At 34.4% G+C, this 61,700-nt stretch overlaps 4 protein-coding genes across 6 annotated transcripts; all 4 read right to left on the bottom strand.

Annotated features, from left to right (window-relative positions):
- Nucleotides 1–3,002: 3,002 nt before the first annotated feature.
- LOC132267401 (myb-related protein 315-like) lies at nucleotides 3,003–4,752 on the bottom strand. Its single transcript, XM_059768564.1, has 3 exons — nucleotides 4,544–4,752; nucleotides 4,312–4,441; nucleotides 3,003–3,708 (listed from the first exon to the last, which is right to left on the bottom strand). The coding sequence occupies exons 1-3, from the start codon at nucleotides 4,674–4,676 to the stop codon at nucleotides 3,159–3,161; spliced, it is 813 nt and encodes a 270-aa protein (XP_059624547.1). The 5' UTR covers nucleotides 4,677–4,752; the 3' UTR covers nucleotides 3,003–3,158.
- A 2,058-nt stretch (nucleotides 4,753–6,810) lies between these two features.
- LOC132315691 (uncharacterized) lies at nucleotides 6,811–30,851 on the bottom strand. The gene is made up of 19 exons (XM_059814039.1): nucleotides 30,535–30,851; nucleotides 29,267–29,628; nucleotides 25,787–26,035; nucleotides 24,697–24,887; nucleotides 24,439–24,610; nucleotides 23,108–23,245; nucleotides 22,829–23,033; nucleotides 17,486–17,631; nucleotides 16,813–16,989; nucleotides 16,485–16,592; nucleotides 14,287–14,406; nucleotides 13,993–14,149; nucleotides 12,739–12,902; nucleotides 12,521–12,607; nucleotides 11,159–11,487; nucleotides 9,275–9,356; nucleotides 8,826–8,965; nucleotides 7,894–8,143; nucleotides 6,811–7,527 (listed from the first exon to the last, which is right to left on the bottom strand). Exons 1-19 carry the CDS (start codon nucleotides 30,659–30,661, stop codon nucleotides 7,198–7,200), a joined length of 3,534 nt encoding a protein of 1,177 aa, XP_059670022.1. The 5' UTR covers nucleotides 30,662–30,851; the 3' UTR covers nucleotides 6,811–7,197.
- Nucleotides 30,852–32,567: 1,716 nt separating this feature from the next.
- On the bottom strand, nucleotides 32,568–38,487 carry LOC132315690 (probable carboxylesterase 11). Its single transcript, XM_059814038.1, has 2 exons — nucleotides 37,417–38,487; nucleotides 32,568–33,462 (listed from the first exon to the last, which is right to left on the bottom strand). The coding sequence occupies exons 1-2, from the start codon at nucleotides 38,202–38,204 to the stop codon at nucleotides 32,925–32,927; spliced, it is 1,326 nt and encodes a 441-aa protein (XP_059670021.1). The 5' UTR covers nucleotides 38,205–38,487; the 3' UTR covers nucleotides 32,568–32,924.
- A 2,534-nt stretch (nucleotides 38,488–41,021) lies between these two features.
- On the bottom strand, nucleotides 41,022–48,945 carry LOC132315688 (serine/threonine protein phosphatase 2A 57 kDa regulatory subunit B' theta isoform-like). 3 transcript variants are annotated; one of them, XM_059814036.1, is made up of 4 exons: nucleotides 48,611–48,945; nucleotides 48,385–48,501; nucleotides 46,613–48,149; nucleotides 41,022–41,725 (listed from the first exon to the last, which is right to left on the bottom strand). In XM_059814036.1, exons 3-4 carry the CDS (start codon nucleotides 47,825–47,827, stop codon nucleotides 41,369–41,371), a joined length of 1,572 nt encoding a protein of 523 aa, XP_059670019.1. In that variant the 5' UTR covers nucleotides 47,828–48,149; nucleotides 48,385–48,501; nucleotides 48,611–48,945; the 3' UTR covers nucleotides 41,022–41,368. The 3 variants fall into 3 exon arrangements, with proteins under 3 accessions (XP_059670019.1, XP_059670018.1, XP_059670020.1); XM_059814035.1 differs by having other exon boundaries at nucleotides 48,615–48,945; XM_059814037.1 differs by lacking the exon at nucleotides 48,385–48,501 and having other exon boundaries at nucleotides 48,615–48,945.
- Between the last annotated feature and the right edge of the window lie 12,755 nt (nucleotides 48,946–61,700).

Below are 61,700 nucleotides of genomic sequence, written 5' to 3'. Positions count from 1 at the left end.
CGAAACCATGATTGCGATATGAAAATGACCTAAATTTTTTAACCTATTTTCTTTTGCCAGTTGTGAATTACTTTCTTATAAGTGTTGTAAAGGATAACATTGAAAGCCGAAAGAGGGGGTTTTGGAGCCGAACCTTGTAATCTCATATTTTTTGCATAGCGAATGAACCATGTTCTTTATATTCTTTATGTGAAGTGTGTTTATGCTATTGATTCGCAGCTTTTGTCCTAACATTAATAACATAGTGAACTCCAATTTAATTTTTATGAACCACTTAGAGAAGCAACTTGATGATCTAAGTCCAAACTTACAATAATTAACATCGAGAATTAATACTATAAAACAAGAACAGAATACAGAGAATTTTTATGTGACGTCAATTTTGAGTCCAATCCAATCTTATTAGTTCAAATATGTTACTGCTACTGAGTACTGATAGTAGCCCAACATTCTTATTGGACTCATCTACACAGATACAACCATTGGGCTTTACTATATCTTCTGTGTACTGATTTAAGACCAATAACATTATTGGGCTCATCTATACATTTTTAACAGTTGGGCTTTGCTATATCTACTGTGTACTGATTTTAGCCCAACAAGGTTATTGGGCTCATCTACATAGTTATAACCGTTGGGCTTTTCCATCTCTTCTGTGCACTAATTTTAGCCCACCGAACGACAAAACAATAAAAACTTTTTAAGAGATCACTGATCTGTGGTATTAAACAATTATCATAATACACTAATACTATTCTTTCTTATTAAATTGGAAGTACTCCGAAAAATGATGCCTTACACATTGGTGAGTAAGAAATTTTTTTCACACCAAATATAATCACCGTTAAATATGATTTAAATATAAAAAATAATTATTATAATGGAGTAATAAAATGCAGCAATCTATCTAACATCGTGTAAATAAATTTCTTATTCATCGATTATTGAGAGATTATTTCCGTTCTGTCATTATCTTTCTCATTACTATATGCATGTACTTAGCAATCAGAATGATGATCGCTAGCCACCAACTTGATTTTGATGGAGCATAAGATATTTTATTAGCATAAGGGAGTACTCACCCACTAAGTTCAATTGGACAGATATAAAATTTTGCAACCATTTGCAATTTTATTATTTTATTGATCATAATCTTCTTTTCTGTTGTGGCTGTCTAAGATGCTGTGTCTATTTTTGACAAATAAATGTACAAATATTAGGTTTGTTCTGTTCTGGGGGCTAGGACAAATAAATTTGCTAGACTTAAAACTTCAACAATTAGTTTTTAAGATGCAGAGGAGATATCATTAATTTATAATTATTCTTGATTGTGTCAAACATGTACTAAGTCTACTTCATTTATCGTTCTCATCTAAAATAATATATATATATATCTGTGTAATCGTCTTTTTTTTTTTTTAACTTAAAATCAAATATTGTGACAATGTCAAATTTGATCTTTTGGTATGATTTGTATATTATATGGTGTCATTTTAATTAAGAGGTCGTGGGGTGTCATTGGATGTTAACCACCCGAGTCTATGATAATGATATTTCCTCTAAACTTAAAATAAAAAATAAAAAATAAAAATCATTGAAGTTTTAAGTCTAACAACTTGATTATGTTAAGCATGTGCTAAGTCTATTTCATTTATCATTCTCATCTAAAACAATATATATATATCTGTAATCATTTTTTTTTTTTAACTTAAATTCAAATATTGTGACAATGTCAGATTTGATCTTCTGGTATGATTTGTATATTATATGGTGTCATTTTAATTAAGAGGTCGTGGGGTGTCATATTGGATGTTAACCACCCAAGTCAATGCACTGTAAAATATTTATTCAGTTCATGCAACTAAAGTAAATAAGAGCTGTCAAAAAGAAATAATAAACAAAATACAAGAGCTGAAAATTGATTTGTCTAGTTAAATGTTAGTGCTTGACACGAACAATTGTCAGAAAGTTGATGTAATACAGAGGCCACTACTATATAGGTCAGTATTTATATGGATATAAAATATTTTAGAAATACATCCAACAATTCAAGTACTTTAATGACTAATAATGATTCTTGCTGACATTCACATCGATTGGTGTCCCTACATTGGATCTTTTGACACAAAATCAATTACTTCTTGGAGGCTTCGGACGATGATAACGATGAAATCTTCATGGGATGTCGAGTTTAAGTTATACAGAATAATATGAGAAAATGTGTTTGTTTATATGTTTTAATTTTCATATATATCAGATTATGAAATATTTGAAAAATATCAAATACGAATTAAATATTGAAGTTTATGTTTGCGCGTATATGGGAAGTATTGATATTCAACATGGTTAATCGCTAACAAGCAAAACAATAAGTCTTCACAACTAGAGACATAAGAATAACACAAATTTAATCTGAATAACAATGAAACAATAAGCCGTCACAATGATCAACTAGAGATATCAACGAGTATTATTAGTTCAAATGATAGGATTTCTCTTTTTTGAATGGGAAGTTAAGGCCTGTTTGGCTAGTGTTTTTGTTTTGTATTTTTTGCTTTTGTTACTGTATTGTAGCGAAGTAAAAACACGAAACATGATTGGTAATATTTGCTGTCATATGAATAATACCGAAACACTTCTAAAATTGAGACCAAAATCGAAAGCATCAAAATAATGTTTTTGTTTCCTTTAGCAAAACACTGTTAAAAAAAAAAAAAAAAAAAAAAAAAAAATTTAAACTAATCATTCAAATTTTCAAACTTGCAATACTTTTTACCAAACATGTTTTCATGTTTTTGCTTCTAAAAATCTTCTAACAAATTTACGTTATCAAATAAACTTCTAAATAGTTTTGAGCACACTCAAAAGTAGAAACATTGTTTCTGCTTCGGGTCAAAGCAAAACACAAAGCAACCGTGGTTGTCAAGCAAGCCCTTAGTGTTCGAAAATTGTTAGAACTTAAAAGTAACATCGTGACTGTGATCATTTGCTTAAAAAATAAATAAATAAAAACCACAACCAAGTAGAGATTAATGACACTAGTCATCATAATATGATACTCTTTTGAAGATTGATATAGCAAATTGAACATGGTGAAAGAGAATTGAAAAAAAAAAAAACCTGTGCCAAAACAAAACAACTGAATCAGCAGATAGGTTTCAGTGGCTATTATCCAAAAAGAAAAGTTCGTCTTCAAGTTGATTGAAACCATCCCATGAGAGCATTGAATCCACACTATCAACCCATTGCTGTATAGAATCTTGAGTACCCATTGATGATGGGTTGATAGAATTTTCCAAAGAAAATGTAGGACTATAATATGAATTGGAGGTGTTTGTTTCTTGGTTTACCCCTAATCCCACATCCAAACTTGGACACAACATCTCATAATTATGTAGAAGGTCATCATGATGATCAGTTGATTCATTGGAGGTCACCATGATCTTGTTGACTTCGTTTTGTTTCTCATCAATTGTTACTTGAACCTCACACTGAGCATGACGACAATCCTTCATTGATGTAACCTCCAAACTTTCCTCTTGTTCTATTGATGAATCCAATTCTGGATTAGTTTCAGTCTCCTCAATGGGTTTGTGGGTCACAGGGTCTAACCCTAGGATCTTTAGCCTCTTCTTAATCTTGGTGTTCCAGTGGTTCTTTATTTCATTGTCAGTACGTCCCGGAAAATGTGAGGCAATCTTCGACCACCTACACACAAAAAAAAAAAAAAAAAAATGCAGAAAACACGATTTTTATTCAAACGCACTTTCAAATTTCTAAAAACAGTGGATATTAAAAAATTAAAATCATGATTTTGCTTTTGAGAAAAGCAGAAGCATGAATGAATTCCTAGTAAACGGACCTTAGTATGTGTTTTTCTTTTATTCCAAATTAAGAACTTTAGAGAACTTGCAATCCTAAGACATTGCTGCAAAGTTCTTGAATTAAAATTCAATAATAAAAAATAAAAAAAATTTAATTAATTCCCTAAAATGTGAGGAAATATTCGACCACCTACAATAAAATTAAAAAAAAAAATTCAAAAACACAATTTTTATTAAACGCAGTTTCTTTGTTTTACTAAATCTGATTTTACTTTTTGTTTTAGACCCGAGTTTGAGGAAAGCAGAAGTAAAAATTACTTCCTGTTAGTAAACAGGCTCTTTAATGTGCGTGTATGTGTTTTTTCCGAAGTTCTTGAGTTAGGCCATGACCCTATTGAAGTAGTTAAAATTCAACAATTTTCTATAGGAAAATGGCCTAAAAAAAAAAACTATATATAAAGGCATAGAATTTTGGCTAAACAAAGACCTGTTACCAAAACAAGCATGAAGTTGTATAATCTGATTCTCCTCCATTTCTGAAAGTGCCCCTCTTTTAACATCTGGCCTCAGATAATTTATCCATCTCAATCTGCAACTCTTCCCACATCTTAGCAAACCTTCATGATCACACCATGTAACAATGCCATCATTTTAAGTTCACACATTGAATTAAAACAAACCAAATGTGTGTGTGTGTGTGTGTGTGTGTGGAGATAAACCTGCAAGCTTGGGAACCATTCGCCAGCAATGGATGCCGTTGTTGACGATAAAGTCCGTGAGCTTGTGATCTTCTTCAATGCTCCATGGACCTCTCTTCAATCCAACTTTGTCACAACATGGTTGTCTTCCCATTTGATCACACAATGTTCCGAAATTCGAAACACAGAGAAATTAACCCCTCCTAAAGGGTTCAATATGCAAAGATTAATGTTAAGGGGGTGTACTAAAAAGCAACATAATTAAAGCAGAGATTGATGCTGACAGATCATCCGAACATAAATAAAGATATGTGCTTGTTTAAGGGGGGTATAAATGATTGAATCAAAAAGGGTACATTTGAGTTTATGGCTCAGAAAGCATGGAGGATATGTAATAATAAAAAATGGGCACCACCAAACTTTGTTAATTAAGACAATGTCTTCTTCTAAGAAGGTCTCTACCGGAAGGGAAGCATTAAACGTGCGGATTGATAGTCTTTATTTGTTGAAAAACTCTATACTTTGCAGCCAAAGTCCTCTCTCTTATTAGTTTTCTTTATTTAATTTTTTATTTTTATTTTATGTAATAAGTGAAAGAAATATTAGTGTTGTTGGGATTCCTTGGTCCCTTCGATGCCAGTTTTGTCGTAGGAGGCAACTCTTCTCTCTTTGAGATATGTGTGTGTGTGTGCGCGCGCGCGCACTATATAGAGGAAGAGAGATGCCATTGCCATGATATGGAAGTGCTTGAAAATACCCACCATGGATATATTCACTTGATGAAAGCTGGAATGCCAAACAGTAAATCCAAGAGGCAACACAACAAGGACACTTGGGAGGAATGTACATTTGATATGCCTCCACACTAGAAAAATTAATTTTTGTTTGTCATATGAGGAAAAAAAAAAAATCATTTTCATTTTGGTCACATTTTCACTAAAGACCTAAAATATCACAAAAAGGTTTTAATTAACTAGCGTGAGAAGACCCGTTCAAACTAAGAGTAATGTTACAATTTACGTAGATTTTTTGGCAAGTAATATTACGATTTGAATAAATTTTTTGACGAATTTAATAAATAAATAGTGACCAACAAGGATTTTTATACGCTAATCAATAAGATAGAGTTTCTCTTCTTTTAAATTACAAATTGGGAGCAGACTAAATAATTGATTAATTATCATGAGACTTAGGGTTATTTGAACGAAAATATACAGTTATAGATTATTGGTTTTTGGCAGATTGTGGACCAACCGTTTCATTTGATATGAAAAACACAAAGTACTAATCAAAGAGCAGAAAAATAGACAACTCTGGACCGCTTTAGAAAAGTGTTAAAAACAATATAGGGACAACATAATGTGTTCTGTAGAAGATGAGGACCAGATACTGGACCATTCAAGGACAAAGTGCCCTTGGGGGAAAATTAGAATTGGTGATCCCTACACTCCACTTTTGCCTTGCTCAAAATAATAAATTATACACAAGCTTTAAACACACAAAGCACCCCTCCCCAAAAAAAAAAAAAAAAACACACACACATAGACCAAATCATTGTAAATGGTCATTTTAAAATAATAAAAATAAAGAAAGAAAGAAAGAAAGATTGAGTATGACCTGACCTTTGTGGAACTCATATATAATTTTCTTATACATAATACTCTTTAAGGATACAAATGATGATTTCTTTAGTATAAATACAAGTCCTGTCATTGGTTCATGCACATAGCTTTCATGCCTGCAAGTCGAGAATATTCTCTATAATTTATTTAAGGCTCATTCAAGGAATTTGAGATTATATTTGCAACTTTGTCAACTAATTATTAAAAAATAAAAAAATAAGGAAATGATCTCTCTCTCCAAACACACACACACACACGTCTATTTCAATTACAAGCATAACATGCCAGATGTTCAAACGGCTGTTTCTTCATTGAATAAACTCAGTATAAGCAGTCATTCAACAACAATCTATGTATACAATATTTATTTCGAAGATGTAACATCTGTGCAACATATTACATCGAACTGCAACACTATTAAATCGAGAACTCAAATGTATTTTCATTGTTGAATCATCGATTTAATAAAGTAGCAGACTGAATCGGATGTGTATTTAGAGAGGATCCAGGATTCTCATGCTATAATGCATCTATGCCAAATAACAAATATGTAACTGAAAATATATGCTACTAGATTTTCCAAACTGACAAAGATAAAACTGAGGTTGACAACGATTTGAAACTGCTCACAAAGATAAAAAAAAATATGTAAGGATGACACAGAAATTTAAGGTATCTAGGAATCACCAAATTAGATACTTGCAACGGCTCAAAAAAATTGTCATTTACACAAAACTCAGATCAATATAGGACGCTAGGAAGGTACAGACAGAAACTTCCAAACTCACGGGAAAAATGACACACACATGATGCTTCGACTGATGTCTTCTTCAACTCCGGCATCTGTTATCATAATAGTAGAGAAAGCCAAGTACTGTAGTCAAATTTAGCATTTGTAATGATTTGTGATGGTCTAAGCGTTTGATATACACCTTTTCTGAAGAAATATTCATTATATACCTCGCTGTTATCAGTAAATTACAGACTTTTACAACAGGACCCAATGATCCAAATACAACTAAGTGTAGAATGTACTGTGTTTAGGAGAAGCTTTTAGTGTATATGAGAATGTTTTTGACTTCGTAAATTTGCATCTCCTTTCTCCCTATTCCTTTTCTGTATGATCCTGAAAGTGAAGGAAATTACTCCAGTGGTAGCCATGGCATAAAATACTCTGTAAGGAACCAAGGCCAAGCCTGATAGATAGGAATAATATCCAGCAAGCAGGTAGGTGAAGCTCAGTCTTGCTTCCCACCCAAGGTTGCCCGGGAAAGGAAACAAGAAACTAAATTCGGGTTCTGAATCACAGATACCATGGAGGATGACACCAATACAAAGAATTGAATCCAAGACCGATGGAAAACTTTGACTCGTAACTTTTCTCTGCACGCATGAAGAAGGTTCTATATGAGTGCCAGCAAGAAACCAGAATGCATTAAAAGAAAACCTTACCCCTTGTAGATGTCATACCAGCATTTTACCATTATGATGCAATGCGTCAACTTTTCTATAATTTTCTATACTTGTTTTGATGGTAACTTAGATATACATATATGCGCAACTTATAAAGACGATTGATTTGTCTGGTCAAAGATCCAAGGTTATTTCGCGGGTGTTGTTCTAGATTTAACATTCCATCCAGACTTATGGGCTTTAGATAGTAACATGATCAATTTTCTTTATGTAGACGCATCCCAAAATGAGAATGCAGTACTCTCATATCAGACAGCATGGATACATCGTCTTTACCTGAAACCAAGCCACAAGCGAGGGAACAAACATGACTGCTGCCAGAAAATGTAACATCAGTAAACCATGCCAATGATGGAAGATCCCTACTTGAGTCTCACGGAAGCTTTTTGCTGAGTCTGGACTGCTAGAACAAGTCTCATGCATAGAGGAGTGCGGGTTCAATCCACCAACAAATCTGTATCCACTTTGGTCAGACCCATTATCACTTTCTCTTTTGGAATCAGATAACTCCTTAGTTAGGGCAACGCTGAAAAAAGAAGCCATTAAAGAACTGTTACTGTTAAGAATTTATATATTTAAGTTACACCCTCTCTAAAAGCTTAAGCTTTTGGAGTAGATGGTTGTTAACATGATATCAGAGCCAAAGGTTTCGAGTTCAAACCTCACCGTCACCCTAATTAAAAATTGAAAAACACATGTTGGACCAAAAGAAGGTCACACGTGAGGGGGCCATGTTGAAGGATTTATATACTTAAGTTACAACCCTCTAACAGCTTAAGCCTTTGGAGTAGATGGTTGTTAACAGTTACAAAAACAAGGAAGCACTCCAGCATCAACAGTCACATGTGACATGAAATTACAAACTTACACAACTCTCAATAGTACAAATACATCGAGAGAGGGAGCAGAGAACATTGATCTGTTTTGAGAAAAAAGAGTTTAATGTTGACTTGATTTTGTCATCTATTAGAAATGCTGGGCAGGGAACAGGTCTGTTTGTTTCTATCATTTACAAGCATCTCATTAGACTTACTCATAATTAAAATATTGAGCGTTACAAAGAGAAAAAATAATAAAAATTTGTTTCACAAAGCCAAAACACGCATTTAAACTGTCAATAAAGTATAATCTTTCATGGATTTAATACAATGAATCATGCATCCACTTTGTGACAATACTGTGAAAGTACTATTGCTTTGGACTAATACCTGGACAGTGCATTGTGACAGCACAAAGCATGAGACAAGGCCAATATGAACAGACCCAAAGCTGGATGAACAAAGCACACCAAAATAATTGCAGCCAGTGCTTTAACAAGTGATGGATGGATCCTTAAGACCCATAACACCTGTTCCATGAATGCATCGGTTCAAAGAGAACAATTCAAAATGTCAAACTTTGCTCCCTCATAAGAGGGAAAATAAGAAAGAGAACAAAATAGGGGTGGGAGCTGGGGTTCAAAGGAGTTAAGAAAATAATAATAATAAATTAATTAATTAATTAAATTATAAAATAATATCTTTTGGTGTGGTGGGGGTGGGGAATTTATTCATCAATTTTCTAACAGCAACGTACAAGTAATGTCAATAACTTATCCTAGAAGAAAATTGAACTCTTTTGTCTTAAGCTACTAATGACATCACAACTAAGAACTTACCTTAAATGATAATAAACTAGTGGAAAGATTGAGCAACCAGCGGACACATGCAACACAAAAGTTTCCTTCACATATTTTCCACCTGCAAATATTACCTGTTAGGGTCAATAAGCCTTAGGTCGGCATATTAAATAAAACAAAACTGTAGTCTGTAACTTCGTTTTAATTTCTAGCTTAGATTAGAAATTTTCAAAAGTCAGTGGTTAATTGTTACTGCTTACTCATGGTTGGAGAAGGAACTTGAAGCGAGACACGAGTAAATGTGTAATCTTTTACACCAAGGGTAAAAAGGTAATTCAACACTTTGATGTACTCACCGAATTAGGGTTTCTAAGATTTCATGATTTAATTTGAATATCAAAATAATTTTTGATATGCATAAAAGTGTTTTTGAGAACTTCCTACTCTAAATTTTCTAGTTAAAATAATAATAATAATAATAATAATAACCTAAAGTAGACTTTCATTGGTCGAGCTATTGATCGAGGGTGACTAGAGTTGTGTCGTTCAATAGACCAACTCTTTGATCAATCAATCCATGCGGAATTGCAGTTTCTATTTCTATAAAAACACTGACAATCTTATTCACTCTATACCCATGCTTTGTGTGTTTTCACTGTGTTGACATATATTATTGAGCATTGCATCTGAAGAGTTCAACATAATACTGGATTCAGTTTGCGTCAACTACATCCTGTGATTTTTCTAAGTTGGGTTTTCTACTCTCCTTTTTTTTTTTTTTTTTGTGTCCATTGGTTTACCACTATTATTGTTTATTGGATCCTTGGATGATGGATTAAGTAGATTTTAATTTTTTGTTAAGATTTGAATTTAAATTTCTTTTGAGTCAGTTTAAATTCAAAAATCTCTTAAAATTCGTTAATCCAACCGACAAAACCTATTCACCCCCCTCTACATCTAGATCACAGACCTTGCGCAACTCACTATAAAAGCTTCGGTTTTGGTCCTACGAACTTTCATTACTGATTGTCTTTCAACTGATAAGAAGGGGCACTTCAATGACATTAACCATTGTTATTGAAATACTAAACAATGGCAAAGAATTGTGGTTAGAAGGATGTCTGTAAGTCAGATTGTTGTGACCCTTTTTTTTTTTTTTTTCCTGTTCTGTATCACTGAGTTGCTAGAATCATTCATATGGCGAAAGAATTACTGACTAACAACATCTCGTTACCATTTTACACTGCAATATTCAAAGTTTTCTATACCTGACCTGCATCAATTCTATTTCCACCTTTCCACAATCCACACCAGATATCCAGTTTACAGCCTAGGTCACCTAGCCCACACACACAATCCAAATTACAGCCAAACCACTCACCATCTATCAGACTATCACCATTCTCCAGTTGATTTGAAGGCTCAATACCCTTTCAAAACATCTTCGGAAATACTAAACATCACAAATTTAGGTGTAGCTGTTTGCATATTGTATCCGAAAGCCTTCCAGCAGATCTACTGTCTACACTCACAATAGAACCCTAGATAAGGCCCCAACAGCGTTGGTGCCAGACACTATGTGAAGTATAATTTTAAATCCCAATTGAGACCATAAAAGATGTAATATTCAGAATATGATAGTTTAAGATCTCATGTATGCGCCTAAAATGATATTTATTATCTTTCTCCAAGAAAAGCAATACAATTTATTTCAATCACCAAAGTCAGTAAGAAACTATTTGTCAATATTGAATACCTGGAAGGATTTCAGAGAACAGGTTTGAGAGTGATTCATAATTCTTTTTTTAAAAAAAAACTTTTGCCAAAAGATATAATCTAGTCTCATTAAAAAAAAAAAATGGAAATTCTTACAGATTAGATCATTAAAGTAACTAAATGACTTGTAGAGGAAAAAACACAAACCTTTTCTTGATGAAAATATGAATGCTGGAAGCCACGTAGAAGAAAAAATGGGAAATCAGAATCAGAATGATTACAGACCCATTTGCAAATAAATAGCAAATGGTTGACAAGGTGATAAAGCTTACAAATGGAGGGAACGGCTGAGACATTAGAAAGGAAAGGAATAAGGCAATCATAATGGGTACAATGGAAAGTAATAGAAATGGCAATGGCACTCTAATATTTGATTCCACAGCTGACAGCATTGAGGGTATGGGCTGGTCAAACTCTCGCGCACGTGCTTGCCGCATCAAAGCAAAAAAGATAACAGCAATGGAGAAACCGACAATCTGTGTGAAAGCAGTCTCGTATAAGCTAAAAATCACATAATCATATCCAAGATGGTACATAAGATACTGCCGCATTGAATAAGCTAAAAACAAATAATCATTACTATGCATAATAACAACTAAGTCGGGAAAAAAAATAATAAAATAAAATAAAATAATAATAATAATAATAATAATAATAAAATCTCAGTTAAACCATAAAACCAGACATAGTAAAAAGTAATAACTATATGAAAGAATGAGTAAATAAAAATACAGAAACCTGGTTTTATCTACATTATCATGAATAACTTGATGCATGGATGTACATGTACAAAAAGGAAGCTCATGCATCCACGCATTTTAAATAAACTGGGATTAAGAAGTTTGTAGCTATTCATTACTGTGATTTACATTCAGAAAATATCAGGTGCATCTTCTCTTTCACTTGTGGACTGCGGGAGGCCTCACAATTATGGAGGGCAATTGAGGGTGCGTCTGGAAACAAAATCAAGTTTGAATGGCTTCGAATGGCGCCACTTGAGCTCTATAAGAATTTTGGTTGAGGATGAAAAGTTTTCTTGATAAATATAAGTTTTGTATTAGAAAACTATTTTAGGAGAACAGAACCAAACCAGGCCTCATTCTTCCTTCTTGTCTTTTGCACAAACACAATATGCTAATGGTGGCCATTTCATCTTCTTGCATAAACAGTAAAAGTATACTTCTTAAACATAAGTATGCTAATATTAAAGGGCATCAACTTTTCATGAGGACTCTTATACGAGTCGTACCAAAGCACGAATTTTTACTAAATATGTTATTGAGTTTCCCAAGAATTATTCAAACATTTATTAATTCAAGAAAAAAAAAAAAAAAAACATGGGAAATAATACGACAAAAAGGAAATGCATGCATCAAGATCTTAAATTATAATCTATAAATTCAAAAGTGTGATGCTATCCACAGTGTTCTACATAACGATCAGAGTAGGAAAATGTAAAACTGGAAAGCCAGATGCAGCAATCAAATCAGGGCTGTTGAATTTTGTCACCTGAGAAGAGTATGAAAGCAAAAATCTGCTTGCAGCGATGGTGGCCGGGACTGCAATCCTGGTTCTATATGAACAACGTGGGTCAACCTGTGGAAGAATGCAAAATCAAAGCCTTTAATCACTATATGTTGGATATATTAACTCTAAAAGTTGCAAATAGTCACTGCTGATCTCATGCCAACATTGACAAGAAACTTATTTAAAGGTTTGGTGACTACCAGCAATAAAACAGTGGTCCTCTCAGATCCTTGAATTGAACTCCAAAGGGCTGGTGAAGAATCCACCACAATTGTCTTAGAATACAAATTGGGGAATATATGAAATCCGGAGGTAGTATCCCAAACAAGTGCAACAGGTGGAAAACAGTGCAGCTTGCAAAATCCTACATTGGAAGGAGGTAGATTAGCATAAAATAGAAAGGGAAAAAAAATCAGAAGAAGAATTATGATAATGAACAAATTCAAAGAAACTTAAATTAAATCAGTTCAAATAAGCACCTTTGGTCAAGCTACCAAATATTAACCCTAAAGTTTATGACAAGATGAGCAAACACTGAAAGGAAGGCATACAACACTTGCCATATTACTACCCTGTAATAGTGAATGTTCTGATCTAATGGAAACTTACCAATCACTAATCAAACTCCACTTTAAAAACCTGACAAATGGTGGGAACAACACCATCATAAACTTTAGAAACAATCTGCCAACTGTGGTAAAGGAGATCTACTTAGAATGCATCTTTAGCACCATCCCCATTCTCCATTACCAAGAATTTCGTTCGAAATTATAAATCAAAAAGAAAAGTGAGAATTTAATTATGAAGTTAATTTCAACAAGGACTTCATTAAAGATTAATATGGATCTCAAATTATTTACAAAATAAATAAATAACATACAAAAAATAGAAGGTAACAAATGAAAGCTAACCTAAAACAGAGAAGAAAACGCAGATAAGAGACGAAATTTTATGGACCGACTATAGTTATGTCGTAACATCTTCCTTTTTACCTAGAAACTCCAGAATCTATTATCAATATGACGATGATGATAAATTATCATCATCGTCATCTTTGCCTTTATCCCATAAAACTCAAAATCTTTTATGTTCTCATTAAATAATCCAAAACTTCACTATTCAGGGAGGGGGGAGAAAAAAAGAAAAAAAAAAAAGGGATATGATATAAATAAAAGAAAGTTCTGGTAAGCTTGACTAAATTTCTAGAATGAAGTAAACAATATGCAGGTTGGATCGCCAATTGCCAAGGTACTGGAAATTTATAGCACCTCCAGGCGAGAACCTAGTATGCAATCTCATAATCATCAACTATTCTCCAAACACGCAAGATCACACATTACCATATGAAGGACATATACAGTGTAATAAATATGAGATACTAGGTTGACTATAGAAGGAAAGACTGAGATATAAGTTGATAGTTGACAATAAAAATTGAATGAAGAAATCCTTACGGCTATTTTCTGGGTCATCAGCTACTTCGACTGGAATCTCAGACCTTATTTTTCCACAGCCTGTATTTTCCAGAGACAATTTAACAGGGAAAAGGCCCAAGCTAATAGTGAAAGAAAGATTGAAAGCAAGAGGATGATCCTCCTTCAATACCATGTCCTGTATAATGTTCGAGTCGCGCAACAGTAAAAGTCAGCCATGTTGACTGTTTAAACTAATTAATACAGATAGCATCCCAAACTTCTTAACTTTACGAATTCCAGAAAGTAAAACAGCGGCTTTATGAAACTACTAACCTTTTGAGAATAAGTAGAGAGAAACAGCAATAGAGGAGAGATCTCTTTCTTCCCTTCTTCTGGATTAAGGAACTGCCCAATTGCCATGGAAGCTGCCAGTTGAGGTCTGCCTGAAACGGTCTGGGCACCAGAAAATGACTATATGTACAAATTTAATTTAAAGGAGTTCAAGGTAATAAGCTTATTTATCACATTCAAATAAGAAGAGGAAAAGTAGAATAAAATAGTAACCAACCCCAAGTTTAAATTAATACGACCCATTATATCAATCTGTTTGAAATTCATGGCGATAATGACCAATACAAGCTGAAACAGTCCGTTAGGACACCAACCCGTTAGTGTAAGACCATAAAGGATATAACCCGAAATTTGACCAAATTTTCCAGCTTCATTTTCACAATTTTAGGTTCCAAACCCTCAAAAGCACGCTGTAGTTTTAGTTCTACCACCCAACACTAATAACTTGGAAATTTTCACGTAATTTTCAAATATTTTTCATTTTCATTTTCATTTTTCAATTTTAGATTCATTTAGCTCAAATCTTACCTAATATTTTATTATTTAATCTTAGATCTTAAGAGATTGCTGGTGAATCAATATTCCATCAAGATTTAAAATATAGTTATTTTTCCTTGAATTTGTAAACTATAATTGCAAGTCGTATATTGTAAGCTTGATAATACTTTTTTTATTATTTTGTAATAAAATTTAGCTTAAGAACGGAAGAACACTCTGTAATCTATAACAAATAGCATAAGAACAGACTAACAAATATAACGTAAAAAGAAGACAGAACAGAAAATGGAATATCACATACACTTAAATATAAACCCTCATGGCCATGGCACACGCTGGGTTCAGTCAAATAGATCAAGGGTTGCAGTCTTCTATTGAAAAATGATGCGACTGACCAACCAATATTTCCATAAGAAATTCTTCTCAAGGAAATGCATGCAAATACTTCAGGCAAATTGCTTTTCAAAAAAATACTTCAGGCAAATTTTGTTATGAATCTTTCTTTTATTAAATTGACACCGTTACAAACAGACATCAGCACAAGGAACTTAGAATATCATATATTACCACATTATGGAGTGAACATCACCATATCTTATATGTAACAAGATAGACCATAAATACTGTTAGTATGACAAATAATATCAATGCATACCACTGGGGCACTGAAATCTTAAAAAATTTCCTTTCTTTGCTACCATATCAAGATCATAAGTTGCAGTCAGAGTCTTGATATATAATTACATTGGTTACAAAGTCTGATAAAACCAATAGAAACTGAAAGAGTTCCAACACTATGGATCTCAATACGTTGGAAGATGTTCTCAAAACATACCTGAGATTTAACCAAATGTAATTTCCAAATGATTAAGAAACGGAAGAGTTTTTATCAATATTAATATTACCCATACCCCACAAAAAAAATAAAAAGTAAAAGATAACCAATGATAAATAAATAAGTGAATAATGAAATTGAGGTTCTAGTCAAAGTTCCCTTTTCAAAAGATTCAAATATCCCCCAACAACCAAGGTTTATAGCCTTCATCATGTTGAAACATTCAAGAACATCAGTGTTCTCTAGGCAACTCCAACCGCACATAACCTTTCTATATGAAAGATTGCCTTTACATTGTGTGGAGCCATAAAAATAAAAAAATGTCGACACAATCAAACTTCGGAAACTCATGAATATTCCAGAGTGTTGGAGGCCATCATATCTTATCTTTATAAGTTAAAGCCAATAATCCATTGCCTTCAACAATCATGGAAATAGGAAGGTAGCCAAAAATAATGATTTTCATTATATATTCAAGGTTAGAAAGGTGCAGCAAACAATAAATTCAGACACAAATATAAAGGAGTAAAAGAAATTTTTTTTTTTAAAAAAAAAGAAGAAAGAAAGAAAAGAAAAGGCAAGCAAGAGTAACATCGATGCAAATTTGTTCTTTCTGAAAGAAAAAAAAGGCATTCAAAAGGCATAAGTTTCTCCATTTCTTCTTCCTCTGCAAGGCATTTCCATTATAAATATTAAATTGATAGCACATGTTACCAACACATTGATTGGCAAATGCATTGCTTAATTCTGAACTATGCTAAAAAGAAATTTACATTGGTGAACTCGTGAGACCAATCCATATACAGATAGACATATATAGAGAAGAAGAAAAAAAGGGAAACAATACCAGATTAGGGGCAACTGAGATGGTCAAGAATCTGAAACCACGCATTTCCTCAGGACTCAACCAAAATACAGCAGAAGGCGCTTGTTCAGTCTGATGACCTGGTTCAATCTGCAACACAAACAACATATTCAGAGTTTGTTGATCAAATCATCTATAAAATCTGCTACTCCAAACAGGCTCAGGTGGCAACAATATCATCCTCCACTTTATGAACACTTCTTATAAGGAGTCAGGATCAAATGGAGAAGAGAACAATGCATAAAGTGATAAAATCAAAATGTACAAGAATGCAAGTAAAAACAATGTCCTGACCACAGCATCTAATCACCTGTTTCGGAGCTGGTCCGGACGGAATATGCACCATCTTTGATGTCAGTTCCACAATCCTTCTACTAACAGGCAAGTCTGAAGCGGATATTTCCCTTTCAGGCCAAAGATGAAGTCTAACACCAGAACATGGGGCAAGATTTGTGACAAATACAAAGTGGCTTTTTCCATTTGACCCCTAAATAATTCAATGAAACTATGAGTTTTACTATTATAGCTTGGTATAAAAGACAGAAGTAAAAGTATTAAGGTAAAAAGCACCGATGCACAAGAAACCAACCAACAACAAAAAGACTGTTTCCCAACTACAGCACAAAATAACAACCCTTGGATCTTTATTAATTCTGCTGCAATGGAAGCCACAGAAGCATGGTTTCTAAATCCTTGAACTTAAATGAAATTTCAGGAATATATAATCCATTAACAACAGTTACATTTATTGTGAATCTATGTGTATAATTTAGTCTAAGACAATTCAGAAAATTAATCTCCCAGACTGACCAAGTTTAAGCAAACACTGCAGTTTAAAACCACGCCCGAAAGCATGAATCGTGAAAAGAGGACAGAAAGAAAATCATCACATCCAAGCATCTAACCGTAAGAATAAGATTAAAAATGAACAAAATAAGATGCTGTTATCCTAAACCGTGGACAGGGAACATCAGTAAAGCTACCAGTTTATGAATATCCAACCACCGCCTCCTCCCATCCATTGCTAAAATAGTGACAGTGGCTTCCTCAATGAATAGGTCCATTCCAAGGCCATCATCGCTCCAATGAACATTACTGGGACAACCAAACAAAGATTGCAATTGAGATCCTGCAAACATCATATGTCAAAGTTAGGCAACATATATACATACATACATACATATACCATACTCAATAAAAGCATGCATAATTTATTAAAGTTCCGTAAGATTTGTGTGAGCCTAAAAAAAGTTCCGTAAGACTTGTGTGAGCCAAATAATTTTAGGCCATTTAAGAAATATATTTTGACCTCTAATTTTATTACAAACTGACCAGCATATGTATTTCTGTTACGACAAACTCATCAGACCAAGAACAAATCACGAAACACAACAAAAAGTAAACATGCCACACAAAGAACACAAAGATTTAGCGTGGTTCAACACAAGTTGTGTCTACGTCCATGGTGAAGATCCAGCAAAAGACTTCACTATGCAAAAATCAAGAAATTACAAGTTTCAGTCCCCAAACCCTAGCTTTCACTCTCACACTCTATTCTGCAATTTCCAGTGCCTCGCTCTGATCCCACTCCAAATGCTAAGCATCCTAATATACCGGGCTACAAGAGAGTACTAAATAGGGTCCACAATCCTCAAGCGGAAAATGGGTCAAAAATTTTCATCGGGTCTTCAGCAATAAATTGATTAAATGTTCTGAGTATCCAAACCACAAAACTGGACAGTCAATTTGTGGTAAGGCGTGGGGTTACTAGGGGTGGTTGGACCACAAAATTGAACTGGACAGTTCTCATGGACTCAATTTGTGGTAAGGCATAATAAAAGGATGGGATTGTTGTAATGTTATCGATTTTCCCTATTTTCTATTTTCGGGAATTTATTTGATTTTTCTGGATTATTTTAATCTTTACCTCGTTTTGCATGCCACGTGAGCCCCGAGGGGCGCTTTGGTCATTCATCGAGCCGAGGATCTTGGAAATTTATTTTTTATCAACTTAAAGTCAATTAGAAGTTACGGAATCATTTTTAGAATTTTTGGGAAGTCAGGGCGATTTCCAAACTAGGGAACTTCTCCCAGTTTTCTCATTTTAAGTGAGTGGCATTATAGTCATTTCACATGCATATACATATATGTGTAACTATATATTAGAAAGATATTTTATGGGATTCAAATGAAAGGAATTGTTGAAGTGAGGGACAAGATGGTAAAATGACCAAAAGTTGATTCCACTCAAAGCTTGACAAGTGGCACATTTAGAACTATGGAATGAATTACAAAAAAAATCAACTAATTTCTCTTCCTCTTCATTTGGACGAAAATCCCTCTCTCTCTTTAGTTTTCTTCCTCCTCTCTCTATATATCTATACATCTATATACACGTCTCCATTGTTGCAAACCTTGATTTGAAGGGTTAGAGTGAGATTTTGGAGGTGACCAAGAAAGGGAAAGTTGGAGAGCTTGGAGAGGTCTTCCATTTGGCACCCATATTGCTAGGGCTTAGAAGGGTTTCGAAATTTGGGGCTTGCTAAGGCCTTGTTTGGTTTGCTATCTTGAGGTAGGGAAAGTTTAAATTATGAGTCCTATGGTTTTAGTGAGCTTCTATGTATATTCTTACTTGAAATCTTGTTGTTGTGTAGCATGCTTAGTTTTGTAGAGACTTGGGTTGTGGTGTTCAAGCATGATATACGGTTGATTTATGTGGTTTGAAATGTGGCTAATGTGTTTTTATGCTAATTGTGCATAATATGCTAATTTCTATGTTGAAATGTGGAAATATAATTTGTATGATTGTCTTATGTTTTGTATATCATGTATAATGATGTTGATTTAAATTCATGAGTAGTATTTTGATGATTAATAGCATTAATTTCATGTATTTTTCATGGGGAGATTGGGCTTGTGAAATTGAAGTCATGACGATGGGAATGAAGGATGAGGAGGGAATTGATGTTGTGGTGTAAGTTGGGTTGAGAACTGAGATGATGGTTGTGAAAGATTTGATAAGATTTGGGTTGGAAGGAAAGAGGAGGGCAATTGCATCTTATGTGTTGAAATGATTTATGAATTTATTGAATTTAATGTTTGAAGTTATGGTTGACATTCCCATGACCCCTTCTTCTTATTCTCCTCTTCTTTGGTTGTGGTTTACGGGATTATTAGGAATGTAATTTAAGCTTCTTCTACTGAGCTGTTGAACTCACCCTATTCTTATCAACATTTTTTAGGAAATTTGGAGATTAGCTGGTGAATTATATGCATTCATGGATATTGATGTAGTTAGGATTTCATTTTATTTATATTAAAGTTATGTAATTTCGGCCATGGAAGCCTCATTTTCTGTATTTAATCCTTTAGAAACTGTATAAAAAAGGGATTTGTATAATTCGATTTTTAAACGATGTATTGGACACGTATTTAGTTTAATGGAAGGCACGGGAATTTAATTATGTTTTACACACTTCGAATGCATGCATTGGAATAGGTTTAGACTTTAAATAAAGTCATCAAGGGACCAAGGGAGTACCCATATGCACAAATGCTTAGTTTTAGGCTTTTCTAGGCTATTTTCAGGGTTCTGGACTTCTGGAACCGGTTCAGCCCTTGTGGAACCGGTTCAAAGGTGTTTTTGGTTCGCATTGTGACATTCTGCCCATGTGGAACCGGTACCAAGATTTGGGAACCGGTTCCAGCCCTCCAATGTACATTTTTGCCTTGACAGTGTATCAGCTTTGACCGCCTGACTTCGTTTGGTCATAACTTCTTCATTCCAAACCCAAATAAGGTCATTCTTGCGTCCATCTTCAAGGATTTTTAGTTAGCTTTCCAATGAGACTAACCTCATCCTCAAATTCCATTCATGTTGAGAGTTATGGTTGTTTTAATGAAACAGTGTCGGGATTTCTCTTGAACCGGGTAAGGGGGAATCACATCCAACGACCGTAGAACCTCTTCAAATGTCACGGAACGACTAGAATGATTGTTTTCAACTTTATTTGACTAGTTTGAAGCCAGGTTACCCTCACATATTGTAAAATGAACATTTTACCCCTAGTGTGTCCTCGAGTTCGAATAAGGACCCGGTTAGTGATTCGGACCCTGAGTTCGGGTCGTTACAATTGTTTTGTAAATTTGATTACTCTGGGGGACACAGAGCAAGTTTCTGATCTGATAAATGGCACGGAAATATTACATTGGGAGAATCCCATCCAAAATTATGTAGGATTACAGTAGACAAAGATGCATCAATAGCATATTACATTTTACAAGATACCAATGGTGCAGCTTGGAATGGTGGATATAAGAAAGCAGCAGCCTCTTGGAAGGCTAAGGAAATAGTGGACTTGTTAGAAGCTTCCAATGGAGTAGTTAACCTGAGAGGAGACAACGAGGATGAATAGGGTGCTTTAAAGTCTAGTAGACTAGAGGTAAAATCACATTTTGAAGTATTTTCTATACCTCTATAGTCCCTTTGCTTGAAAAGGCAAAAGGACAACTGAAGTTACTTCCAATATGGTGCATCTCATTTAATGTAGTTAACAGTTTAAAGAAAGATTCTCACAATCATTATCTAAGCAAGGAGAGGACTCTTTGACCAAACTAGTTTTGCTTGTCTATAGAGCGAGGAGAATTAATCTCCTAATTCATTGTAGACAAACTGAGGATGCTTGCTCTTTTATCATTGGACAGTTTGGAGTGACTTGGATGTTCCCTAGAACAGTGTCACCTTAAACATAGTTAAATAGATGGAATCACTTCGAGGAAAAAGAAATTTTTTAAAAAGACCCTTTCTATTCAACATGGTGTGTTTGAGGGAAACAAGTCACAATCTTTTGAAGGAGCAGAGAGTGAGACACTGATTCATAAGCTGAAAAGCAAGTGTTATGTTAGGTATTTGGCAAATGAAAGAAAGTGAGAAGTCTACCTTGACTTCTTTGGAGTTTATAGGAAATTGCCAGACAGAGGTGTCCGGCAATTTCATACTCGACCATACATGGATTGCACCTCTCTTGGCATTTTGTAGCGATATTTACCTACAGTTGCAAATAATACTTGCCTCCTGCCCTGTCAGAAGGAACTACCTCCTGATGGTTGACCTCGCCTAACAAAATTTAACTTCCATCCCAAAGTAAAGTAATATTAAAATAAATAATAATAATAATCAAACCCTTTTTTAATGGGTTAACCCAACTCATATCACGAAGGGCCTTGTGGCCCAATGGTATCTCCTCTACCTTCCAAAGTGGATGGTGAGGGTTGAGTCTCCAAAGGAGCAAAGTGGGTGTACGTGAATTTTTTTGCCAATGAAAACAAATAAATAAATAAACTCATATACATTCTATATGCAAAAACCCTAATCACAGTTACTCCCTACTCTCCGCTGCCACCACCACCGCCTCTCTCTCTCTCTCTCTCTCTCTCCCTCCCTCCCTCCCTCCCTCCGCTTCCCCCTCTCTTCTTCTTTCTATATTGGAGTTTATATTAAACATACTTTTGTAGCATCAAATCTGGGTATCTTTGCCCGAAACAGAGGCTTCATCAACAATTCTCTATCATCCCTGCATCAATACCACCACCAACCTTGGTTCGTTTTGCCATCATCCATGTCTCCTTCAAATGCAGCCCTTTGTTATCTTCTCTTACAGTAAGTCTCTCCATTCCACAATTCACGATCCTCTTTCTTGAGAGTCAAACAAATTGATTGAAAGTTCTATTAGAACGTCTGTTTCTAGCCAAATCTGGTACCATAGAGGGAGAGAGAGGGCAAATGGACGGTAAGAATGAAAACTAGGGTTCTGGTGTGTAACTTAAGTTCTACCCAGGTTATCCAGTTAAAAAGGGGTCTAATCCATTTTTTTAATTTAGGACATGTGTTTAATTGCACATCACTATCTTAAGAAACCTCCTCCTAACAGGGCCGGAGGGAAGTATTGTCCTTTACTTTATCAAAAAAAAAAAAAAAAAAAACCATTATCCTCTAAGTCCAACCAATTACATTACATAAATAATACCCTCTAGGCCCCAAGAAGGATGACATTTAAGGGTGTGATTTCTATAAGATCTTGAAACTTGAAAGTCAGTGGTGACCACTCAGATCCTATGATGACTGCATCCTAAGATCTTTAAATGATGAAGGATCCTAGGATGATTCAAAAAAATTCAAAGTTTTTAGATCTAAATGCCAAGAGACCATTACAATCACTTCTTAAGCAAGTTGCGTTTGAAATTAGAAAATAGATTTGACGGACATGGAGTAGGGTGTGGGTGTATTATAGTTTTGTTAATAAATAAAGAGTGGACATTGATGATACCAGCTACGTCTCTGCTATCCAGAATAGGGCTATCCAGAATAGGACGATGTGATGACTGCTGAGATGATTGTGATTGCCTTAACCAGTTAAAACTCTGAGGCAATCTGCTATGAAGCATTTTTGTGAATATTGCAAGTCTTTTTCGTGGATCAGAAAATGGTTGACCTGTTTCAGAATCTACTAAATTAAGAAGAGTGTGTGACACCTGAAATAAGGATACAGAATTTTAGAACCATCTATAGTAGCATTTGACATAAGCTGAGGAGAAATTTTACTCACTTGAACAACTAGTTGATTACACCACAAAATAACTTGATGCTCCATTGACAACCACACATTCTTCATGCTTGTACTACTGATCATAAATCCATGGGTAGGAGGCACAATACCATCAAGGGATTCTAACTTTGAACGTACCTAAGATCAGAAAACAAATGAGTTGACAGCTCCCACATATTCAAGTTACACAGAAAGCATGCAACAAAAAATAGTATGACAAGAAATGTTCAAATGTGCCAAATTCCAAAATGAATTGTGTTTATGTAAACTTCAAATTTCCAGGATGATACTAAAAGAACTTTGAATTGATATGGATGAACATAAAGCAAAGGATTCGACACACACCCACCAAGTCAATTGACACGTGAAAATGTTGATAGCATTAAAGGGTATTCTGAATCTCTGATCATAAGATTTTTATTTTTGTTCTTTACGTTTTCATCTTTTGTATGAAAGAAATTAATTTTCTCCATTGTCTGTCTTCCTCTTCAACCTCTCGCGACGTACTTTCTTCAACTACTGCATTTTCACATGGTATCGAAGAAATTTTAGTCCTGTTGGATCTCTTGAACCTTCATGATCATCTTTAAGTTCACTATGATTTAAAGGCAAACTTACTGATGTCATTTGATATCAACTTAATTCCTATTTTAGTTCCATGAACTCAATCAATTTATTTTGACAAACCAACCAGGAAGGTCTCTGCCACATATTTTAGCTGATGTAATAGAGTGTAGAAGGATTCCACTTAAGTTCTGAGGACAGGATAAGAGTCACCTCTCTTTCTGATAGTGTAAATTTCAGACAAAACAGAGATTTTGGTGCACTTCAGTCAACCATTTTTTTTTCATGAATATGATAGTCAACTTTTAGATGCTTCCAGCCAATAACGAATTTATTGTAATGTGCAAGAAGCTACATCAGCTCTTATACAGAAAAATTACTCCATATCCGGATTTCACATATTCTGTAAGCAGATAAAATATAAATATTGGAGTTAACCAAATGGAAGCAAAACTGCTTTTAAAATGCACTATTCACATATATAATACGAAAATTTAGAATGTTTTAAGTATCATTCCCAGATCTCCTCTTGGAAATGATCTTGACTAGCTCAGACCAAAATGGTACAGTGCTCATAATAAATGTACAACATAGAATGATGCATCAAATCTTCAGCTCCTTTGTGTATAATATAGCTTTAGTGTGTTAAAATTAAACACATGAAGTACCTATTATGATTACAACAGATTTTGCCTAATTAAATTAAACAAGCAGCCTAAAGAGTCTGTTACGATTATGACAGAGTAAGATGCAAAAGGAACGCCTACCTGGTAATCATTAGTACCACCAGAAATGGAGATAACAACAACAGGAGAGAGTAGAGGATCAGACACATAATGTCCAGTTCGAGAGGGTTGTACCTCATAACCCTTTCTCCATTCCTGATTTACATGTGAATAATAATGACCCAGTGATGGCTGCAATGCCACAGGAGGTGATCTGAACAAATAAAGCGATTCTCACTAATAATAATGCATGATATTTGAAAACCACGATGAAACCACTGAATAAATCACAAAGCTCACTGGTGTGGTGTTGAAAGCGTAAGAACAGTTTCAACTGCTGACTTCCTTAAATGAGGATGGAGAATGGCAGCTCTAGCAACAAAACCGCCCATGGAGTGACCAACCAATATCACACTTTTTGGAAGATTCCTGTAGATGGCAGCACCTTCTTTTACTCGAACTTCATGAGACTCTTTATATTGATCTAAAATCTACATTGATGGGCGCATGGAAACAAATCATGTAAGTAAAAAGATGTGAACTTTGAAAAAAAAAAAATCCATGCAACAAAACAAGCAAACTTTAAAATGCTTGAGTTTCAAGAAAAGTTAAAGAATCATAGAGAAGATTATTTTTGGAGAATATGAGAGAAAAATCAACCAAGATATGTCATGTGCCAATAAGAGATATTGTGTAGATTTAAGTCTAAGCTGCAAAAACTTAATAGGAGAATTTACATTTGTTTTAAAACCAATGGGTATTATTCCAGATGGTACGAGACTCCTCCACAAAGGGGAGGCTGAGTGTTCGAGCCTTGCTATGGGCAATATTGTGGTTGTGTGCACATTTATTTTAACTTTCAGGAAAAAATAATAATAATAATAAGTACTATGTCAATAGCAAACAACACGCAATGTTCAACATAAGTTTTAAAATAATAATAATAAGATCCACTGAGATATTTATATAAAATAAACAAAATCCAATGAAAGACAAAACCCAACCACCAATCCAGAACAATCCAGATAAAATTAAAACCTACTCAAATCAAAATGACAAAACTGATATCTTGTAGATGGCATATACTATAGATTTTGTATGTTCTTTGACTGTCTGATCATCTAATATGATTTTGAATGACAAAATTAAAGTATCAATATGATAATTGACCGTATCTAAAGATTAAATTGCATTCTTAAGTACCCAAAGCATCCTTTTGCACATAAAATTCCACACCAAATCATTTTGAAAACTCATGTTCAGCAGTGTGAATTCAAATGTTACTTAGCACAAGAATCCAATGCACTTCATTCCAAACAATAGCATAATATTCCAACCTACAAATGCTACTTCATTTCAGGCAATTCATACAAATTGATAAAAGCAATACCCTGTGAATGGCATGTACTACATATTCTGTTTGTTCCTCGACAATCCGACCATCCATTGCAGAATGTTCATCTTCAAGATCCACAGCAAACCAGTCTAGCATGCAACTGTATTGTTTGGGTAATGGTAGGCTCGCCATGTCAAAATTTACTCCACCCTCTTCAAAAGTTAATGAAGCTTCTAGGTAAAATTTCTCTTCAAGTGGGCCTCTTCCATATGCCCGATCAGATTCTGCTGCTAAGGATCGTACCTGTGAGAAGGGCAAAAGTACAAGAAGAATGATAAGGGCAAAAGTACCAGAAGAATGATAAGGGCACACATTTTGAATATTAACAAGATCCACAATGCGGTACAAAAATGTATCAAGCATCATACAATTATGTACTATTACCATGTATATTACATAGTTATGAGAGTGTCTATATAGGTATAATTATAATATCACCGCATATTACCATCTATATCTAATTTGTATCAATAGGATATGCATTAAGTTACCAGTACGTGTAACATAATTTTTTTTTTTATGTTTTCATTTAAAATACAATTTATCAAATTTAGGGAACAAAAAATTAACCCACACCAAAACATGTCTATTCGTTTTTGAATCAAATCCAGCACATTTAGATTGTGAAAAGATAATTGAACCACAATTCCTTACTGCCTTACATATCAAACAAAATAGATTAACTGGTTGAGTGATATTAATTTAACCCTGTTTGGATGCCCAGGAAAATTCACTATTACAAGAATCCTACCTGCCCTATATGAATAAATGTACTCTAAGCCAACAACTATATCCCAGAAAAACCAACCTTACCGGCTTCTTTACCAACCTAATTAGTATTTTTAATAATAATTAAATGATGCTGAACTTTCCAATCAGGATAGGCTTGGGCACTCAAATTTATTCTACTAATTATGGACAACTTTACCAGGGATTGCCAAAATATATATATTCATGTTGTGTGTTCTTTGTTAACAATACAATTTTAGTAGACAAAACTAAATTAAGAAAAAATTTACTTACTTATATGGAGAAATATTGTAAACCCATATGGAAAAATTGTTCCGTGAGGATTTTGTAAAGTTAAAAGTCTATCTTAATTTGTGTTCATTCAGTGATTTATATGGTCTATCTTAATTTTAGTAGACACTGTTCTAGGGAAATAAACAGCATGTGGCTTGCTTATTTTGTTGCCTGTTGGCAGACAAAAGGGGTTGACTAAATAGGAAATCAGAACCATGTGGAGAGCAACCACACTTTGCCTATTTTGGTTTATATGGAAGGAGAGAAACAGGAGATATTTGACAAAGTGGAGATACAGGGTCACAAAACAAGCCATGTTTATTTCCATAATTTTTGGGTTTCAAAAGGACATTCTGTCTGTCCATGCCTCTGTAAATTTCCTAGAGATATAAGTAGGTACCCCAGGAAACAAACCTGAGTTCATTTCTTTCTGTTTTCTTTGCTTTAATGCTCATTTCATTTAGACAATAAATAAATAAATGAAGACAATGTTCAACAGATAGATAGAATCTCTTTCTTTATAGCAGCTGAGTAGAATAAATCCTTTGGCAGGGTTTCTACATCTAAAAGAAGCCACCAATATATGCATCAATGAGAGACTATTTCATGTTACTTGAAGAACTCCCCCTCCACCAAAAATCTTTTATCACAAGACTTTCTTCCTTAGAAACATATAAGATTATATGCACAAATTAAAGGTGGAGAGTTGGATGGTGGATAAAATGTATTTTTCTGCCATTTAAGATTATTTAGCATCCAAATCAGAACATCATATCTCTCAATTCTCAAATATCCACACCATAAATATACTCTATAACTGTGATACAGAAGAAGTTTGGTTGGATTTTCAAAAAATACTAGGATTCTATAGATGTAGAACTTCCTGTTGTCTTCAATGTGCCAATAATAATATATAATACTTTCCATTACTTCGGTGAGATACTTTGATTGCAAATTTTCGTGTGTACAACTAAGGATTAGCTGTTTCTTAATTAGGGGCATAATTGCAGCTTTCCTTATTTATGTTTTCCTTATTTTGTGCTATTGAGTGGTATATATTCCCACCCTATACTTCCTTTCATTTGTGAAAAATAAAGGGAAAAATAGATTTTAATGACCAAATCTAAATAAAATTGTTTTAAAGTGACCTAAAAGTCAAGAAAAGATACCAAATTTAAAACTTGAATACTAAAAAGTGACTTTTCAAGGATAATTTTGTCAAACAACTTAGTTGTTCACATAAAAAAATTAAAAAAATAAAAAAATGAAATAATTTCTGAGGGCCAAATTACCCTCCAAATATCTCCCCCAATCCTCTCTCTACTCCAAACATTCACTCATCTCCATCCTCCTCCTCTAAGGCACCTTTCTTTCTCTCTCTCAAATGGAGAAACACCCAAACACCATCATAACCCCTTCATCTCCAACACCAACAAACTTCGTTCAAGCAGACACTAAAACTTTGTAGAAGCTTACCCTACTCTCTTTATACCCTAATCAATGAGTTATAGAACAGACAGTAAAAAGGAACCACTAAAAGTGTGAAAGGGTAGATTTGCTTTTAATCAATGGAGTTTTATTATATGAATTAAATAGGTTTGTCCAGTTTTATGCAATGACTGATCTAATTATACCCGTTGATTATATGACTTAAATAGCTATGCATTACCCAAAACAAAAACAAAAACAAAACGAAAAAAATCCATTCTTGAGGGTTTTAGAGAGATTATACCCTTTTACACTGTCAATACATCATAAAACTCTATCATAACCCCAATCATTGATTATACCCTTTCACACTATCAAGAGAGAAAGTGTTGTGATATGAGGCTTGTAAACTTAGCCTATTCAAGTCATTTGCAACATTACAGTTTTATAACCTTTCTTTCTTTTTTCTTTTTTCTTTTTATTTTTAAAGGCAAGAATATTAGATTAGAAGTTAGACGTGCGAAGGCTCAAAACTGGGTTCTCAAGGACAACGGGGAGCAACCCAACCACTGGGCTACGAAGGCATTCGCCAGTTTTATACCTTTTAACAGTTTCAAAGTATGACATTGAATATAAACATTTAAATAGTCTTGTAAAACTTTTTTTTATATGACTGTGTGAAAGGATTAATTTGTTCAATTAGAAAATAATTTATTGAAGGATATTTGCGTAATAAATCATCATATGATCACTTAGTAACATTTAAGTTTTAGATTTGGTGACCATCCATCTTTTCTTGACTTTGTGGTCACCTAAAGCAATTTTGTTTAAATTTGGTCACCTAAATCTAATTTTCCCAAAAATAAAAGGCTATTAATCTTCTCTTCTAAGATTGATTTCTCAGTTAGCTTGTATTTCAACACAAATGTTTATAACTAAAGCCAAGCTGAAATACTGTGTGCAGCACTGAAGTTTGCAAAATAAATACCAATAAGGTTTGAGAATAAATAAGTTGAGACTTGCCTGTTTATAGCTACCAGCATTGCCAGGAATGAAAAGAACAGGAACACCACTAAGCTTCTTAAGGTGCTCATTAAAATCAATCTTCCTCCATCCTTCATGGTACAAATATAGCCCATACTTTGTCGATGATGCATTTTCAGGTGAGGAGACTCGGATGTATGTAGGATACATGTATGTCATGGAACAACCATTTGAAATTGGTTTTATCAAAGCATACAAAGCAGCAAGAACAATCCATATAGAAAAAATAACCAGAGCCACTACTCTAAATTTCGCTCTGAACTCGCGTGATGATGAACTAACTTTTACTCCAACTCCCAAGTCACTTTGCAAATCATTCAGTGCCCGTGGAAAGATACGTCCTTCAATGACAGGCAAATAATTAGAAATGAAGCTTGAATCAAGGAAATCCTTTTAGCAACAATATGAATTTCTACCCAAAATAAAACCAGTTACCACTAAAATCAACTTGTTCAAGAAGAAAACATTACCACAGAATAAGCACCACATATAATATAAATGAGAGAGAGAGAGAGTGAGAAGAATCAGTAATAAGCATGATCAGTATTTAGTTGACAAAAGCCAAACCACTAGGGTCAAGTGAACCGTGACAGCAACAACATGGCAATAGCACAATATTCAACACAACATACTCCAAATAATATCAATTCTCTGCAAGAAATTACAGCATTTTAAGGTATTGTGAATAGTTATGGGCTTTAGAAATAATCCTATTCATACTCTTATAGAAGAAGAGGGCGAGTCTTGGTGCAACAATAAGGTCGCTCCATTGTGACCAAGGTCACGGGTCCGAAGTGCCTCTCTGCATGCGGAGGTAAGGCTGCATACATTTATGCCTCCCCAGACCCGCAATGGTGGGAATCTGGCGCATTGAGTTTACCATTTTTATACTCTTATAGAAGATCCGTTAGTCTCTCCACATATGAAACATATTCTAGTCCTTGTATCCCTCTAGTCCTTGCATGCACAATATTTACAAGTTTTATAAGGATTTGTTACTCTATTAGCTAGAAATGGAATTGATCGAACTTGGAATATGGTATCATGCCCTGCTGATTCCAATGTGGACTTTGAGTTCCAGTGATAATTTTGTGAAGAAACCCTAGATGTTTCCAAGGGTTTTAGGTTCAAATCAGACCAAATTGCACAAGCTGAGTAATGTACAAGCAAGATAGAACCAAAATCACGGAGAATTAAGAGGGGTCGTAGTATGATAATCTGAGCAAACGCAGATCTAACTAACTGACCTTGGAGCTGTTTTCTGTGAACTTGAAATCTGTTCAGCAAGAGAGCAGCAAACGTCAGAGCATCCTGAGAGAGAGTAGTGAGAGAAAGTACTCGTAACATTGGCCTGCGTCCTCGCTGGCGATCCATCGATACTTGCCGGACGTGATGTCGCCAGTGGTGGTTGCAGCTGAGATCAGGTGGCTTCAGTAGCAAAAGATGGAGGTGACGGTGTTAACAAGTGTCCCATATTTGCCCACTGTGTGTGAGAGAGATGGCCGGTGGCTGTTTCAGTAGGTAATGATTTCTGTTGTGCAGTTTGGTTTTCCTTTTGTAGAGAGAGAAACTGGTAGAAAACAGGGAAGAGAGAGAAAGGGAGGATTTCGTGTGAAAGTAGAAAATTACTGGACTGTAAAGTTCTACAGTTCCAGAATTGTACAGCATTGTACAATAAGAAAATAAAATGACATTTTTGGAGTTGGAACCAACGCTTGAATGGACTTTAATCCGAATTTGAGGTGGATCTTCGAAAAATACCATCATATTTATTTCTTTAGGTCAACACAAACAAGTCTGAAATGGTATTTTTAAGTTCATTTATTAAGCTACTTCGATATAAAAAAGTCAAACCGAAACATATGAGACGGTAAGAGCTTGAGATTATGTTAAAAAAGTCAAAATGAAATGATTTTTTTAAGTTCATTTATTAGGCTATTCTATTTATAAACAAACAAGTCTGACCTAAAATATTATTTTTAAGTTCATTTATTAAGTCATTTCAATACAAATATGTTAAATGAAATGGAATAATATTTCCAAGCTCATTTATACTAGTATCATTTTATTACCAATAAGTTAAGCAAGGGCTCCTGCCTCCTGGCATTCTGCCAATAAGTTAAAATTTATTTTTTATAAAGTTTCTCTAAAATCTTTCGATCATTTCATTCTTATTCTTCTCCTCTCTTTTTTTTTTAAATAAAAAATAAAAAAATTCAAAATATTTGCATTACCTTTTTTCAATCAAACTTTTACCGATTGTTTTTTTTTTTTTCTTTTAAAATTTCTCATACTTTTTTCTTTCTATTTTCTTCTCTGTTTTTTTTTCACTTTTTACAATTATTGTAATTAAACAACTGTAAGAATTTTTTTTTATAGAAAATCAGTATAATGTAAATTCCATTTTTTAAAATAATTCAAACATTTTTTTTTTATGAAATATTGTGCAACAAGTTAGCTACGGAAACATGTTTTTGTTTTGGCATAAATTACACCACCAAAAAAATATATTACAATGTGTGTTTCATATGAAATCGAAAATGTAAAATACAATTTATTGCCAAAAATACTCTTAGTGGACATATTTTATGTTTCCGAATTTATTTTCATCAATTGTTTTAAAAATTATTAAATAATATATGAATTTTCAATATTACACCATCACTGCATTTCTGTTCCGTCTTGTTGTCTTGATTACCGTTAGTTAATAAAAAGTTATCTTATCATAATTAATACGATGCCCCTGAAACAAATTTCTCCATTCATACTGAAACAAATTTCTCCATTCATCTCTGAGGGTAAAGAGCCTTGAGGATAAAATCAAACTAAAATAATATTTGTAAGTTCATTTATTAAGCTATTTCAATACAAACGAGTTGAACTCTGAACTCCTACAAAATAGTATTTTTAAGTTCATTATTAAGTCATTTTATGTCAAACCACTGGAATTAAAATAATAATTTTAAGTTCATTTATTAAATCATTTCAAAACGAACAAATCGAAGTGAAAAGGTACTTTTAAGTTCTTTTATTAAGTCATTTTAATACAAACAATGTTGAACCCAAATGGTATTTTTAAGTTCATTTATTAAGCCATTTCAACAAAAAAATCAACTAGTCATAATAAAAATGCTCATAAGTCATAAATAAAGTTTGAAAATGCAATCCCCCAAAAAAAAAAAAAAAAAAAAACAAACAAACAAACCAACCAAGACTATTTCTTTTGGGTTTTGTTTATTGACCATGATGAATATAGCAAAGTTATAACTAATGCGAGATATAGAACAAGAAAATATTTATGACTGAAGAACATTTCATAATTACTTTTTATATTCATGAGAAATGGTACAACTTAATACACACGCCAAAATGTTAACAAGGACGTCCAAAATCCAAATGTGGCGTGCATTGCTCTGAACAGGAGATACTCAACTAAGTCCTACCCTTGAACAAATTTCTCTATTTTATAAAGATACAGCGCAAAGAATATATATATATATATATATAAGAAAACTGTGGTATAACCCAGGAGCTAGAGCCAGAAACAACCAACTCAACGAACTTCAATCCCCGAGCCATGCAATGATATCGATAAATGGTAGTCCTGCAGCAAGTGTTTCTGGACTTGTTCTCCTACTTAATAAGAAAACTCGTGGCCCCGAAGTGAGATGTACTTCTTAGCCCAGATAGCAATGTCCTCTGCACAGGCCTGAGCTTGGGGGGTCCTAAGGAGCATGTCAAGAGTTGCAAATTCATGAACTGCATCCTTATATTCGAGAACAGGTGCATCAACATTTACCTTCCGGAGCTCCTCTGAGTAAGCAATGGCTCGGTCCCTCATCCAGTCATGCTCTGCTACCACTGTCAGTGTAGGGGGCATGAGCTTTAATGGTGGCACTCTACCCGGGATAAGGGGGTTGGCAGCAGAGTGGTCCAGGCTGAACTCCTCCTCAGGTAAAAAGAGTTTCCATGCAAGTATGCACATGGCCTTGTCATAGAAGTAGGAGTTTGCCAATTTTATCTCAGAATGTGTAGGAACACTTCCAGTGAAGAAAGGATACATCAATACCTGCGCCACCACCTTGACTGGATCTAAAAGTTTCGCTGCCTCCACGGCTTTCCGAGCCACATAGTCTGCAATGTTTGCACCACAGCTCACCCCAAGAAGAAGACATCTGTTTTAAGAGTATCAAATTGGGTTAGAGGTTTGATGGCCCTGCACAAATTCTAAATTCCTTTTTCAGCCTTTGGGCTGAGAAGAAAGCAAGTTCACACAAGCATACACAAATACATTACTATATTCTGCACATTATAATGTTTTAAGAGTATCAAATTGGGTTAGAGGTTTGATGGCCCTGCACAAATTCTAAATTCCTTTTTCAGCCTTTGGGCTGAGAAGAAAGCAAGTTCACACAAGCACACACAAATACATTACTATATTCTGCACATTATAATTGAGCGCATCTGTTATTTAGTAAACAATGCTGTCCTGTTCCTAAAGCTGGCAACAGGCCAGGTCTGAGTGGGTTGGTTAACTTTGTTTCGTTGGGATTTACTTTAAGAAGATACATAACAACTACACCACCAACCTTATTAAAATACAACTCAGCCCAACATTGACAAGCATGAAACCACCACATTGTTAACAGAAGAATGACATAATCACACATGCATGAGTAAGAAAAAATAAGCAAATGGAGTGAGTGAAGAAATTAAAATAAAATAAAAGGACCCAACCTCAACATATAAAGAATAAACGTGGACAAAAAGAAAAAATAAATAAATAAAAAAGCAACTGCAATTGTAGTAAATGTTGCAGAATTTCTGCTGCTTTTACTTATCAAAAAAAAAAAAAAAAAATGTTGCAGAGAAGGAAGATTAACGTAACCATAAGGCAGTTTATCTGTTCATTCCAATGATAGTTATAATGGAATAATTATTGGATGGCATCTTGCTGACGAAATGCCTCACTAGCAAACTGATATTCCACATAGTTTTTCATGCATGACTCAGTAAATATGGATAAGATGTAAGAGAAATAAATCATTTACAAGATCTTCATCTCTTTCCTACAACAGTCTGAGTCCCTTTCATTTGACGATTTAATGACCAATTATTAGCATAACCTAAATTTATTCTATTTTTCTTAAATTATAAATTGAGGTTTGATTCCAAAGTAAGGTCGACACAACCAACTCACTGACCCTATAGGAGTCCTCCTTGAAACTAATCCTTGCCGACCTACAAAAACTCTGCTTTAGTTTCTACTCTGCTTGAGGCTTTGAGCTAAAAGCCCACCCCAAAATAAATCATTGCCAACTTACAATTACCACCCTCTCCATTACCCCAGCAAAAAATATAAAACTATAGAAACAAAAATATAATTAATTATGATTTCAATCTTCAGTGGAAAGCAGATAAACTAGTGTACCATACTTTCTTTTGAAAGCTTAAATTAATGGCCTCTATAGCACTGGATCTTGGCTTGCTCCAAAGTGGAATGACAATCAACCCCCTTTTTTTTTTTTTTTTTGAACAGCCCATATTGAACACAAATGAAAAGATCTGTAACTTTGGGATTCAAGAAAGTTATTTTAGGTAAGAAGAAGTAAAGAAACAGAAGGAAAAACCTAGGGAATAATGGAAGCCCAAGTCTAAATCCTTACCAATTCATTTCTCTTTTGTCATTATCTTGCTGTTATTCATTAGTTGCTTTTCTTCCAAGGATTTGGATCCTAAAGTTATTGGTTTTCTCAGTCTTCTGCACATACCAATTGTATTATGTCCCCTCTGGTACATTTCAATGAATTCTAATTGAGACAATAATTGTCTCCTTCCCTCTTCTTCCTTTCCGTATGCTTTTATCATACTTAATTCTAGGAATATCGTAGGCGGCACTTCTGCTCGAGAACAACAACATAGTGCTTTGTAGTTCATCAGTATAAAAACTGCTTGGAAATTGACCAAGTGAGGGGGGGCAGTTCCTGGGTCACTGGTACAACCATTGTGTAATAGATTGAACCACTTCTTAAAAGGATATGTTATTTTGATAGGTATTAAAGTAGAGTATTCATATATGAAAGGAAAAAAAAAATTAACTTGCATGAATATTAGCCCTGGAATGAAATTACCAAAGGTCGGTCTAAATTAGTAGTTGTGTAAACAACATGCAATGCATTGTACAAGCTCTAACTAAAGTTTTATTTTTATTTTTTTTTTTTTTTATATTACAAAAGAAAGCAATAGTTGCAACCAGTTCAACTTTACACCAGTAAACCAGTTCAACACAATCCCTAAGATTCTCCTTGTCAGTTCACACTAGTTTGATAAAAATCAGATGGTTCCTGATTTGACCGACAGTCCAATTTGGTTCCAGTAACATAGTAAGGTTACTCCTTTATGACCTGAAGGTCAAAGGTTCAAAACAGGAAACAGACTCTCTGCAGGCAGAGCTAATACTGCATACACTACCCCTCTCCAGACCCCGTAGGAGGCCTCGTGCATTGAGCTGACCGTTTTAATAGTACTCCACAACCAAGCAGAACTTTGTCACTCGTCCCACCAAAGCCAGGAGAGGTAGAAAGTAAACTAAATAGATGATTTCTAAACTAACCCATACAATGTCTGACACACTGAAAGGAAGAACTACTTCAGAGATTCCAGGACATTGCTGAAAAAATCATTGGCTATTCTGCAAACATGGAAGGAAGCCTTTTGCTGTTATTTGCTAGCATCTGCACTGTTGAACCAACTGTTCGTGCTAATGTTTTTAACCTATAGAGGAACTTTGGGAGGAGAAATCAACTAAAGCGGTACCAGGCTCCTACTTTCCAAAGGGAGGTCAGGGGTTAGAGCCTTGGTGGAGGCATGCGGGTGTGAGTACCAATTAAGAAAAATAAAAATAAAATAAATAACTAAAGGGAAAGGAAAGAAATTAAATATTGAAGAATTAAACAGAACGAAACAAGTAAGCTACAAGAGAATTGGTAAATAATCTTCGACGCCAAACCCTCTCATCCTGACAGAGAGGCAAGATACATCTTAAACAGGAAATATTAAGAAAGTTCCCAAACTTCAGCATCATTACAATTTTTTATGTTAAAAAGTCTAAGGCAGAAACAATAGAAATCAGACATCTAGTAACATTATGAGTCTATCCCCACATAAAAAAGAAAAAGAAAAAGAAAAAAATTCAAGGTGAAAGCATGAGGTGCACCAAAAATTCTAACTAGACTTGATAGTCAATAAAGATTTCAAAGGGTATTCTCCACTATGTATTGTCGTGAGACTTCATAACAGGCCATGCAACATGGTGCCACCTATAAAGAAAAAATAAAGGAAGAAGCATGCGTGCTCCTATTCAACTATAAAATTTAACAAGTGTACAGCACTTTGAAACTCAAAAAACTAATTCAAAAAGTGAGGAAGATATATTGTCTTTACCAATGTGTCATTAGCCCAACGGTATAAACTCTCCTCCCTCAAAGGGGAGGAGAGGGGTTCGAGCCCCGTTTTGAGAAAAAGAGAAAAGGGAAAATATATATATATATATATATAATGCCATCTCTTTTAGTAGAACTTTCTTATTCCAATTTTTGGTATTGCCTTTTGTATCTTTTCCCAACACTAAAAACTATTTTCTGTAGGTTATGAAATTGAATCTTCATTGGTGTAGTTGAGAAACTATCATAATTGAACCATGGCTACATTGTCCAAAAAAAAAGGTTGTCCCAGAAGTTCTAAATCAAGTGCAACAAGAACCTCCTCAAAGAGGGAGTTGAGGGTCAAGTCCTAGTGAAGGCATGTCTGTGCAAGTAAATTTCCTATCGAAAAAATAAATAAGTAAAAATAAAAAATAAATTTTTGGGCAGTAATGCAAAAAAAATTTAAAAGCTTATCCAACTAAATCATGCATTGTGCCCATTTGCATATAGTTATAAGCACAGGAAATATGAACTACACAAGTAACACAAGTAATCAACTCTTACAATAATTCAAATCAACTTGTTCATAGTTCACACTCCAACAAATCAAATAAGACTCCAACTTTCTCTGTAATTTACAAACACGATGCATTGAAAACTTGAAATGTAAGAAAAATAGATCAGAAAATGCGATCAAAAGGTTACCTGGAAGGATCTCCATGAACAGCCAACCAAGGCTCCACCGTTGAGGCCCCGAATGCATCTGCAATATGCCTATGAACATCTGATCTCTTCAATTCCGCTCCACCGCCCCGTTTGTTCCCCAATGACCTGCTACATTCCGCCAAATTCGCCTGCTTTGCCAGCCAATGCAACACCTTAAACCCATCTTCAAAGGCCGCCGGATAACGATTCTCCGGCGCAAGCCTATACCCGACGGCGAGAACAATCACATCACACAATTTTGCTATCCGCCGACAGAAGAAGTCGTTCGCCACCGAATCATTGCTCCCACTCACAAACCCCCCGCCGTGAAATTGCAACATCACCGGCAATTTCCGACAATTGTCAATCGACGGCGAGTAGCCTCTGTAAACACCACTCTCCGACTTCGAATTCAAATCTTCATTACTACAACTATAACTATTCCTTCTATAATTCTCCGTATGATTTGGATCATTCGGAGCAGATCTCGTTGTAGCCCTAACCTTAGGTTTCGATTGCGACTTAGAATCTGAATCGAGCGAGACTAAGCACGAATCGGGAAGGAAGATTCGGATGGAGAGAGAGGTAAAGGGGTCGATGTGGATGTCCTTGGTGGCGACACCGTCGGTAAAAGAAGGGTTGACGGCGGCGATGGACTCCTCGGGCCGCGACGTGACGCCGAAGGGGTGGTCACTCTCATCCTGAGAGCTCTGAATTCGGTTCTGTAAACGGTGTTTGAGAAGGAATTTGAAGAACACGCTGTAGAGCTTCACAGCAACGCTTGGCATTTCTGTCTGTCTCTCTCTCTCTACATCTGCACACCTGCTCTCCTCCTCTCCCTCTCTAGAATTTCTGTGTTGTGTGATGAATTTCTGATGATGATAAAGTTCAAGGCTTGTTACAGATTACAATTCCATTGATTTTGAAGTAAAGCCAATGAAAAATTGAGTTTTCTATAATCAACCTTTCACAAAAGATTACTTCAATCCAATGTTTCAATGGCGGAGAGAGAGAAAGATGGAGAGGCTAGAGAGAGAAAGGGGCTGACGTGTGCTGAGGTGCGTGATGCCCACACTTATACATGCATACATACATACATGCAACGTTACGCCAATTGATTGGTGACAAGTCACATGTGATGATCTCGTGAAGGGGTTGCTATCCTCTGCAACCATTTTCTCTGCAATGCTGGAGTCTTTTAAATGAAAAGACTAAAAAGTCCTAATGTACATCCCGAGATGGATGAATTTGCTACACCTAAAAGGTGAGAAATCCGAATCGCAATCCTCTAATGTGTCAGTTAATCACTCCATTTAGTTCGAAACTTAATTGTGAGGTGAGGAATCCGATAATTTCTTATGTAATAATTTCATATCACTTATATAATTGTATCGTTTATATAATAAATTTTTTATGCATTTATACTAAATATAGTGATACACTAGTGACGCAAGATCAAGACACATAATTCTCTCTTGGTCTCGAAGGGAATTCAATTTTGCCATGTGATGATGATAGAATGTAAATATAGATCACTTATACATGCACATGTTACATGGTGTTGTATTTGAGGATTCACATAATGATGTGAATTTCGAATATAATAATTGAGTAACGTGAATAGTTGGATGTTGAATCCAAACTATGCATTATAGAATTATATTTAATTATAGAATGTTTGGGAAATTTTAAGGATTGCCAATGAATCAAATCATGTTCCATGTCGTGTTCTGAAATTATAAGCTTTTAATACTAGAAGATATCCCATCATTCTCTGCATTATTACTTGTCTCCAGCTCAAACCCCATTCAGATCCAGGGTCAAAATAGTCACTCAAGTGGCACCACCTCCTCACTCTCTCTCACGTCGCATTCAATTCTTGATTTGTAAAGGATATTGTAAGTTGAATATTCCGAAATGAACCATATTATATACCAATTAATCTTCTACGTATTTCTATATTTGTAAGTTTTGTTTTGGATTGAGCTCAAATACAAGTTGGACATATTTTATGGATAACCTAACTAGTTGTTCATGGAAATTAAAATTTAGGTTGAATAAAGCTTTGATTTTTTATTCAACAAAATTTATATAAGTTGTGAGTAAAATATTTTTTTAAAAATATTTTTTTATTTTTTTGTATTTGATTGTCGTAAAATATTTATCAAAAAAATATATATTAAAATTTAACGAAAATAATTTATTTAAACAATTTATTTTACACTTTCGATAGACTTGACTTTAACCTGGACATAAACCTTTGCCTTTGAAAAATAAAAATACAAAAAAAATTACATAAAAAATATTTTTTTTGAATAAAAATATTTTACGCCAAGGCTTTATTCGTGAGGTCTAAAAATAATTAAATAAATGCAATTTTACTCTTATATGGAGAGATTATTTTTGATTTTGAACTTATAATTTTTAACCTCCTCTACCTTCCAAGTGAAAGGTAAAAGTTTGAGCCAACGCAAGGGATAAATAACTCGAGTTTCTTAAAAAAAAAAAAAAAAAAAACTTCGAATCACAATAAATATACATACAAGAGATCTATTTGGTTCAGCCTAAGAATAACCATTTAATCCTTTTTACCGTGCATACTATGTATTATTAGTAAATGGAATATAAGTGCTTTATTGATTTAATAAATTATAGAACAAAACTGTTATTTAAGAATAAGTTGTAGAAGAGAAGGATCTAAAATTTGGATTAACTTGTTTTGGCTTGCATAATTAACTTGTCAAAGACAATTAATCGAAGATTATATATTATCAAAAGATGGATATATTATCATACAAAATTTATTAGCTCTGTAATATGTGAATATGGGAAAATCAAATTACACTTGGCCATCAAAAATTTTTTATTTTTTATTTATTTTTTGGTGTTTAATTGTCGAAAATATTTATGAAAAAAATATATATTAAAATTTAACAAAAATAATTTATCCATCAATTTTCCTAAACCTTGAACAAACACCAAAAAAAATAAAAATAAAAAAATATTTTACGTCAAAACAAAACAGAACCTTAATAACAAGTTTTTGTTGGACATATGTTTAGGTTGACATCATAACCTCCTAGATTATATTAGAGATCTATTCAGATATTTGATTAAGATTAAAATACAAGTCATGAATGGGACAAATACTTGCCATCCAATTAACTTGCTAATTAGATGCGTAACAAATGTGATGAAGTTGATGCTACCCCTTTATATATATAAAAATAATAATAATAAATAAAATAAAATAATTTAAAAAACCCATAGGTTGCCTAAGGTGTTCATATTAATATAAAATAAAATGAGAGTACCTTAACAGAAAAAGAGAGCTTTTAAAATTCATCTACTAGTGAGACAAGTAGCTCATGACCTGCCAAAAAGATAAAATAAAAAAAATATTATTATAATAAGTAAATAATTAAAATAAAATACTAGTAGCTCATGCAATATTGTTTACAGTTCGAATCAATTCAGTTTTATCAAGTAATCTACAAACAAAATCATAATTAAGTAACAGTCCCTATTACAGAAGTAACATAGCATGATGACACCTCTATACATGTATATATATATATGTATATATATATATATGTATATGTATAGATAATTCAAAATCAATAGTACATTAATTAAACCAAATTCAAAATCTGCAAAATGAAGCTGTATCCATGTCACCCTTTTAAACACTAAATACAAAATGGCCAAATTCACTAACCAAATATTCTCCCTAGGGGTGTGCAAAGCAGCAACATGAAACCAATTTACTTTGTCAACCAATTCCATATATACAGGCCTCCCCTCTAATCCGAATTGGGCGAGTTCGTACCCTGACATTGGTGTACTTTCACCTTGCGTGACCTGATAAACAAAAAATTCCAGAATGAACAAACACCACCTGGTGATAGACACCTTTTAAATCATGATAACCATTCTTTCGTCTCTGATCTCTCTAGCCAGACAGGGTGTGAGGCATCTTTCGCGGCACAAGCACTGGTTCGTTACTTGCAGCTTTCATTGCAGCAATCTCTTCTAAGCGTTTCCATGTGGCTTCGCGTTTCAACTTAACATCTTGTTCTCGGGCTTCATCTTCCTGAAACTTCAGCGAGCACTCCTCAAAGAGCTCAGGATCAATGTCGGAGAAGATTTTGCGGACATTTAATGTTAAGCTCTGTACTGCCTGATTCCAGTGGTTTCTTGCATTTCTCTCCAAGGCAGGGAAGATAATTGGCAGTATAACCTTGCGGTTTTGCTTGATTAGGTTTTCAATGTGATCATTGTTCCATAAGAACAAAGCTCTCTCTGCCACCTGCAAATACAGGAATTGAATAAAATGACAACAAAATTCTCTAAGTGCACCATCAAACAAGTACTACTATATATTTGGTTTCATGAAATTGTGCAGCAGCAGTGTCGGCATGTGTTTCGGAGCAAAGGTACCAAATGTGGTCCTCATTAATCAAAGGTGCTGGGAGGAGAAGTTTGGAAACAAATAAATTAAACTCAGTAAACCATTTTTCAAGTTGGTATTCTTGTTCACCTTTAAGTTTCTGAAATGTTTAGCGTACAGCAATGAGAACAACGAAGGATACAACTAAGTGACCTGCTGTGAAGATCATTAACTAAGGGGCTGAAGTGACTTCTACTAGAAATTGATAGCCATTTCCAAAATGAACATAATGGAGGTGAGACAGATATCTCTCTTAATGACCTTGTCATGTTCTACTTAAGGTCCGAATTTTTTGTGGGCTTAGAGGAAGTTGACGGGGTCTCAGCCAAGGAGATGATTCCTTTTTCATCTTCACTCTTCGTTATTGGGATGAAAGCTTTTGGTAGGTTACTTACAAAAGCCACCATTGGTTTTTGGTCTGATGAAGAGCAGTGTTCGAGATTGTCTCTCACTTGCACCCTGCTCGCAACTGTCTTTGCAGTTTGGAGGCAAAGCAAGTTTGTTGGTCAAGAGTACCATTGTCTCACTTTGAAGAAAATTTGTGTTGTAAGGTCAACTTGTCAAGATTGAGTTGGTGTTGGTGCAAAGAGCTGGAGATGTCATACGCTCTTGTGGTTCTCTCTGGATGTCCAGTGGAGGGAACATCAGTCTTCTTATCTTGGGTTATGATTGTGTGTGTTATTCTGAAATCCGAAGTAAAACCAGTTTAAAGTTTGATCACTGAGAGAGTGAAAAGGAGATTGAGCAGTCAAAAACGAGTCCAGAAGTGGCAAGCTAACTTGGGTTCAAATGACATTAGCAAGCTTGCCAAATTGCTCTGAATCTGAGTTGAAGGTTTTCATGCTATAGCTGCTTCACATGACTATAGTATGGTACTGACAGTTTTAACAGCATGATACCAACTATCATACTGAGATTCCAAAATATAAAAATACCGATAAGGACATGGATTAGAGATCAAGAGAAGGCACTTGCAAGCCGTGGTAGACTTGAGACACCACAAAAGGTACAAGAACAACGATAAGTATAGAAATTGTGAGAATAAAATGGAGATCAAATGAAATTTGGAAAAATTGAAACAAAACCTTGAATTCATTGAAATTAGACTGCATCAAGTTAAAATCAAAATATTGCAATACCAGTGCATTAATAGCCCAAGCATGCAATATATGGGTTGTGGATCAATCAATGTTAAACCACTAATACTTAATTAACTACAAGTACCAAACATAGTTAGTAAATTATAGTACACAAGAATACAGATATTTTATGGTATTTGACCACACATATACTATTTTTCTTCTCTCATGTCTCGTATATTTGCATTTCAATATTATAAAACTAGATATAAATTATAATAAGGAACTATGGAGTGTTGTAGAGAGGAAGGATTCTAGAACATGAAAGAATTTGTAAAAGTTGGTAGATCGGAGAAGATTTAAGAAGATATGGAAGTGGATAGTTTTATACTAAATCTTAACCATTGACTATAATGCATCATACCCGTCCATTAGCAAGGAGATGCCTGTAGGATTATCATTTGTAACAACAATAGCAAATTTGAAAAGTTTCAAAAAGAAATGAATGTAACAAGACTGGAAGTATGTTTTGTACATTTGAAAAGAGTCACAAATTTACTAACTTAGTATGACTAGTGTACGTGAATTTACTACTTAGGTACCAAATAATCACTCAGTCGTACTAAAAAAAAATTATTTGTCTCAGCCTTCGGAAGTTAAAACAATACACTACACATGTTGCCGTTAGGAATTAAAAGCTTGTCCAAAATTACAAATGGTGACATCAAATAGTACCAGCAGAAAGTTATTTTTCAAAATTGTATTGAAGATATCTGAAATATCACTCAATATCTAAGACATAGTCGAGATTTAACTACATGGTCCTTGTCGTAGATGGGTAGACAGTAATCTGTTGCCAGTATGTTTTCTAATAGATGGCATAAAAAGTAAGTTGTTCTAAATTTTATTAGAGAAAAAGCTTATGGAACCAAGTTTATATCCTATGACTGAATATATCCTTGTTCATAATCAACAAGTCCTACCAGATACCCATAGGATATCTAGAATGGAAAACGATTCAGATTCCATATAGCTTTTAGAAGTAGGGTCTATTCGTATGATATTAAATCAAGTGTTAAAATAAATTTATAAAAATAAAAAAATAATAATAATAAACAAATAAAATAAAAAAGTATTAAAATGATATTGACAAACTTGGGAAAAAATCACCAATAAAGTTCTGCAATTTGGCAAAGATATTAATTATGATTGCAGAGAGTTGACGCATACAAAGATGACCAATTTTTTGGAGGAGAATATGATAGTGTTTGTAATATGGGGGAAAACAATCCTAACACTACAGAACTAGCTTGCTTAGAGTTATTAGTCCCGGTTAGCAAATTGTATGGATCCACTGCATGGACCATCACCTTTATATTTCAGATTTCACCCCCCCTTACCATGTACATTCCCACATAATAACCATCTTATTAAATTTCTCAACCTCATCTCTCCCAAAATCCAAATTATATTCATCATTGAACGATTAAACAAATAAGAAGACATCAAGCAAGCGCCCTGTACCCAGGAAAAGAATGAGATACTAGATCAACAAATGTTGAAGCCAAAGTCAACAATCAGCTGCCATCTCATAAACACCTAAGGCAAATGAAATTAACATGGAAACAAACACATGCATCAACATGAAAAAATGAAAAGTGGAAAAGCACTTGAAGAAATATAGGCAATAGAGATAATTAACCTCTCCCTCTCTCTCTCATAGAAATGCAGGTTTTAATAAAATTAAAATGTATAAATCCGGTTGAGATTTATGGTAATATAAGAAGATTCAGAACATATGCTAGACTCACTGCTGTACGCCAGTCTAGAATTTAATCAAAATATCTTTGACTGATTTCAATATGAACTCTATAAAGATGGAAAATAGACATTCAGATCAGTTAAGTTTCTTGAGAATCTAAGAAGTTTCAGAACATATGCTGAGCCTCCTTTACCATAAGGTAGGACAGCCAAAGTTTATAATTAGTACTTCTCTGAGTGATCTCATAACATTGATCACCACTTAAAGAGAAGCAGACAAAATTCATTATACCAATCTTTTCTGATTTCCAAATATTGCCAATTTTAATACTGTAATCTATTTACACCAACTTCTAATACTTAGCTCAAACAAGATTTCCAATTAAAATGTGACTTCAATTTGTATCAATCCCACTTTTGAAATAAGCACCAGTGCACCACCACCACCACCATCATCATCCTTGACTTTTCAAAAAATAAGCACCAACCTACCTAATTAGCTCAAATGGCTGGATGGCTGTCGGAAACCATCTTATTTCACGTGAAACTGTTTCATATTTAAACAGTTTTGAGTCTCAAAAATTATGAAGCCATTACTAGCCCTTCAAAACAGTTTTTCAGCTTGATGCCACCATTGTTAGTTGTATCCCACTGTAGTTTTTATTTAATCTGATCCCTGCAACCCATATAACCAATAAATTTCTATGCTATATGATCGGTTTTATAAGTTTTTACACTTATTAAAAAAAAAAAAAAAGAGAGAGTTTTATAAGTTTTTATACCTTCAATATAAATGTTATATTTCCCCTATTGGAGATCAAATCTGCTTCCCTTTGTGACATCTTAATTTGCATTTGGATTATTAGGAATAGATCTTAGTGACGCATAGCCCACTAGTGGCCGAGCAATATTAGGTTATTTCTGTTATTACCATCTGATGTGTTATTTTATTATAGAAATCCAGGTGTTGTCACAAAAAATTACTATAGCAGAGAATAATGTAACTGTTTGATTATGGAACCATGCAATCAAAAGACTAATTCACTAGCTAAAACTTAACAACCTATTCTGTTACCCAGTAATTTGCAAAACTAAAGAAGTTCATGAGCTCATTTTCTTAAGCCCATTTTTGTGTTTATTTGTTCTACAGGTTGAGAATCTCATCCTTCTCCAAGGGTCGCTTTAACAGACAAGAAGAGCATCCTACCCATCAAAATATTGTAATAGTTATATATTCAAGGTAAAGCATGAGCACCTACCATCATCTTCCGTCTTCAAACAAGCAGGAATTCTAAACTCCTCTTGCAACCAACTCGAGTTTAGAGGTGGTTTCAAAATATATGGGACGTATAAATATTCATTCCTAATTGGGACATAATTTAAGGGCTATGTTTAAAACGGTTGGTATAATTTCATTATATTGTTCGCTATTCAGAGTAATATTGGGTCGAAATTTCTTAGATTTGATTCCCTTACATATAGCTTCTACTTTCTTTGTAATTTTGTAAACTACAATCTGTTAAAAGCTGCATTGTTAATAGAATTTCAGGGTTTCAATAATTACACAACACATCAACAAGAAGCCAAGTTAAATTTTAGCAAAATTTGTTTTCAGTCTGCTACTGATGAATGCATAAGTGTCCTAGAAAGGCTGCAACACACAGAGAACAAGGAGGGAAAGTTGCAAATACACCATTCGGCAGTGTAATATGCTAACTGTGCATACATGGTGGAAGTATGATCCAAGAAAATTGCTTGGCATACTGGATGAATCCAGTCCCTAGCGACAGTTTGTATATTAGAAAGAAATTTGATCCCTAGCAGTACTCTTTTATAAATTGCCAAAGATAACAAGTGTGGGAAGAAACAAGCTAAAAGAACAATGATCAAAATAACAAATCTGTACCTGAAAGTGTGAACTGCTCAAGCAACGAGCAACCTGGCGAAACAAAGGTACCATACAACGCTGGAACTCTGGAGGCTGAGTTGCTTCTAAGACCTCCTCCAGCTCACCTAAAAACATGACCTCCTTTGAACTATTTGTGACCGGCCAATACTTTAATAAACCCCTTATAACAGTATCAGCAAGTTTGCAGTCTTTCTCCACAAATTGTGTGATGCAGTAAGATAACTGCTGATGGTACATGGGTATGCATTTTGGTTTGTGAAGTGGAATCAATGCTCGAACAAGAAAGAGTTTGTGCTCTTCTTTCAGAGGCAAAGCAAACCCATTGATTATACTGCCCAAAATTTCTAACAGCTCTGCGATTCCATTATGCTTCTCAGTTTCAAAAATAAAATGAAAGAAAATGTTGTTGATTGCTTTTCTAATGAATGGGCGGTGCACCATAAACTTGCCATATATACGGTGCAGAACAGTTTTCAGGTAGTCCCTCTCTCTTGGATCCTCTGAATCAAAGAGATCTAACAACCTCAGAACAAAAGAGTGATCAACATACCGCTTCGCCAATTTTGCATCCGTCTCAGGTGATGCCACAAACCTGAGAAGGAATTCATACACAATTTGCAAGTGAGGCCATGATGGGTCCATCACAGGCTCCTCTTCTTCTAAATCAAAAGCTTCTAAAACTTTGTTCTCACGAGGTTGAGCAGTGAGTGTCCTAAACAAATTTATGGATACCATCCTTACCATTTCTTGCATGACAGTTTCTGTGAATTTCCCATTTGCAGAAGTAACATAATCAACAAGCTCCACCAAAGTCTGCCTCTTGATGTCCTTTTCTTTCAAATTCTTTGTTGGGTCAGTAAAGTCAAAGACAAAACAGCACAAGTTCAGCTTTTTAATGAACAAGTTCTGCTTCTCAGAGTTTGGAACATCTCTAAAACTAGGCAAAGCTTCATATGAAGAAATTGTTGAATCCCCATTTACCCTTGCATTTAGAGCTTGGGGGAGCTTATTTCCATGATTCACTCCTGAATTTGAAGTAGCATTAAGAGCCGGATGAGATGCAGCATTTGAGTTCCTGGACTGATTATTTGCTAGATCATTGCTTCTTGAACTAGTAGAAGCATACGAAGAAGAGGTAGAGGTTCCCCCATCACGATTTTCACCCGACTTAGATGGCTTCCGTGGGAGCCTATTAAGTATCTGTTTGATCATAACTTCAATGAACCACAAACTTTTCGAGTGAAAACAAAAACACGACACTGATCAAAGAATTTTCAATGCAAAAGGCACATCATCAATGATTAAGGATGGATAAAATATCAGCAAAAGCACATGAACCCAGATGCAGCAAAACCAATTGACCCAACGTTCGCAATACACTCAGCATCTAATCACCACAATAAGCTTCTTATCCTCTTCTCCGTCATAAACCCAGATGCATGTTCCATATAATCCAAAGGTGTACCAGTCTAATGAATGAATCTCCTTCTCATTTAAGCAGAACAAATCAAACCCTCTTCAAATGGCGAGAAATCTGAAATAAAAATTGAATTTCATATCAAGTCAACCAAAAGAAAAATCGCAGCTTTCGGTTACCCTTTCTTAAAATAAAAATTCATATGATGTTCATCATTTAAAAAAACCCAGATGCGCAAACATCAAATCACATAGCATGTGCAGTAGTATTTCCAGATTACTAAAATTTAACTCCAGGATTTTGACTTTATATGGTGTTCAAAATATAAAGGAAAAGCAAGATGTACACTCACCTCATTTCTCTCTCTTCAGTTTCACACAAAAATTCACAGCTATTCAGCTAGATCAAAAGAAAACAAGATCTGGGTATGATCTACAACACCCATATAGCATTCTATATCAAGAATCACCTACAAAAGTATTTAAAATAATAATAAATAAACAAAGGAATATAGATTAAAGAAATTTAAAGTCCCATTTAACAATACACATATAGAAATAGATTATAGCTGTTGATACCTACATAGAGATTTTGGAAAAGCCCAGCTTATAAAAGAGAAGTTTGTGTGTACAGCCGGTGATCGAAATCTGAAAACAGACAACTGAGGAAAGGAGTGAAGGAGAGAAGGAAGATGGGGGTTAGAGAAAAGCAATCTCGGATGGTTGTTGTTGATGTTGATGATGTGTTGGGTTTCGCTAGAATTATGTAGTTAATGTTATTTTCTTTTCGATTTTCTTTCTAACTTTCCTTCTGCGCTTTTTTTTTTTTTAATTTTTTTTATTTTTTCTCAGGAATTTCAACCTCAAAACACTACTCCCTTTTATTCTTCTTACTTTTGGGTCTCTCTCCATTTAGAGAGAGAACACTCATTCGTTGTGACCAAAATGGCCCTTAAAAGTTTAGAAAATACTCAAAACACTCTTCTAGCATTGTGCATTCAATACAGAGGTGCATAGTCCAGAGGGCTTATTCATTTATTCAAAACTTCAAGTTGTTGGGTAATATTACATATCCATTCATTTATACCCAATTATTTTCTATTTGAATTCGATGCGGGACAAATGACCTTTGTTACATTCTTTACTGCTCGGGCCATCTTGCCTACCGGGAGTACTTGCCCGGACATCCGTGACATTGGATCAAGAATTGGGTCTGACTTTGATACTAATTATAACAGGTTGGCGCTTACCAATTTACTGAAAAATTCAAGTTGTTAAGTAATACTACATACTCATCCATTTATTCCAAATTACTTTTTCATCAAGATTTGATATAGAACAAATTATGACAACGTGGGTAAACACTTATTACTAGGTGAACACTCCGGATAGGTCAGATCTTGCGAAGATTTGAGAGGGTATTTTGACCCATTTTCAGGTCCGAAATTATTTAATCAGGCAATTTAATCAGGTCCCATTTTGGCATTCCATAGGGTCATAAATGGAAATTAGGTTAATGGAATAAAGATACTTAGTTCAAAAAATCAATGTTCAAACCAGTCTTGGGCATAGTTTTGGCTTGTGATTGGATAGAGTTCTTACGTGTTTAATGCGCGTGGGCGAATGAAAAGTTGCGGGTAACAAGGTTGGTGGGTAGTATGACTTGATTTTAAAGTCTTATTAGTAAAGCTTAAGTTGTAAAAATGATTGAACCCTTGAATTCTAATTATTGTTGAATATTGATGGCCTATTTTTTTTTAGTTCTAATCCTTTGTAAATAAAATAATTAGTGTCTTCATTTGTCAAGAAAACAAGGCACATTGCATTAATCCCAACAACCATATATAGGCATTTTGAAGATCCTTTTTGCCAAAGAATGTTTCTGAGTGGATAACAGAAATGTCCCAAACAATAGCACCTAGCTATTATGATGGAAGGCTCTCTTATTATATTGAGTACATAACAAGCAACTAAAATTAGATATATATATATATATAGGAACCAATCTATAAATTTATATGGGGGCAAATTTATATAAAGAATTTTTTTTATAATTTTAGTGGGATTAATTTCAAAATTTTATAGATATAAATATAAAAATATATAAATTTAAGGGTGTAAAATATTATAACAAAAATTTCAGTAAAGGTCCGCCCTCACTACATGATCTACATCTGTGCCTGCATATATATTTGGAAGGTCAAATTTAAATGGTACAAATATTACTTTAGGCTAGATTCAAATCAACTCGTCAAAGCTACTAGAATTGTACATATATATATATATTGAGAAGGTCAAATTAAAATGGTACAAATATTACTTTAGGCTAGACTCAAACGAATTTGTCAAAATATGTTATTTGTTGTAATTGCATGCATCCATGAAAATTAATTTCAATTTTAAAGTGAAATAGAGATGCCATGGTCTAATCACTGCAACAAGGATTATACCCGATTGAGTGGAGCAGATGAGAATTGAGAAAAGATGGTTGGGGTACCATTTTTGCTTTGTTAGTTTATAATTTTGGATTTGAATTATCTCTGAAGCCACATTTTGAAACAAAACAAAAATATTAGGATAAATTATATTGCAATATTGTTCAAATATCTTTCAATATCTACTCATACTTTAATATTAGAACATCTCCAGCCGTGTGTTAAAATATTATTTTGCATAAAATATACAGTGTCAGGTTGTGTAATTTTTTTTTTTTTTTTTCCTTCAGCAGTCTATTAAGAGCATATTTCGTTTCTCTTCCCTCTTTCTCATTCAATTAACGAATCAATGTTATATTAAGTAGATTTGTAGTCCATGACAATGGTTAGTTGTTATTGGAGGATATATTTTGACACAAAAGGTATAAAATACGAATCTAAAAATAAACAATCTAAATTTTTTGCGTCAATCTATGACAAATCAAATTTAAAAATATATATTTATACACCACAGTTAGTGAAGCTCTTAATATCTTTCAGTATTAAGATTGGAAATGAATGGTCTAACCAAGTGGAGGATCCACTTTCTTATTTATTGCATTTATACCAATTAAAAACAGTAATCGAGTAATTTACTCTAATTAATCAGTACAAGAATCATTTTTCATTTATTATTTAACATCTCCATAAATATCTTCGCTAAGGGCAAACAATATCTCAACGCTCCACTTTTCTCTTTCTCTTTAAATAAAATTAAAAAAAAATTTCTAAAACCCTTAATCCTTTATTCTTACCTTCCTCCCTGTGTTACAAAGTTTATGACATTATTGAGGTATTATTATACGTAAATTTTTCTTACTACGTTATACAAAATTAATGATATTCACCCAAAAAAGATACGAATTCTCTAATATTTTAGAATCTTCTATATCTCTACGACACTTCTTAATATGTTAGGACCTTTCATTTCTCTTCATACCTGTAACATGTGACCGAATTTTTATTAAACAAACCATACGGATATATATTTCATTTTGTGGATGTTGCGATTTTGCGTGACTTATCATCTACTCGGGTTAGAAATCTGCTTTCAAACTGTAAAGGTTGTTGTTATAAATGTTACTCATACCTCTCTCTATATATATATATAGTAGACGTTTGGTAAGCAATATAGTTAAAGATTTAGTTTCTAGAATTGGTAAGCAATATAGTTAAAGATTTAGTTTCTAGAATTCTTTACTTAAATAAATATATATACTACAAAAACTCTCTAATATTTTAGAATCTTTTTTAGGTCTATAGATAGTTACTAGAATTCTTTACCTAAATATATATACTAGAAAACTCTAAAATATGTGTGGTGGAATTTTTATTAAACAAGTATATATATACACGAACCGAATTTTTTTTAAGCCTATTTTTTTTTTTTTTTTTTTTTTTTGCAAATTATATAGATTTGTAAGCTAAGTATTTTTCAAAACTATGACCCAAGAGTCGAATCAAGCACACGCACAGTGCACCTATAGGTGGGCGAGGGAAAACTCAACTTACAGATTACCCTATTGTTAATCTCCTTAGTCCGGGATTCTGCTATGACTATTTTCTTTTCCTGAATGATTTGCTACGGCTATTAAGAAACTTTACCAAGACAACTGACATATTTAAAGAGGAGAAAAAAATAATAATAATAATAAATGACATATTTAAAGTCAGAAGTAATCGACCCAATACGCTCACCAACAATCATTAAATGCCAGGTATATCCTATTAAGGCAATACTTAAGTCTTTAAATGAATATGCGCGTCATTTGACCGTTGATATAAACTAATAATAAATTAATAAATTTTTTTAAATTACTAAATTAAATATCGTGATCATCCATGAATTGTAAATGAGTGTATACTACTGCAGATGATGGTTCTACGTCAGATGCCATTTGTCATTTTAATATTATTAATGCAAGGCCACATTTGCATTATGTAAAGAACATATATGGTAGGCCAGAGCTCTATCTTTTAGGTCTTACGAGGGAGGCCCCGCTCCAGTCGGATGGGCTTCTTTCTACGTGCCTACACTGTTTAGAGGAGGGGGTCGCTACCCTTCACTCTCCTGTTGTCATGGAAGTACCTCGCTCCAGTTATGTAATGTTTCCAATTTTCATCATTTTCTATTTTCTAGGATTTTTGTTTTGCGAGGGCATTTTTGTCTTTTCTCGTTTTGCTTACCGGACACCGTGGGGTGTGCTGGAGGTGTTCGTGAATTGGTCAAGGCGTTTCATTGAGTTTATGACTCTTTGAAATGCATGGGTTGTTACTTTTGGTATTTTTCCGTTTTTTGAGCCGGACTGTCCCGTGTGGGACCCGCAATCGGAATTGTCACGTACGAAAATTTTAGTTGGGTCCATTGGTATCACATGCATTTTATTTGATATATTTTTTATGGATTTTATATAGTTTGTGTATATATATAATTGTGTGGTGCAAAAAAGAATAAATAAATTAAAAAGATAATAAATTTTGGTGATGGGACCCACCACCACCTTAAAAGGTCAAGAGGCCATTTTGGCCTCTCATTTTCCTTTTTCTCTCTCGGCACTCTATCTCTCTTACTCTTCTCCCTTCATTTTTCTTATCTTCTTACTTCAAAGGTTGATTACTCCTTCGATTCTTAGAGTTTTTGAATGCCGTTTGCGGCAAATTAGAGAGCGCGTCGAGATCTACGATTTAATCGGAGCCTATCTCCATTTGCCCACCTTTGGGGATTTCGAATTTCTAGGGTTTAGAGTGTAAATTTGGGGCTTTTCTTCAAATTGAGGTAGGGGTTTCTAATCCATGACTTCTTAGATTTTATGTGAGTCAATTTTCCATGAATTGTTGTCCAACATGGCATAAATGTGTTGATTTTCTCTAAGTTGGCTTAATTGTTGTAGATGAACTATATGCCTATGTGTATTAGTTGATTTGTATGAGAAAACATGCTTATGTGGTAAATTTTCATGCCTATGATGTATAAATTGTTAAGACTTGAGATATAGAAACATGTTGATTTGAAAGTTACAAAATCCTTTATTGATATAGTATTGGAAAGCATGAGACATCCATGCATATCATTGGGCATCAAATGGGAAAATTTTGATTTAAATGAAAGTTAAATGATTTTTAGGAAAAAGGTTTGATGAAAGGTTTGCAAAAACCCGGACACCTAGGAGGCGCCTAGTGGTCCGTCGTGTTAATGTAATCTAGAGGGAGGTTGAACTACCTAGGCCCAGACGACGCCATATAGGTGCCATGTGGTCGGGGATTGCTAGCCAACTTTCTCCTTGTGATGCCATAGAGGTGCTATGGGTCGGGTTGCATTGACGGTTTGGATCGGTGAAACGGAATTGTTTTCTTTGGAAATTGGGGGAGAAACGTTTTATGATATTGCATCCCATTGCACGGCATAATTTAATTATGACTTGGATTGTCGATTTTGTTGCTACCTTTACCCGACATTACATGATCCCGCTTCTTTATTTTCTATTCATCATGTGGATTCACGAGGTCTCAAGAGGTGTGTCTTAGGCACCTCCTACTGAGCTTAGGCTCACCCTGTTCTTATTTAATATTTTTCAGGCCTTAGGAAGGAAGTGGCGGAAGACATTCCACCACAAACTTAGTTCAAAGATTTGGAGATCTTTTTGTTACTTTTTGTGCACTTGTACCCATTCTTTTGTAAAGCCTCATTTTGAGTATGTATTCATTTTGTAAAGCATGGCCATGTGCTGTAAATATGATACTTAATGATAGTTTGATGTAAATTCGGAACCATGTTGGCATGTTATAATGAATGGGAAAAATATATGGATATATGTTTTGTGTAATCTTTGATATCTATAATTGTAGATTGTTGTGCGTTATTATTGTATAATGTTTGTTGTAAATTCAGGATTTGTTTACGTATCAAGTTTGGTACAGGCCGGCTCATCATGGACCTAGCTCATTTGATGTCTCAGCTGCAGATAGCAGTATTTTGGGGCTGTCAGCAAGCTGACAAGGACAATCAGCCAGCTGACATTGTGATTTTTGGCATTCCAGTAGGTTGAGTCAGTGTAAAAGTTGTTTCGCCCGGCTGATAAGCACTGTCAGCTGACCGAACCTCCCTCATCAGTCGGCCGACGTTGGATGGTCGGTCGACCGATAGCCCACTTTTCCAAAGTCCCGAGAGTTAATGATTTGAAGAATCGTTTCAGCTGGCTATGGATCAACCGACTAATCTTGCACTTTCAGCCGGCTGACGAAAGAACATTAGCTGGCTGACTTGTTATTGACCAGCTGACCTTTCCATTGACCCCGCTGACCATACCTCTTTGATGTGCACCCTGACCTTCTACTTCTAAACTGTATTTTGGAGTTCTTAAAGTCTTAAAATGGATTGAGTACCACCTATGAGCATAAGAAATGACAATTGTACCCTTATGGACCTCGGGGTCGGGTTAGGTACTGGTTAACGGTTCGAACACACGGGTTTGGGTCGTTACAAAATTGGTATCAGAGCGATGGTTCGAAAACCGTTAAGACGATGGGGTAGTGGCCTACCTAGGAGTGCATGGGGAAGTTAAATTGCATGTTTAATTACTTATGTGCTAAGTGTTTAAGTTGTTTGAAAAGCATGCCTACTTGCTTACTTGCTTATCTGCTTATGTGATTACATGCTAAGTGTTTAAAGTTGATATCTATTTTTAGAATGATCATGCTCATCATTTATTGGGTTTTTCCGGGCGTATGGAAAATGTTTAAGTGTTATTACTTCTTGTTGAGTCATTCGTGTGAGGACTCCGTTCTCGTGCGTACTAGTGTTTTTGTTTTGATCCGTTCTCTCGTTTTATAGCGTCATGCCACCATAAAAGGATCCCGGAGAGAGTTCTAGCTCCAATCCCACGGAAAGGGATCAGGAGCAGGTTGAGGAAGATGTGTTGTTGCGTGATTTGATTCCACCCAGAGGGGGACGAACGAAGGGAAATGTTAATCCACCTTTTCAAATAAATGAGGAGCAGTTTAAGTTAGCTGTACAGACAACCATTCATGATATCTTTCGGCCGGTAATAGCATTATCTTCAGAAGTTATGCCACCATTGGCACTACTACCACCACCTCTTCCAAAGACAAGTGAGTCAGATGATACTCTCTACCACATCACTAAGTTTGTGAAGTTGATGCCGACCTTGTTTGAGGGTGGTCCAGATCCGCTTGTTACGGATAGTTTTATAGATAGGGTAAAGAAGCATCTTAACGCCATGAATTTGGCAACGGACAAGTTGAAGGTTACTTTACCAACTTATAACTTTGTTGGGGATGCTGAGATTTGGTGGAAGACCATTTCTCACACCCACAATCTGGACACAATGACATATGATACATTAAAGAAGTTGTATTATGAGAAGTTTTTTCCGGCACCTAAGCAGAGAGAGCTAAAGAAGGAGTTTGATGGTTTGAAGCAAGGAAGTATGACGGTTACATAGTGTGAGAACAAGTTCACGTTGCTTTTGAGGTTTGTACCGGGGATTGCTAATGATGAGGAAGAAAAGATATAGAAATTTGTTGATTCCCTTGATCTTACTATCAGTGTAACGACCCAAACCGGGGGTCCGGATCGCTAACCGAGTCCTTAAGCAAACCCGAGGACACACCAAGGGTAAAATGGTTATTTTACAATATGAGAGGGTAATCCTTCCTTAAACTAATCAAATGAGGTTTAAAATAGTCATTCTTAATCATTTCATGACACTCGGTGAAGTTCTGCAGTCATCGGTTATGAATTTCCTAAAGTACCCTTACCCGGCTCAAGGGAAATTCTTACACTATCCCACTAAAATGACCATAATGCTCAACATGAATGGAATTTAAGGATGAGGTTGGTATCATTAGAAAGCTAACTCAAAATTCTTGAAAATGGACTCAAGAATGACCCTATTTGGGTTCGGAACAAAGAAGTTATGGCCGCACGAAGTTAGGTGACCAAAGCTAATAGGCTATCAAGGCAAAAATGACCCACTGGAGGACTTGAACCGTTTTAAGGGTCTTGAACCGGTTCAAGATGAGCAGTATGCCCATTCAAGAACCATTACACCCCCATGAACTGGTTCAAGATGCCCAGAACCCTTAAAATGCCCCAGAAAGCTCAAAATTGAAATTTTACGCTCCTTGGCACTACTTTGGTCCTTTGGTGACCTTACTCAAAGCCTAAACCAATCCCAATTCTTTCATTTGATGATAAAACTAGCACAACTAAGTAGTACTGAAATCATATAAGGTCATACATGAGTCCGATAATGTAATACCCTTGATTTTAAAAGGATAGTTTCGGTATTTTTTTTTTTTGTTATTTTAATTGCATTTTTAATTGTTTATTTGATTTCTTGGCTAATTGTTTATTTGTTTAATTGCTTTGATTGTTTATGTGTGAATTGAATTATTTGTTCAAATTAAATGATGTGCTAAAATGATGTGTATTTGACTTATTTGTTTAAATTAAATTGTATATGATGATGTGTATTTATTTAGGAATTTAATTCTTTTTTTTATTGTTATATTTTTAAGGAATTAGATATGGACAGTAATAATGGATCAATCAATTAGGTCACATGGATTACTTGGATAAAGGGTTTAATGAGTATGGATAATTACCCATGGATAATATTATATGTATATATAATAAATAAATATATATATATATAAGGAAAGTTCTTTAGTAATAATTTGATATGTTTATTTATATGTTATATATAAAAAGAATTACAAATAGATTGTACATAAAATATATTTTAGTTATCTTTTTAGTATTTAAATTTTATTTTATTTTTATTATTAGTTTGACTTGGATTGGGAAAAGGATTAGGGTTATTTTATTTGCCTATAAATATATAACTATAGGGTTGTAAAATGGGTTAAAAAAAAAAAAATCACGTAATATATTTTAGAGAGAGAAAGAAGGAAGAGGAAAAGGAAGAAGGAGGTTAGAGTTTTTTATCAAATCTCTAAAGGCAAGTTTTAAATCTTCTCTTCTCCTTTGATTCACCCTCTATGCATGATAGATTAATTATAGGTTCTTTGAATAAATTAATTGGATCAAATTAATTGGATTAATTTAGAAATTTCAGTTCGTATTTTAATAAGGTGTTTTAATTATTCTTGTATGCCAAACTGGGCATTGTTGGTGGCCCTAATTTTTAATTTATGGCCTTAATGTTGGGCATTGTTACTTTCATTAGCAGTTTTGTATTTAATGGATGAAATCAAAATTGGTTCATAATGTGCGCGCCGAACGAGAAAGTTATTTTTATATAAATCAACATAAATCAATTTGTGCACCTGTATGAAATCAAAATTTGTTATTCTTCACACCTTAGGCACGCCGAACAAGGAAGGAGTAGACAAAAGTCAAAGCTGCATCAGTTATATTACTTGAAATTTTATTTTATTTTATCTTATTTCCTTCTTAAGATATACACGCCAAATGAGGGGAATCAGTATTAGCATGAATCAGTTTTGCATGTAATACATGACATCAGAATCTATTTTTCTTGATCAAGCATGCACATCGAACGAAAAGTTAATACTGTTGGTGGTATATGTCTGAAATCAGTCAGAATTTATTTATTTATTTTTATATAAATTATATTTTTTAAATATAATTTTGATTAATGCGGAATATTAAATTGATATTTATTATTTTTTATTAATGGATCTGTATTCAATATTTATTTAATTTAAATAGATTCATTAAGAATTGAAATGCATGATTTAAGTTTACATGCTAAGTATGAAGTTTAATTAATTTTTAAAAGGTAAATTAATTAAATATTGTTGGACTAAATTATTTTAATCAATTGTTTAGATTTTACTTAATTTACTCAGAACATGGAGATATACAATTTAGTTGAGATGCGTGTTAATTTCTTGTGATGTAAATTAAATGCATGCTATTTAGAATTTATATTTTTGCTCAAGTAAATGCAAAGGATGTATATATGATTTATATCATATTTATTTGGATTATTATATGTAAACATTATTTACATTATCCTTGGATTTGAAACTTTTATTTGATTATGATATGAATTAATGCACCATTATGGGATGGAGCCATATTAAGGACGGATTAACTTAAGAGTTAAGTCCTACCTATTTTTAATAAGGGAACGGATTAATCACAGTGTTAAGTCCTACTTATTTGTGTCAGGTCAACGGAATAGTTGGATGACATATTATTGAAATAATAATTAGATAGTTTATTTTGATGGTTAGATAGGATGGATTTTACATATAGAATTATACGCCATGATATGAGCTCGAGTCTCAGGATCAGTGGTTAGGGTGCATATATTGCAAGGGATGTGTAGCTAGATATAATTTAGTTGTGTACCCTGGTAGGTCTAGGTATTCATGCCCACTATATGTGCGTTTTGCATATTGCCTACTATTCAGGTTGAGACAATTCTATAGTCTAGTGAGATTCCTTTAGTGTGTATATATCTATATATGGACTATTTAGTTATTGTTGAATTAATTAGGATGTGTACGTGTATCGGGTTTTTGTTTGGGATGTAATAGATTAGAACTTGTTTGTGGGCCTGATCCACCATTATTTTTAAGGTGCTCGTCAGTTCCAGTCTTAGAGATTGGTCGTGCCGAGCAGAGACAGTCATTCACTCTTTCGACTCTATGTAGGACTCTTCTTCATGGTTTAATTATTAGTTTTATTTCAGTTCAGTTATTTCAGTTAGGATATTATTAGGGGTCCACAATATGGATTCCCGAATTGTAATTTTAATTAATTACTGGTATCAGAGGATTGGAGGATTTTAGTATGGGATTTTTAATATTTTTTATTTGAGGATTTTAAAATAAGGATTTATTATTTAGTTTCCTTCAACTTATTATTTATTTATTTCTTTATTATTCTTTTTGTATTCAAATGCTTGTTTATATACTTAATTGTTTGGTATCCCTCGGATCTGTGCTAGGACATGATCACCCGTGGCTCTAGAATCGAGGGGTATCACAGATACAACATTGAAATTAAGCAAATCCATCATACATTAAAAATATGGCCTTAAGGCCTTACATGGGTCTTGAAATCATAATGAGACCACAAAATACAAATGAATGGTCTCAAGACCTTCTCCAACCATGTAGAGATACAAAATGTTCCTTAATATTATATACAACAAATAGGAGTAAAATACACATCGAGTACAAAAGCCCAAGTCCGTCAACCCGACTAAACAGGTGGTGGATTGTTGTCCGCCACTTCTTTGCCCAAACCTGAAAAATGTTAATAATAAGGGGGTGAGCATAAAGCTCAGTAGGAGGTGCCTAAGACACACCTCTTATAACCCTGTGAATCCAGGTAATGAATAGAAATAAAGGAAACGGGATCATGCCATACAGAGGAAGAGTACAATACAATTACAAGGCTCAAAACAGACAATGTCATGCCATGAAATCCAATGCCGTGCTATGTCGCTCCCATTTTCAAAATTACTTCCTTTTATCACTTTTCAAACCGTTAACGTAACCCCCTTCAGTAACCCCTCGGGGACGATAGAAGGATTGGCTACTGTCCCTGACCCTTGGTACCTCTGCGGCGTCATTTAGTCCCAGATAGCTTAACCACGCTAGGGTAATTTCCCTAATTCCCTCTAGGTTACTTTAACTCCATGGACTGTTAGTACCCCCGCGGCGTCCGGATTTTCTCAAAACTCTTTTTCTCAAAACTTTTTCCCAAAAATCCATTTCTTTCACTTTAAAGCAATTCACCCATTTTCCTTACCCAATGTCATGCATGAATGCATCATGCTTCACAAATAATATGACAAGAGGGAACTTTTATAGAATACAAATTAACATCCACATACACAAAACTTAGAGTAAATTTCAAAAGGGCAAATAATCCACATGCTTCATATTATAAAATCTAACAATTAACACGATAAGCATAAAATTTCACTACTTTGGCATGCTTTTCCATACAACCTCAATTAACACACATAACCATATACTCCATATACACAATTAAGTCATTCTAAAGTAAAATCAATACAATTAAGCATGCTAGGCAACAATAACAAGGAATTAACTCACAAAGGTACAAAAATACATGGATTAGGGACCCCTACCTCAAGAATTGCAAAAACCCCCCAATTTGTGCCCTAATTTTGAAATTGCAAAGTTGGCCAAACAAGGATTTGTGCCGATCAAATTGAAGATCTCGACGCGTTCATTAATTTGCCACAAACGGCACTAAAAAATTTCCCAATATGAGAAAGAAATTGAAGCTTGAATTATGCTAAAAAAAAAAAAAAAAAAAAAAGTGTGAGAGAAAATGAGGGAGAGAGCTACGGGAGAGAGAGAAGAAGTGAAGCCAAATGTGGCTCTTGGCCACTGAATGCCTTGATTGTGGACCCCACCTAAAATAAATATCATTTTCAATTTATTTTCTACCACAAAACCCATATACATGCTCTAATATAATGCAGCCACACAATAAGCATGAGGGAGAGAGCTACGGGAGAGAGAGAAGAAGTGAAGCCAAATGTGGCTCTTGGCCACTGAATGCCTTGATTGTGGACCCCACCTAAAATAAATATCATTTTCAATTTATTTTCTACCACAAAACCCATATACATGCTCTAATATAATGCAGCCACACAATAAGCATCTACACAATTAAATTCATGCACAAAATAATAATGTATGGTATGCAATGGACCCGTGGCACAACTCTCGTATACGAAAATCCCGATAGTGGGTCTCACCCGGGACCGTCCGGCTGGAGAAACAGCAAAATGCCGAAATGGCAACCCTTGCACTCCAAAGAGTCCTGAACTCAATAAAATGCCCCAACCGACTCTCAGACATACCCGACACATTCCATGGTGTCCGGCACACAAAACAAGAAAAGATAAAAATACCCTCAAAAAATTAGAAAATTCCAGAAATTAAAAATGGTAAAAATTGGAAACATTACAATTAGGCCAATTGTAGCTACCTCATAACTGACAGAGTATGCAAAAGTAGTACGAAAGGCCTTAGTGGTTGAGGCCGAGAGTAAAGATAGCAAAGTTATCAAAGAGTCCTACAAGCACAGCAGGAGCATGAGTACTTTTTTTCGAGGGTCAATCAAGTAAGAAGCAGAAGAATGAACAGTCAGGGTTCAGGGGACAATAGTCAGCCAGATCTGCACCCACAAT

Source organism: Cornus florida, unplaced genomic scaffold (assembly GCF_030987335.1).
Source record: "Cornus florida cultivar Cherokee Brave unplaced genomic scaffold, ASM3098733v1 CherokeeBrave_3.0.0_Hap2_Chr07, whole genome shotgun sequence".
In the NCBI taxonomy this organism is placed as follows: Eukaryota; Viridiplantae; Streptophyta; class Magnoliopsida; order Cornales; family Cornaceae; genus Cornus; species Cornus florida.
Note: the sequence above shows the minus strand (reverse complement) of the source record. Positions and strands in the feature narration are given on the sequence as shown.

Coding starts and splice junctions, on each gene's coding strand:
- LOC132315690 (XM_059814038.1), bottom strand. CDS start 38,204: ATGCCAAGCGTTGCTGTGAAGCTCTACAGCGTGTTCTTCAAATTCCTT. Junction 33,463..37,416: donor GTTCATGGAGATCCTTCCAG/GTAACCTTTTGA, acceptor CTCTTAAAACAG/ATGTCTTCTTCTTGGGGTGA.
- LOC132315691 (XM_059814039.1), bottom strand. CDS start 30,661: ATGGATCGCCAGCGAGGACGCAGGCCAATGTTACGAGTACTTTCTCTC. Junction 29,629..30,534: donor TCACAGAAAACAGCTCCAAG/GTCAGTTAGTTA, acceptor CTGTCATTGAAG/GACGTATCTTTCCACGGGCA. Junction 23,034..23,107: donor GTAATCAACTAGTTGTTCAA/GTGAGTAAAATT, acceptor TCCTTATTTCAG/GTGTCACACACTCTTCTTAA.
- LOC132315688 (XM_059814036.1), bottom strand. CDS start 47,827: ATGATCAAACAGATACTTAATAGGCTCCCACGGAAGCCATCTAAGTCG. Junction 41,726..46,612: donor TGAGCAGTTCACACTTTCAG/GTACAGATTTGT, acceptor CTGTATTTGCAG/GTGGCAGAGAGAGCTTTGTT.
- LOC132267401 (XM_059768564.1), bottom strand. CDS start 4,676: ATGGGAAGACAACCATGTTGTGACAAAGTTGGATTGAAGAGAGGTCCA. Junction 4,442..4,543: donor AATGGTTCCCAAGCTTGCAG/GTTTATCTCCAC, acceptor GTGATCATGAAG/GTTTGCTAAGATGTGGGAAG. Junction 3,709..4,311: donor CATGCTTGTTTTGGTAACAG/GTCTTTGTTTAG, acceptor TTTTGTGTGTAG/GTGGTCGAAGATTGCCTCAC.